The following is a 72,089-nucleotide window of genomic DNA, read 5'->3' on the forward strand; positions in this document are numbered from 1 at the left end:
TCGAGCTGGGGTGGTCTAACATCTGGGATTTAATAGTTTTTAAAACTCTCCTGTGGGAAGGAAGGATCTCAAGTGCAGAGAGGGTTGAGGACAATTAATCTCACAAGCTTCCTCATTTTATGAGTGAGGAAACTCTTGAGCAATTAAGTGATTTACATGCTTGCGTGAGTGCGTGCTAAGTTGTTTCAGTCGTGTCTGACTCTTTGCAACCCCAGGGACTGTAGCCCACCAGGCTCCTCTGTCCATGGGATTCTCCAGTCAAGGATACTGGAGTGGGTTGCCATGCCCTCCTCCAGGGGATCTTCTGGATCCAGGGATAGAACCTGCATCTTTCATGTTTTCTGCATTGGCAGGTGGATTCTTTACCACTAGCACCACCTGGGAAGCCCTTACTTGCTTACTGTTGCTGAATTAATTAGCTCATTCAAATCAGAAAACAGATCTTCTGATTCAACCAGTGCCCTTTCTCCCTATGAACCGCCTCTCCAGGCCTCTCCCCCTAGCTGTGTTACCTGGGAGAGTCACCCGACCTCTCTGTTACCTTGTCAATCGCACTTAACAAGGGTCATTTTAGGATCAGATGATCAATGAAAAACATGCCTGTGCAAGCTTAGATGGTATTGATATTTCATCATCAATGATCCAAATCAATTTGTTCATTTGCATTAGTTAACAGGATGTTTCCCATAAACTTTCACTTGAAAAAGTTCTTTCCTCAATTTGGGGGGTTTTTAATTTTTTTATTTTATTTTAAACTTTTTAGTTTGTACTGGGGCATAGCCGATGAACAATGTTGTGATAGTTTCAGGAGCACAGTGAAGGGACTCAGTCATACGTATGCACATATCCATTCTCCCACAAAGTCCCCTCCCATCTGGGCTGCCACATAACACTGAGCAGAGTTCCCTGTGTGATACAGTAGCTTTCCTCAATTTTTATTTGACTTCTAAGACCACCTCTTGTCATGTTATTCACTCCCAGATTCAGTGTCTTTCTGAATCCACTGAGTGGTTTTTACACATGTGTCCCAACATCCAACCCACTCTGGCACACAAAACCTTCTAAATAGTTCGCCAAAAGAAAACAAAAATAGGAATTCTTAAATAAGTGTGCTAGCTCCATGTCCTGGGCCATGACAGTGCTTTGAGACACAATAAAATAAGAAAGCAAGTGAAGAGAAAGCACTCTCTCCACATCTTCCCACAGGGACCCAGCCAGCAGACTTGTCCCTTTGGGATGGCCTACCCACTGTGTCCCTGACCTTCAGAGTCCCCGTACACAGCAGGTTCTCCCCACTGCTAGCCGTTCCTCCACTCATCAGAGCCTCATCGTCAGTGGGTCTGCTTACACTGAGAAGAATTCTATACAGAGGCTGGAGGAAGGCTGTCCTTGGACAGGATTCAATGCCAGGGCTGCCAGTGTCTCCGCAGAGCAGACAGACTGGGTTGCCTCCACACTTGAGCTCTCGGCGGCTCTTGGAGTCCTCTTTTGAATCTTGACATCAGCAGGTGGGCACTACTCTCCCACCCACTACCCTGGAAAATTGCAGAGAGCACCATGACAGGTGCATGACCGATCCATGGGTGCATGCACCCAGAGACACTCTTATTTCTAGGCTATCAGAACTTAACTTGATGCTTCACTGGGAACTATAGGGCAGCTTGCCTGCTCCTCATTACCGTGGGTAACTGAAAGCTGGAAGTATGTCAGAGGCCTTCTTGTGGACTTTGCTTTTCACCTACCATAAAGTGATAGCAGTCGGTAGGAAAATCGTTTCATGGAGGGTCCCTAGAACGTGCCAATCCAAGCAGCTAACATCAGCCTCTGTAAATCAATCATGCCATGGTTTCAGCCTCATTCCTGGAATTGGTGTTCAGGCTAAAGTCAGCAAATACCAGAAAGTAAGCTTTATTGCAAAACAGACTGAAGTTCTAGTAAAGATGCTATATATGAAGAGAAATGTGCTGGTTACAGATGTCCATCAGGCCTGATCCTAGGTAGTATATATTACAAAATGAAGGGGAGGGGGGTACCTGCAAGAGGCAAGGTCAGATGCTCTTAGCAAGGCATTCCAATTAAAATCAAACTTAAATGTTCGCAAGGGGTATGCCATGACTGGGTAGAATGAAATCAGACAGACTGGATTTTTCAAACTGTTTCAGTTGACAGTCTTCTCCAGTAAACAAACAAAACAGGCTCCATTTTCATTTAAAAGCCGGCATCTATGACTCTGTGCCTTGGGCGGAGCAAGTGTCCAGCAATGTGAGCTACACAAATCCTATAGATAGGAAGAGGAAAGGGTGTATCTTTTTTGCTGTTGTTATTGTTCTTTTTTAAAAAAAACTTATTTAAATTTTAATTGAAGGATAATTGATCTACAGAATTTTATTGTTTTCTGTCAAACCCCAACATGAATCAGCCATAGGTATACATGTATCCCCTCCCTCTTGAAACTTCCTCCCATCTCCCTCCCCATCCTCCCTGCCACCCCAGGTTGATACCAAGCCCCTGTTTGAGTTTCCTGAGACATAGAGCAAATTCCTGTTGGCTATCTATTTCACATATGGTAATGTAAGTTTCCATGTTATTCTTTCCATACATCTCACCCTCTGCTCCCTCTCACCATGTCCATAAGTCTATTCTCTATGCCTGTTTATCCATTGCTGCCCTGCAAATAAATCCTTCAGTACCATTTTTCTAGATTCCGTATATATGTATTAGTATATTCTCTTTCTCTTTCTGACTTACTTCACTCTGTATGATGGGCTCTAGCTTCATCTACCTCATTAGATCTGACTCAAATGTGTTCCTTATTATGGCTGCGTAATATTCCATTGTGTATATGTACCACAACTTCTTTATCTATTTACCTGTCTATGGACATCTAGGCTGCTTCCGCATTCTAGCTATTGTAAATAGTGCTGCAGTGAACAATGGGATACATGTGTCTCTTTCAATTTTGGTTTCTTCAGGGTAAGTTCTTAGGAGTGGGATTTCTGGGTCATATCGTGGTTTTATTCCTAGTTTTATAAGGAAAACAGTATCTTAAAGAACTTTCTATCAGCCTTGTTGCTCAGTTTCTGCCTCTAAAATTCAGGGAAATAACACCTGAGACTAGGAGGAGAAAAAGGGTGGTTGTTTTGCTCTAGAAATTGAATCAGGTTCCCCAAATTCTCTCCAATATCTTTTTGCCATTTATTCCCTATTTTTTGTTCTCAGACAGGGGAAGCATTCATTTCAAAGTTGTTCCTTAACTACAGCTTCTAGTTGAGGCCATGGGAAATGAAAAAGAAAGCTTTCCTCTATTGTTAGACTCACAGTCCCTTCTTAACACTTCTCCAATTTGCTCTACACTCTTACCAGGTCAAAAGAAGTTGTGGTACATGTATACAATGGAATATTACTCGGCCTTGAAAAGGAACGCATTTGAGTCAGTTCTAGTGAGGTGGATGAACCGAGAGCCTATCATACAGAGTGAAGTAAGTCAGAAAGAGAAAAGCAAGCATTGTATATTAATGCATATATATGGAATCTAGAAAAATTGTACTGATAAATCTATCTGCAGGGCAGCAATAGAGATGCAAACATAGAGAACAGACTTGCAGACAGACACAGCAGGGAAAGGAGAGGGTGCGATGAACTGAGAGAGTAGCACTGAAACATATCCATCACCATATGCACAATAGATAACCAGTGGGAATTTGCCGTGGGACACAGGGAGCTCAAGTCAGGGCTCTATGAGAACCTAGAGGGGTGGGGTGGAGTGGGAGGTGGGAGGAAGGAGGCATATGTATTGTATACCTATGTTTGACTCATGTTGATATACGGCAGAAACCAACACAACATTGTAAAGCAATTATCCTCCAATTAAAAATAAATAAATTTTTTAAAAAAGAACTAGAGTCTGGATTTTTCTATCAATAATCCTGTGTATTTATTTCTGACATCTTAGACTTCTCTTTTGTGCAGCCAAAACTTCCACAGCAGCTCCTGAGCATATTCTAAAGGCTTTTTAAAAATATCAGACCTCCATGCTGCTGTGTAAATTGCCCAGCAAGAGAGACATGGTTCATCAGGGTCCAAATCCCTCAGCTGGAGAATGAGGCACTGCCCAGATTTCTCTGGGCCTGCCAGGTGGGCCTCTGTGGCTAGATTGGATTTGATGCTGCAGCTCAATGGTGAAGTGGGCAACTACTGAGCAAAAGAATCCACTTAGATTATTCATGGCCAAGTCTCACAAGATTCAAAGACATAGATGCTGTGAGCAGCCCTCAAAGGGCCCAGGGAGTTTAATTCTGAGTTATTATAGTGTTAAGCTTAGAAAATTTATCTAAAAAAATTTGAGGGGTGTTTGCTCTTGTTTTCAGAGTGGAGGAATAGAGGTAGAATCCTTAAGGAGAAATGCTGGTTTGGGTTCAAGTTCAAACTAGTGACCATCAGGAAGAAGAATAGAGGCTTGTGAACAACCAGGAAGCGTATCTGATTATGTGTTTGTTTTTTGTGCCAGTACCATGCTGTTTTAATCACTCTAGCTTTTCTGGAGAGTCTGAAATCAGGAGCATGATACCTCCAGCTTTGTTCTTTTCTCTACAGACTGTCTTGGCTGTTTGGGGTCCTTTGTGGTCCCATGTAAAATTTAGCATTATTTGATACAATTCTGGGGAAAATGTCAAGGGTATTTTGATAAGAATTGCACTAAATACATAGATTACTTTTGGTAGTATGGGTATATTAACAACATTAATTCTTCCAGTCCATGAACAAGGGATATCATCCCATCTATTTATACTGTCTTCAGTTTCCTTCATCAGTGTCTCATAGTTTTCAGAGTATAGGTCTTTCATATCCTTAGTTAAGTATACTCCAAGGTACTTTATTGTTTCTGATGCAATTATAAATAGGACTGTTTTCTTGAATTCTCTTTCCATTAGTTTATTATTAGAGTACAGAAAAGCAACAGATTTCTGTTATATGTTAATCTTGTATCCTGCAATTTTACTGGATTCATTTATTGATTCTATTAGTTTTTTGGTGAGTACTTTAGGGTTTTCTATTTGTTCTATGCAAAGAGCAACAGTTTTACTTCCTCTATTTCAATTTGGATGGAAGAGGGTGTGCAAAAAGTCATCAGAGGTAGGAGGGAGGGGGATAAGGAGAGTATTAGACTAGGATGGCAGCTAAAGAGGAGGTGGGTGGTGAGGAGTCAATTGAAGATCCAGGAAAGACAAGAGGGTGCTGGGGTTAGGGAGCCAAAGGAGGTGGGTAGAATGGGGCTGAAGCTCAGAAGTGAGGTCTGTTCTGAGGAATAAAGAAGGTGTGGAACACACACACACACACACACACACACACACAGTGGAATACTACTCAGCCATAAAAAAGAATAAAATTTGCTTTTTGCAACAAAATGCATGGACCTGGAAGGTAATATGCTAAGTTAAATAAGTCAGACAGAGAGAGACAAATACTGAATAATATGGAATGAATGAATGAAGTGGAATACTGTATGATTCGACTTATATGTGGAATCTGAAAAAAAAAACAGTCTAGTGAATATAACAAAAAAGAAACAGACTCACATTTAGAGACAATAAACTAATGGTTACCAGTGGGGAAAGGAAAGGTTGGAAGAGGCGAGACAGTGGTAGAGGATTAGGGGTACAAACTTTTATGTATAAAATAAATAAGCTTCAAGGACATATTGCACAACACAGAGAATATAGCCAATATTTCACAGTAACTGCAAATGGCGTAGAAGTTTTTAAAATTGTAAATTACTATGTTGTACACTAGTAACAAATAATACTGTACACAGCTATACTTCAAACAAATCCAAAAAAATTTAAAAAGAAAAAAGTTATCTTATATTTCTAAATCATTTTTTGAGTTCTGTCACTATTTCTAATTAGTTCCCATTCTGACTTATAGTATTCATTTATCTCTTGTATTCTATTCTCAATTTTTAAAAGATTTTTGAAATAGTATATTTTTTATTTTTAAGTGTGAATATAGTATTTAACTTACTATTGTTCATTTTAATGTGAATTTATTTTTCCTAGTGTTTAGAAAGAAGCAAGCTTCAAGACAGAGTTAACAACTGCACAATTTCCTTTCAAGTTCTTGTGTAGGGTTAAGAAAAAAAAAGGGCAGATTTTTTTCCGTGAAATTTTCTAGCTCTTTTTCCTCCCCAGTTTTTATCTGGACCTTCTCCTTTCTTCATTACTATTGTCTCTGTCCTCAATTTTTACTCATATCTAATTATTTCTCCTCAATGTCTATTTCTGTTATGAACAGCATTGTGACTAGTACACAGAGAGAGTTCCCAAGTGCTAGCCTGCTTCAGTCCCTCCTGTCCTCATCCCCACGCTGTTGGTACTACTATGGGATTGGGTAAGGTCTCTCCCAGTTTCTCAAATTAGCATTCTGTACTTGTAGTGAACATCTGCAAGTGAGGACGTGAGAACTCTTAATCTCAGGTGTGACAGACGTCTTCTTCTTCCCTATGTTTCTCCCCACATGGAAGCTGAAACATCTAGTTTTTGTGGTTATTGGTAATCTGTTTCCATCTGCTTGTATTTGGAGGAGGGCATGGCAACCCACTCTAATATCCTTGCCTGGATAATCCCCATGGACAGAGGAGCGTGGTAGACTATAGTCCATGGGGTGGCAAAGAGTCAGACATGCCTGATTGACTAAGTACACACACTGCTTGTATTTTGGTGTTAATGGGGATACTCTTGCAGTTTTTTGTGTTGTTCACGAGTTTTTTCTTTTTTTTTTTAAATCTTCTTATCTAGTTTTACCTTTTTAACGTGACATCTAGAAAGATCCAAAAATCATGTTGCCACCTCTGGCCCAATGGTCTTAGATTTTCTCTAAATAAATTAATAGTTTTTGAGTGTTTATATGTCCTGTGCTGTGCTGTGCTTATTCACTCAGTCATGTCCGACTCTTTGCGACCCCATGGATTGTAGCCCACCAGGCTCCTCTGTCCATGGGATTCTCCAGGCAAGAATACTGGAGTGGGTTGCCATGCTCTCCTCCAGGGGATCTTCCCAACCCAGGGTTCAGACCCATGTATCCTGCATTGAAGCACAAGAAGTTTGAACAGTTTGCCCATGGTCACACGGAGTAAGTGGGTACCAGCCCAGAGGTGGGTGTCAGCTACTATTCTACTCTGTCTTCAAATGTTTAACATCAGGAAGAAATTTCTTTCAAAGATGGTTTAGAGGGCAAGCTTTATTTTTCAAGTACTATCACTAGGGTAGAATATGCATTTAAAAATTAATATGGAGAACTTCCCTGGCAGTGTTTGAGACTTTGCCTTCCAATGCAGGTGCGTGCATGCATGCTAAATCACTTCAGTCATGTCTGACTCTCTGAGACCCTAAGGACTGTAGCCCACCAGGCTTCTCTGTCCATGGGATTCTCCAGGCAAGAATACTTGAGTGGGTTGCCATGCCTTTGTCCTAGGATCTTCCCAACCCAGGGATCAAATCGCATCTCTTAAGTCTCCTGCATTGACAGCCAGATTCTTTACCACTAGCACCACCTGGGAAGCCCCCAGTGCAGGAGGTGCTGGTTCAATCCCTTGTTGGAAAGCTAAGATCCCACGCACCTTGTGGCCAAGAAACCAAAACACAGAACAGAAGCAATGTTGTAACAAATTCAATAAAGACTTTTAAAATGGTCCACATAAAAAAATCTTTTAAAAATTAAAAAAAAATCAATCTAGGACTTATAGAGCAGAGTTAAATGCAGTCCTCAGTCATTCCTCACATGATGAGTCAAGCTAGAAAACTGTCCTTGTTACACAACTATCTCTGCTCATAGCTTTTCCTCTACTTACACCAGTGATAGAAAATGGCATCAAGGGTGGGTAGGGAGTCATGGCAACCTTAATTCAGTCACTTGATCCTGAGCACCAACATGTTTTCTGCCAGGTTTTCTGGAATGTGAAAAGGTGAGTTGTGCAAGTCGGGGGAAAATCAATGTTCTCACCTCACCAGAAACTCTGGGCTGCTCCTACATGGCTGAAGGCCACCACGATTTCAGGAGAACAGCTTCTTTCTTGACTCATACAAATGGGTCTTGACTTGAAATAACCAGAAGTTAATTTAGACAGACATCAGAAAGCCATTCAGGCCGCCAGCCAGAAAGAGAGCCGAGAAAACTTGACAACTAGCAGCTTCTGCAGAACGAGGCTGTTGCTGGTGTTGCACTAGTCTGTGGCTTACTCTGGGATGTTTGCCACTTTTTCATTTGCCTGTCTCCCCAGGCAGCCTACAGCTAGGAGAGTTTTAAACTTACATTTCCATACACTCTTTTAGAACAAAGAATACATGGCTTTTCTAGTTCCTAAAGACAGCAATACCTGTAGGCTTTGAGGGTACAGTGGAACCACAAGAAGGAAATAACTAGAGAACGGGTAGACTATCCACACATCACTCCTCTGGGACCCCTTCGTGTATAACTTAGAACCATTGTGGAAGTGCATTAGGTAGAGTATAGCGCTCCTTGAAAGGGGTCATGCAGAGGCGTAGGTTCCGAGTGAGGGCATCAGAGAAGAGGAGAGGAGGCAGTGCTGTGAGTGAAACAGCAGCTGGGCGCATCTATGCAAAGTATATGCATTTCATTCAGAGGCTGTGTCTTCCAGTGACCTGCTCCTCTAGGAGTTCTATGTCTTGTTCTCTGTGTATATTTTTGATGCCCCAATTATTGGACAGCAAGGAGATTAAACCACTCAATCCTAAAGGAAATTAACCCTGAATATTCATTGGAAGGACTGATGCTGAAGCTGAAGCTCCAGTAATTTGGTCACCTGATGCAAAGAACTGATTCATTAGAAAAGACTCTGATGCTGGGAAAGATTGAAGGCAGGAGGAGAAGGGGGTGACAGAGGATGAGATGGTTGGATGGCATCATGGACTCAGTGGACATGAGTCTGAGCAAACTCTGGGAGAAAGTGATGGACAGGGAAGCCTCATGTGCTGCAGTTCATGGGGTTGCAAAGAGTCCGACATGACTTAGCAACTGAACAACAACAATGTTTGAAAGGGATGGGGAATATATTGTCAGAAAGGAGATGAAACTATTAGATAATTAGATTACATCTAGCCAGAAGATGGAGCCAAACAGTGCTTTATTTTTCCTCTTCAATTTTTCATTGCTCCAGGGACTTCACTGACAGCCCAGTGGTTTAGACTTCGCTTTCCAGTGAAAGGGTGTGGTTTTGATCTCTGGTTGGGGACCTAAAATCCCACATATCTTCTGGTTAAAAAACCAAAAAAACATAGAACAGAAGGCATATTGTAACAAATTCAATAAAAACTTAAAAAATGGTCCACATCAAAAAATCTTTTAAAAATTGCCCATTGCTCCAAACTGGCGCCATCTCAGCTCAGTTTAAAGGATTTTCTCCTTTTCTGACCTAATTCCCTCTTGCTCACCTCCCCTGACAGTCCAGAGCACCTGATGCCTGGTTCTAGGTATCCCTGTTGTGAGAATCTTTGCCACAGCAGTTTCACTACACAACTAATTGGCCGTAAGTTAATTTTGCTGTAAAAGAGAAGATAACTGTTTGATAGTCTGGTTTGACAGTCTGGTTACAACTGATTACAGTTTGGTTTCATGTCGCCATGAATACAGAGCTCCCATATTTTTCTATTATATAAATCTAAGGGCTCGTAATCATCTAGACAGTGGCAAGGAGACATGACAGTCTTAAAATAGTGGATAACAACTACATATATCTACTTATAAAAGCACAGTGATAAGAAAACTTACTGGAAGTGTGAAATAATAGTTTAAAGCCAGCCTGCACATTACGTTAGACTGGACTAGAAAATAACATATCTGTTTGCAAATCCTTCAGTGAGCAAATCCCTCCCACTCATTAAAATTAAAAATTTACCAAGCTATGATAAATCTAAAAGAGGCAGCTGGTAATTCACAATGGTCTGCAAGAGCATTAATTATCGATTCTTTGGCTAATTTTGATACAGCTGCTTGCTCTCTCATGCCACCTTTACCCAATTTATCACACAATATTAGAAGTTGGAGGCAAAAGAAGAATCAGTCTCCTCCTGTGATCCAAAAAAGAAATGGTTACGTGTTTCCTGATGAAAACAAGTTTCTTGAAAATGGTGAAGACTTTTGCTGTTTTGATAGTGGAGACCATGGTGTAGATAGAATTTTGGTATTCAACACAGAATCTGGCTTAGACAATTTGGCAAAATACAGGGAATGGGCATGTGATAGAACATTTAAATGTAGTCCAGATATGCACTACCAATTATTCACATTATATAGAAATAGCAGCATCTCTCTTGTGCTCATTTTGCTTCCAAGGAAATCTAAAGAGACTTAACAGTAGTCTTGCTTTTTATATCGTAACTAACTTACACCTGATATTAGATCTCAAATCCTTAATGATCAACTTTGATAAAGGAAGTATCATTGCTTTCTCTAAGGTATACCCAAATACAATTGTAATCATGAATGAACACACATTTAACTGTATTCAAATAATTTTTGTATTTTCATTTTTCATGATAAAATCTTGTTAGATTTTCATTATTAATTTTCATGTTTCCATTACATCCTTTTCAATGTCTCTCTTGTAGGTTTATTTTTGTTATTACATGTTTTAAGGCAAAATTGTCTTTTGGCCAGTTAGTTGTGCAAGACAAATGATTGTGGCAAAGATGCTTAGAGCAAAAATACCAGATACATTTTTCACCCCTCCAACCCTTCCCCAGGGTATTGGACTTCAGTTATGTTGCTCCATCTTGATTTCTCACCTCTTTCTCAAAGAGCTGGGGAAGTTGAGAGCAGGTTGGAGGGCCTTAAGTTCTTTGGATACATTGTAGTAAAATATTTATTGGTAAACACATCCTTATTTATTATAATATGACCACTTCTTTCAGCATAACACCAGGACATTATTATAATATGTTTCCTTTTTTCTGTTGTGTCAAATATCTACTTTAATTGCTCTTGTTTGGCAAGGGTAGTGCTTAGGGAGAGAGGAGAGCCCCCTTCCGCCCTGCTCCCAAGAAGTGGGTTCAAAAATGGGAGGAGAGCCTCTCCTATCTCATGCACACTTGCAAGTCCAGCACAAGCACGTCATTAAAGCTCACAAGAGAATAGTTTTCACAAAAGCTAGAAAATGCAAGTTGCAAATTTTTCCTGTTTTCTAATGCAGAGAAGATACAGAATATGCTAGTTATGTAAAACAGACCCTCTAGTTTAAAAAAAAAAAAACTGAATTGGGGGCAGTTTCAACCTTTTCTGCTCATAGGTTTCCCTGCTTTTCACCGGGAACCATCTTTGCAAATCCCTGTGTATTACCAGGTACTTGTACATGTTAATTTCTATATCTGTGGAAGGTAATCTTTGTAAATTTGAAGGCTGCTTATAATTAAAGGCATTTATACCAAGTATGAAACATGTGAATATGAATAAGTAGTAATAGAACAAAGACTCTTTAAAAGGTTATTCCTAAATATCGTATTTTTCCCTAAGATATAGAATTACACTATCTATTTTTTAGAGACAACTTCAGAAATAAATGTGTCTCTAAAGCAACCAGTTGTATGTGAGGTTGGAAATACTAAACATATCATCCCTCTCCCCTTTTTCCTGATTCCTGGGAGGCTGAGGCAATATCAGTAATGGATACACTGAGATATGGGCAAGATACACATTTAACAAGTTCCACAAAGGAAAGCTTGCTTGCCACATCACTATGCTCTCCAAAGTCAGCTGGGATTATGGCAGAGGGCAACTGTAGCCATCTCTTATTTTAGTGCAGAGAAATGTCCTTGGTAGTCAGAATTACCCACTTTATACAGGCAGTCTTCAAAACATTTCTAAATATCATAATTCACCATTATCGAGACCATGTTATCAGAGAAAATAAAGTTATTAAGCTGGAGTAAGAGGTCAGGCTGTCCAGTATTAACATGCCATAACAACTCAGAAGAGGTTGCAGTAAGGTAACCTGACCTTCCTGTTACAAATGAAAATCAAGTATAAGCTTTTACTGTTATATTAACAATTATGTAATCCTCTAAAGGTGGCTTTTACGACATCAAGGATTCAGCATATTTAGTCCATATCGTGTGCGTCCGTGCTAAGTTGCTTCAGCTGTGTTTGGCTCTTTCCAACCCCATGAACTGTAGCCCAGGCTCCTCTGCGCGCGGGATTATCCAGGCAATAATATTTGGAGTGGGTTGTCATGTCCTTTTCCAGGGGATATTCCCCACCCAAGGATGGAAACCACAGCTCCTGTGGCTATTGCATTGTAGGCAGATTCGTTACCACTTAGCCACCAGGGAAGCCCTAAGTCCACATTAGGACCATTCTTAAATTGAATCTTTTCTCTCATGAGTAGAATGACATCTAAATGAGTAGAATGACACCTTTCTAAAAGGTGCTCCCTTGGGAACTAATGACCATAATGAACATATATAGTTGACCAGTTGTTACAGAGAAATCATTCCATTTGCTAAGCACTTCTTGATCACCTACTGCCAAACATAGTGAGACAAGATGAGTGAGGATATAATCTTTCTGAAAAAAAAAATGGTTTTAAAAAATAGAAAGTAAGACAAGGTAGAATATGAAGTAGAAATAATAAATGCTACAGGAGAGATTGCAATGAAAAAGAACGTTAGGGGAGGCCCAGAGCTTGGCAAGAAGGTAGGGAAACCAACATGAACAAAATGCTGGTGGGCAAAAGAGCATGGCAGGTTTAGGACACAGTGAAGAACCTTAGGAAATGAAGCTATTACAAGGAGAAGTGGTTAGATGATAAGCAAGTTTCATCCAAGGAAAAGGAAATTTTCAACTGATCTCACAAACAATGAAATTATGGAAGTGAAAATGAATTGTGCAAGCAGAAGGCAGAGGCACACAGAATAAACTCAAAGATTAACCAAGCTGCTGCTGCTAAGTCACTTCAGTCATGTCTGATTCTGTGCAACCCCATGGACAGCAGCCCACCAGGCTCCCCCGTTCCTGGGAGAGGCAAGAACACTGGAGTGGGTTGCCATTTCCTTCTCCAATGCATGGAAGTAAAAAGTGAAAGGGAAGTCGCTCAGTCGTGTCCAACCTTCAGCGACCCCATGGACCGCAGCCTTCCAGGTTCCTCTGTTCATGGGATTTTCCAGAAAAGAGTACTGGAGTGGGTTGCCATTGTATATGCAACCTGAAAACTTAGGATGGGCTTTTGCAGTAATAGATTCATGAAGGAATTAGAGTTGATGGTGGAGTCCATGAGACTAGACAGAAAGAAACCAAACTGAGAACACGGGGGAAGGACTGTGTTAGGAAATGGTTCAAGGGAAACTAAGGTTCTGAAGATCAGGCCTAGGACAGTCCCTGATGGACAGTGGTTATTCAGTGGATGGTTATTTGAATGGGTAGCTAATAAGTAAAGCTCAGATTCTGATCCTGGGTGATCAAGACATTGATAGACAGTAAGCGATTCATGGGGTCGCAAAGAGTTGGACACAACTGAGCGACTGAACTGAACTGAACTGAAATGATGGATAGTAGTGTCATAGGCACCCTCAAAGGGGCTCAGCTATCTCTGAGATGACCCCAAAATGATTGCTCAAGGTCAGTTTATTTAATTCAGTTTTACAGAAATCAAATACACTAGCTTAGCGGTACATAAAAGAGAGCTTTTACATATAATAGCTTTTAAATAGCTTTTAAATACTTCCCTTCTTGCCTAGTTGGCTTTGACATTCATGATTTTGGAAAGATGGAGCCTTATTAGGGGTTGAGAGATAGGTTAACTTTCCTCCATATTCTTCTTTTACAGAAAAGATTGCTGATGGAGCTGACTATGCTTTCAAGGAGTAAACATTTGGCATGGGCTCATTTGCACATGAACATGTTCCCTTTACACTGAACAGCGTGCAATTTTGCCTGAACATAATAAGCTGTTCCCATCAGGGCAGTTCTGCTCACCTTCTGAAGGCTTCGGAATAGCTGTCACTCCTTTGCTCTTCCTGCTCCTGGTCTTAAATCAATCCTTTATCGTTATCACTTTGGCTGAAAGCTCCCATAATAGCTTCTTCCTTAAGCACAGGGACATGGAAATCAGTGCAACAGTCACAATAGCCTGGCTAGTGTGAAGGACGGGAAAGACCAGGCAGTGATGAGGAACAAGCCACCGCACAGTATTACATTAGCGGAGAAGACACAGGCCACCGCCTCGTTTTTGAAACCCTACACTGTATTATTTTCAAGTTTATAAATTCGCAACATTTCTTTGCAAAGGAATATTTTTGTAGAAAAGCCAAAATAAGCAGTATTTAATCTGAGACTAGAGATCTCTAATACTTTTTTATTTCTTCCATCTCTCCATGTTGGTAGTGCCATTTAGTTGGCTATTCCTGGATCCATTGTTTTTATGTAGTTACTGTATCTTTAGTTCTAATTAAAAACCTCTCCAGGGGAGGATTTGAAAGCTATGAAGGTGCTGCCACCTTGAGGATTCTTCCTGTCCATTTGGAGATTCATCGGTTCAAGCAAGAGTCGCCAAGCTGTGGTCTCTTTTATTCTATAAAGAAACTGAAGTAAACTATAGTTCTCCCATTTGGGATATTGCAGAACACGGAGACACACACCTTGACGGCTAATGGCGCGTTATACTCTTAAGCTGGATGTTTCAGAATCAGGTGCTACAAGCATTGATGTGAAGTGGTCTTTCACATTTTCCTTACTGGTGTCTCTTGGACTCACACGAACCTTATCATACAATTTCTCACCTTTACTCTCTATAAACAAGATAAAGTTATTGGAGAAAGAAGATAGGGTGTTATTTCATTGCAATTGAAATGGACCTTATGGTCCTTGCCTGTCCCCACACCCGTGTCCTCTGCCTGCCTTTTGTCTGTGGAAAACTTAAATCAAAGAATAAGTTTAATCACGGAAATGCAGAAACAAAGGAAAACAGTCAAAGGAGACCAAATAAGAATAATGTTGTCATTAGGCATAGTCAAGGACTGTTGGTCCTTTCTGAAGGGCTACAGATAATGAGGTTTTCCTAGTGGTTCAGATGGTAAAGAATCTGCCTGCAATGCAAGAGACCTGGGTTCAATCCTTGGGTCAGGAAGATCCCCTGGAGGAGGGCATGGCAACCCACTCCAATGTTCTTGCCTGGAGAACTCCATGGAAAGAGAAGCCTGAGGGCTACAGTCCATGGGGTTACAAAGAGTCGGACACAACAGAGCGACTTTCACTTTCATAGATAATATTCTGAGCCACATCCTGTGAGTTCTTTTATAGATGCTAAAACACCAGGTAGAAGAAGTTAACTTCATGATCTACCCACAGCAGAAGCTGTCACAGTTTCAAGAACTGGCCTCAAAGAAATGGGAACAAGTGGACCCTGGAACTTAAGATTAACTATACCTAAAACAACCAAGACGACTCTGGTCAGACTACTGATGACCAGTTTAAAGATGACTGTCACAGCTGACTGTGCTGTTTCTACCTGTAGCCCCTTTCCTCTGTCTCTTGCCCCACTGGTTGCCAGTGGGTGGTGGGAGTCGGCCTTTGGACAGATGTCCACCCTCCCCCCTCTCAAGATGCAGCATCTGAAATAAAGCAAACTGTCCTTTCCACCAACCTGGCCTGTTTATTGGCTTTTGAGCAACAAGCAATGTGACCCACTCACCTTTTGGTAACAATTGACACTAATAACTAACAAAGTACAGATATAGTCACAGAAAGACAATGACAAAACCTTAACCTTTCCAACTCTTCCAAATGCTATCAATTCTTTCAGCATTAAAGCTGTAACTAGGCCAACAGTGCTCTAAAAAATCCCCTGCTCAGAAAACAGTGGAGTTATGGATGGTATCTCACTCCTAGATTTACGAAAGGGGGCAGGATGGTTGCCAAATCCATTATCATCTACAAATGAAAAGACAAGGATATATTACCAAAGGTATTCTTTATTGACTAGTCCTCATTTGATGAGCTTTAGTTCTGTGTATACCAGTTTGATGTATTTTTTTAAAATAAGCTTATACAGTCTGTTAATTGGGGAGATTTTTTCTATTTCTTGGCTTTCAGGACCCTTTGTCATTAACCCGTTAGTACTTTCCTTGTGAATTCTTCAGGATTGTGTTTACCAAGATGCCTGCTTCTAGCATGCTGAGGAAAGGAAGACTTGAACTTCTGCTGAACCTGAGGCCTCAGCACAGCTATGGGGGCAGAAATGGTTCCATTTCCCCCAGTAAAAAGCTTTCATTTGCAAAAGCCACAGATGAAATTTCATCTGCTTTGCATCAGTGTCGTTCGTAACTTGAAAGAACTTGGCACCACCACCTTAAACCCCATTATTGGTATTTCCCCCTTTGAGGGGAAATAATACATTTACGGCTTGGTTTTTGTTTATTTAGATTTTGTTTAAAAAATAAATCACAGGGGTGCCTTCACATTCTTCACCCCTCATTCAAAAGCTTTATTCTGGGCTGCTCTGAACTGATCATCTCTGGAATGACAGCCATATGTGGGTTTTTTTTGGTCTCCATGTGCATTGCCAAGCAACCTGGGACTCTGTTGGCACTTACAAACACCCTCTTGGATTGCTGAATCCACTTGCACCATAAACACTGCTTTCTCTAGAGGAAAATTAAATGGCATGTTTTTAATTTTTTCCTTAGAAAATATAATCATGGGACAAACATGCTTTCTCTTTCTGCATATTCTCATACTACAAAGATGTACCCAGTATGTACTTACTGTTGTTATTGCTAAGTTGCCATGTTATGTCCAACTCTTTGAAACCCCATGGACTGTAGCCCACCAGACTCCTCAGTCCATGAGCTTTCCCGGGCAAGAATACTCAAGCAGCTTGCCATTTCCTTCTCCAGGGGACCTTCCTGACCCAGGGATCAAACTCATGTCTCCTGAATTGGCAGGTGGATTCTTTACCACTGAGCCACCAGGAAAGCCCCAGGTATGATTAGACCCATAAAATGTAGTTTAATTTGAGGAGCCCCAAGTTAGTATGATTAAACATTAACAGCCACATGGAGGAGTCTATGGAGCTCACTGCAGGATACATCTGTTCAAAAAGAAGATTTTTGAGGACAAGAACTGGTCTTTCCTATTTAGAGAGTAGTTATTTATTGATTAAGGACCTACGTGAATGAGAGGAAAAAAAGAGAAAATAAAAAAGAGGTACTTTCTGGAGGGTGGTTGAGTGCTACTAGCAGTGGCTTTGCTCAGAGAGTCCTAGGCACTGGGGAGGAGTCCAGTCCATCTTTATCCCTTCCATAGATGGTATTAATATTTCCCAGAATTAACCATTTTCATTTCTACATGTGTGAAATGCAAAAACAGTGGTGAAATGAATACGAAATCTACTGGAATAAGCCCTTATTTCATTCTGGCATGAATTTCTTTACCTCCTCTGGCTAGGTTTCTTCTCCCTGAACCAAGCCCTTTAACTTAGCTCCTCTTAGCTGTTAGCACTTGTAACTTAAATTAGCGATGATTATCAGTATGCATGTCTGATTTAACATTCATTCTGACAGTATGGAGAAACATTTTGGGCCATAAAGTATTTGGCTGAATTGAATAGGTTTTGCCCCATAAGAAAGAGAGGACAAATCTTTGCCAAAAGCATAGTGGCAACATTCTTCTTTCAAATAAAATTTAAAAAGCAAAATGTTCATCTTATTCTGCAATTCTAAAAATAAAGGAAGGGGAAAATGCAATTGTTGTGCTTCTAGACTGGTGAAGTCATGAGACATAATAGATTTTGTGATTCGTATTCCATATCATGTTATCCTGCCCCAATAGCAGAAGCACTTGAAAAAATATTTAACTCAGTGACAAAATTACATGCTGCTTGTCCTATTTCTCTTCTTCATCTGAAAACAGAAATAAAATGTGACTTACAAGGTAAGTATGATACAAATAGTTACAACAATGAGAATTTCAAGATAAGCAGCTGACTTAATCACATAAGTTTCTATTGCCAATCTTAGATAACAATAGAATAATGGTAACTATAAACCAGGTACTGGGTTAGAAGCTTTAGAGCTGTCATCTCATTTAGTCCTCCCAGCCCTACAAGGAACTTGCTTTTTTTTTTCCATTTTACTCTGACGCCTAATGAAATGGGACAATTTGCCCAAAGTGATACAATAGGAAACGGCAGATCAGAATTCAAGTACGTGGAGTTCAACGCCAGAAAGCACTCTGTGAGCAGCCGCACAGTGATGATCAACCTGTTAGCATCAGTCATTTATTCTATTTCCATTTCAAGATTCTTATTTGTGGTGACAATTAACCTTGGTTCGTATTGTCCTTTAGGTGGTGACTTTGGGTGTCTACAGCACCTAAATTCATTTCAAGGAAGATCTAAAAAAACAATCCTGCCCATTTTTGTTTGTGTGTTTTCCAAAGTTATAGTGCATAAGGAAACAGTCATTTAAAAATAACAGTGTTTCTAAAAAGTCAAAAAAATTCAATTTTAGATGAAATAAGTAGGCAGGCTAGTATTTAGGTATAAAAGTAGACAGAATGAAAGACCCGGCAGTTGAACAGTACATTCATTCTGTCACTCCATTAGAAATGTTACCAAAAAAATAGCTTAATCTGCTATGTTTAAAGTAGCACTTCCTTGGCAATCCAGTGGCTAAGACTCTATGCTTCCAATGCAGGGGGTTCAGGTTCAGTCCCTTGTCAGGGAACTAGAGTCCATGTGCTATGTGGTGCAGAAAAAAAGTATAAACAAATTTTTTTTAATAAAATAATAAAATAGATGAACAAAGGCACAGGGAACTCTGCTCAATATTCTGTAATAACCTAATGGGAAAAGAACTTGAAAATGAATGGAAATATCTATAACTGAATCACTTTGCTGTACATCTGAAACTAACACTACATTGTTATCTACTCCAACATAAAATTTAAACAGTTTAAAAAATTTAAAGAATAAGCTAGTAAACTAGTAAACTATTATAAAACTAGTAGTTTTATAATACTGGCAACAGCAAACAGCCTTCTGGCTTTAGAACTAATCCCTGAGCTAGGAAAAGAGATTCCTAGAGCATTGTTTTATTGGCTGAGGCAGGATGTCCCTTATTATTTTGTCATGTGAAGAACAAAAGGAGCAACACAGATCCACTGTCCTCAACTTACCCCTATGGATCTTCATCACCTCCATCTACCTACGACTCTGTAACATGGTGTTCTCATGAATAAGCAGCGTTGCAGTGTGCCTTTTAAGGGGTTATCATTCTTTGAGATGCTAATTACCACAGCAGGTAAAGAGATAGGGTTGAAAGAGTTCCCTTCAATTTTTCACGGTTCACAAACCAGACAGGAGTGTGCATGGTCAATTTACAGCAGAGGGCAGAGGTGGCTATGAAAGCCTTTCCCTTAATTTTATTTAAAAAAAATAATAAGCACAGTGGATTTGGGAAGTCATTTTAATGAACTTTTAAGGTCTTTCCTTGGTAAATATAGGCATATAATGTCTTTATTTTAGAATAATAAAATATTATTACTTATCTTTATTTTATAATATCTAATATCTTTATTTTTCCATAACTAAAATTAGTAATAAAGAAAGCCTGTTAGGAATTTTTGAGAGTATAATAAAAGTCTAATTTATTAGGCTTTTGTTCACCTCAAAACAATCCATTTAGTGCTTCTTTCTCATCTCCATAGGTTACAAAAGAGACATTTGCAAAGGCTCTCCACACACATGCAGATTTGCATCAGGAAAAAATAAAAGGATCTTGATGCCGTTCAAAAGTAAAATGATATTTAAATAATGAGGAATGCTCACATTGTTTTCTTGTTGAAAACACACACTTCTTTGTTTCCACTGTACAGTGATACCATTCCTACGTTTCCTTCAGAAGCTGGAGAAACATCAGCTCTCCCTTGTGCTTTCTCAAGCTTCCTTGGCTTCAAGTGGTTTACAAGTTTCCCTGAAGCCCTGGGGGAATCTGATGACCATTTGTCACCTGAATTGTAAATACCAAACTTGTAAAGATCATGATATTATTGATAGACTATGTATAAAAGGTTCCTGAATCATTTCCCTACATGTAAAGTCAGATGAATGCAAAAGGTTTTATTTGGTCAAAGTTGCTTTTTGTTGCTTGGGAATTTCATTTATTGTCTAGGATGTGGCCACAGTTTGAATAAGGTTCCTTGCTTGTGAAAAGCCCAGCCTGACGAAAGGGATAAATCACCTCTTATCCATGATGCTGCATACAAAACACAAGCCACCTCACTGCTTCTTCTGGGCACTTCATTATTCCCATTGCTGTCAGACTCCTTGGTCCCATTTTAGAAACCTGAACAAACTTGAAGTGTCACAGAGCACTAAGACACCACTGCCCTGCAAGGTAGGCGGATAAGCCACCTCTCCTCTCATACAAGTATCAGTAACTTGGCCTATTCGTATATTGGCCATTTTTAGACAAGAAAAGCCACCTTCTCTTCTCTAGATTTTGTGTGCATTTTCTCACATGTTTGCACTGGCTCACGCATCAGTGTATTTCCTTTCTGACGAAATGCCATCACCTTTGCTTCAGCTTCCTTACCCTTAGCCTCTGTTCTCCATCAGAAATGATTCCTGGGATGTTCAAAGTGAGCATCTGACTAGTACATAATGATAAGAAGTACTTCAAACCACAGATTATCTTTAAAATCCTGTAAGAGAATTGTTTTTTAGGAAAAAACCAACAGTAACTTTCATTACTATATTTTACTAAAATGAAGTCTTTCCATCCTACACAATAAAAATAAAGAGAACAATTCCCTTCCACCAAAGACACAGATTAAATGACATCCAGGAGAGGCAGTGAGCTAAGGTAGAAAGAGACCCTGAGTAGGACACAGAGCCTACTGGACTCAGTGCCCTTGAGTAAGTACTGGATTACTCTGGGCCTCTGTGGAAGCAACTTAGGTATCCACTGATAGATGAATGGATAAAGAAGATATATATAGATAGATATCTACATATCTGTATATCATATACATATCTATACATATATATGACTATTATTTAGCCATGAAAAAGCATAAAATCTTGCCATTTGCACTAACATGGGTAAGTGGGCTTTAGGCTAATTGAAATATGATGCTAAGTGAAATAAGTCAGACAGAGAAAATACTGTACGATATCACTTATATGCGGAATCCAAAAACAAAACAAATGAACAAACAAAATAGAAATAGGCTCATAGATACAGAGAACAAACTGGTGGCTGCCATGGGGGCAGGGAGGAGGACAGATGAAATTGGTGAAGGGAATTCAGAGGTACAAACTTCCAGCTATAAAATGAATAAGTCACAGGAATGTAACACATACATAGGGAATATAGTCACTAACTTTGTCTGGTGATAAATGGCCTTACTGAGATAAGCATTCCATAATGTATAAAAATATCAAATCACTATGTTTTACACCTGAAACCAATGTTGTATGCTAATTTAATGCAATTAAAAATAAAAATAAAAAGTGAAGATTTATGCTAGGTGACCACTAAAACTCTGTCCAGTCTTACATATTAATACCATAATTTTATAAATACAACTGATGGCACAAACTTTGCTATTTGACTGTGTCTCTTGTGCACGCATACCTGGCCTTGTTTCACATATTTATTCAATAACAGCTCTTCTCTTTTACTTCTGTTTCGATAACGAAATCATGCAGGTAAATCCAATTAGGGGCAGCCCTTCTCTCCAGGCCCCAGCAGAGCTACCAGCTGCGGGTCATTAGAAACCCCTCCACATTCAGGTGGTTCTCTTTCAAGAACTAATTAGAGCACTTCCATCAGGATCTTAACAAAAAAATGTTGTCTGAGAATAACTCCGAAGCTATGTGGACAAAAGGATAACCAACTTTATCAGACACTGAATAAAACACAGAACAAATTACAGTACCTGTGAGCCAGCAGTTGGGAGCTGCATTCTTTTTTTTATCTCCCTCCCTGTGAACAAGTTAACCCATCTCAACACCTTTCTTCTGCCTTCTTGGGCATCTGCCCCATGAGGTCCTTATGAGTTGTGGGGTTCACTGGGTCTCTAGGACACTGTTCATCTGAGCTGCTGTGAATGCAGAGAAGACAACAGACCCTAGCTCCACAGACATTTCTCAGCTCCCAACCTGCACCATTGTTGTGGGAGCTATTTGTGGAAAATTCTTATAATTTTGTTGTTTCTCTGCCTCTTCCTTGTACCCAGTCTGTATGGATGAAGCTATCTCCTTATCTCTCTTTCCTCAGGCTCTGAGTTTCTTTTGTCCATTTATTTTACTGTGTTGGGTCTTGTATGCAGGATCTCTCATTGCAGTGCAAAGACTCTCTAGTTGTAGCTCGCAAGCTCAGTAGTTGCAGCTTTGGTAGTTGTGGCTCACCGGCTAAGTTGCTTCACAGCACTTGGGATCTTAGTTCCCTGACCAGAGGTTGAACCCATGTCCCTTGCATTGCAAGGCGGATTCTTAACCTCTCAACCCCCAGGGAAGTCTCTGAGACAGGTTTCTCCATGATGCACTGCTCTGCTCTGCCCTACGCAGGGGCTGCTTCAGCCATTTTCCTATCATTTTCTCCAACGTGGGCAGGCAATCATCTATAAAATGAGAAGCTAAACTAAGGTGGTCTACTTGCATAGGCAATCACTGGGATTACCTACAAAGATGTTTGATCCTTGGGACTTACTGAAGAGAAGAGGCTACTTAGGACTGTTATTTAGATGGTAAGAACAAATTTGAGGGCATGCCACCATGGGAAAAAAAGTCTCCAGGAAACTGAAGAAAACTTGTCTGTAATTTATTTTTCTTCATTTTAAAGCATTCTCAGACCATATCAAAGCCCACTGATTCTTAACCTGTGCTTCACCCCTACTTATAGCTAATAACTATAAGCAATACTTATGAGCACTTACTATGTGCCGGGCATTGTCCTCCACTCTTTTATTCATCCTCAGAACTACCATTTGAGGAAAGTACCATTACAGCCCCATTTCGCAGGTGGGAAAATGTACCTCAGAGAGGTTAAGTAATTTGCCTGCAGTCACATAGTAGCAAATAGCAGAGCTTAGCTTTGAAATTAGGCAACCTGGCTCCCGGTCTTTGTGCTCTCTTGCCTCTAAATATAGGATTCATGTACAAAAATTTGATTGGAATTATGTGTATGCGGAGGAAGGAGGGTGATGACATGGTTTGGCCCCATTAAATAGCTTTCCTGGATTCTCTTTCCTGTTTTTCAAAGCAGATGCTTGACAAAAGCACATCTTATGTGAGAGACAAATGCTGTTTGTTTATTTTATTCTGAAGGAGATCAGCCCTGGGATTTCTTTGGAAGGAATGATGCTAAAGCTGAAACTCCAGTACTTTGGTCACCTCATGCGAAGACTTGACTCATTGGAAAAGACCGTGATGCTTGGAGGGATTGGGGGCAGGAGGAAAAGGGGACAATAGAGGATGAGATGGCTGGATGGCATCACTGACCTGATGGACGTGAGTCTGAGTGAACTCCGGGAGTTGGTGATGGATAGGGAGGCCTGGCGTGCTGCGATTCATGGGGTCGCAAAGACTCAGACATGACTGAGCGACTGAACTGAACTGAAACATTTAAAGTTGGCATATTCTCCTCCAAACATATCCATCCTGATTTGAGCTGGTGATAGATGATTTTCATCTGCTTTGGGATGGGTACAGCCACTTTAATAGAGCACCATGTGAATAATAAGACATATAAAAACACAGATGATTAGAGCAGGGAGGGCTTGATTCTTTTATAGGAAAGAAAACTGAGGTCCAGGTTGAGAAAAGGGCCTGCCTGGGTTCATTAAATTTGTTAACAGTAGAACAGAATTAGTTAGAATCACCGATTTCTCAGAATTCTTCTTACAAGTGAATGATGCCTCTTTTCTCGTGGAGCCAAAAATATCTAAAGTCAATGCCAGCCTGCTTCTGTCAACAGGCTTATATTTTTAATAATGTTGTATAAATTTTCCTATCTATCATCAGTGTTCAAGGGTGAAGAAAGTGTCAAGAAGGAACCAGCAACCACAGGCCCCTGACGTCTTCAGTCATCCTGACATGGAGGAAGCAGTTCCTCCACCCCCGCTTCCAGGTCAGAGGCAGGGCAGAACCTGGAAAAGGAGGGGATATAGAGAAGAATAGGAGAAGGCAATGGCACCTCACTCCAGTACTCTTACCTGGAAAATCCCATGGACTGAGGAGCCTGGTAGGCTGCAGTCCATGGAGTCGCAAAGAGTCGGACACAACTGAGCGACTTCAGTTTCACTTTTCACTTTCATGCACTGGAGAAGGAAATGGCAACCCACTCCAGTGTTCTTGCCTGGAGAACCCCAGGGATCCTGGTGGGCCGCCGTCTATGGGGTCTCACAGAGTTGGACACGACTGGAGTGACTTAGCAGCAGCAGCAGCAGCAGCAACAGCAGCAGCAGCATAGAGAAGAATGTAGCATCAGATTCACCACCACACCCCAGCTAGTCTTGTGGTGCATTTCTTTAGAGATTCTTTTAAAGTAGAGTTCAGTTCAGTTCAGTTCAGTCGCTCAGTCATGTCTGACTCTTTGCGACCCCATGAAGTGCAGCATGCCAGGCCTCCCTGTCCATCACCAACTCCCGGAGTTTACCCAAACTCATGTCCATCAGGTCGATGATGCCATCCAGCCATCTCATCCTCTGTTGTTCCCTCTTCCTCCTGTCCCCAATCCCTCCCAACATCAGGGTCTTTCCCAATGAGTCAACTCTTCGCATGAGGTAACCAAAATATTGGAGTTTCAGCTTTAGCATCAGTCCTTCCAATGAACACCCGGGACTTATCTCCTTTAGAATGGACTGGTTGGATCTCCTTGCAGTCCAAGGGACTCTCAAGAGTCTTCTCCAACATCACAGTTCAAAAGCATCAATTCTTCGGTGCTCAGCCTTCTTCACAGTCCAACTCTCACATCCATACATGACTACTGGAAAAACCATAGCCTTGACTAGACTGACCTTAGCTGGCAAAGTAATGTCTCTGCTTTTGAATATGCTATCTAGGTTGGTCATAACTTTCCTTCCAAGGAGTAAGCATCTTTTAATTTCATGGCTGCAATCACCATCTGCAGTAGAGTATCTTTCTTTAAACAAACACTCCCTCTGTCGCCAAATCCTTAGTCTCAAACTCCTAAGGCAAATAGGAAAATAATCCATTACAGTTATTAGATACTCTTCTCCATGCTCTCTTCCCCAAAACAGGGAACAAACATTCTGATGCCAAATAATACTTTTCTATCATGAAATCCTTTCCAGATTATTCGCCTTTGAAGAAATGCGCCCCTCCCTTTCTTTTTTTGTATTTAAATGAGGTAAAATCCCATGGAGAAAAAATTAGAGAGCTTCTCTTAATACATTTCTTTACATTAAGTGATGTCACAATCAGAATAGACTATCTGGATATATATATATATATATATATATGTATATATATATAGAGAGGATTAATCTTATTGCAGCATAAGGGGATGAACCGTATTATCAAGCATATTCTAATACTACTCTTTTTTCCTCATTTTCTTTTGATGGCTTAATACTTTCTGCTGAACTTTGATGAGCTGATTAGAATATTTAGAAGTCTCATGAGGACTAGGTACTAGAAAGAGGGGCTCGCTGCTCCCCAGGCCACCAAGGCTCCTGGATCAGGGATGGACACATCACATAAGGCCTATTGATTGGCGGATTGGACAGATTCTTTCTGCCATGAAATTGACCACAGACACAGGTACACTAAAAAAAAGAAATTGGGGGTTGACGGTTGAGCTGGAAAGTCAGACAGAAGCAGAGCCTAATTTAGTGATATAGCAAGTGAAAGCCACAAGCAAGCTGAACATCATGGGAAAACCCACACTGAGTAGTAAATGAAGATGTTCTGAGTGAAAACAGGCAAGAGGCCATGCGGCTTCAGAGCAGTAGAGAAGGCAGTCCCACTGGTTCCTGAAGTCTGTGTATACCCAGTGCCCCTCTGGGAGGTAGCATTTTTCTCCTTTCTTTCCTTCAGCTATACCTGCACGCCTTTATTCCGTCCCTTTTTGCCTGAGCCAATTCAGATATGCTTGTGGGATCTTTTTTCCTTTTTAACCAAACTCCTAACTAGCAAGTCTACATTGTCACCCATAGGGAACAGTCTTATTTGTTTGTTTAATTGTTCTTTTAGTAAAATGGTGAAACATAAGGAGTCTCAATTGGAAAGAAACAAAGTAAATGCGTCCAGATTTTGAAAGGTCTTTTTTTGTCATGTTTCCGCCACAAATCTATGTCTGTGTGAAATCAGATGAATTAGCAATATGGTTAGTTTGAGCTCTGCTATCATCATGCTGGGCATTTTCTGAGCAGGAAATATAAGCAGTTTCAGACATGAGATAACTATTCATCATTTGGCAAGACTGAATCTCCATAGTCAGAGTGGTCAGATTCAGTAAACAGAATCCCAGCACTTGATGCTCCAAACGAGAATGTATGGTATACACTTAATATCAGGCTTCTTAAATATAAAAAGGTAAAGACACACACACACACACACACACACACACACACACACAACTTAAAATTAAGCAGCACCACACAGCGGTGGAACTGGGAATAGCTACCATTTGAGGGAAGTATCAATATTTGTTCCCTTGGAAAACAGAGAATTGGTTCTTTGTTATTATTCCAGAGAAGTTTAGGCATGATTGATATGGTGTTATTTTCTGCGAGAAAGAAACCATTTTTATGACATTTTCACTTCTTGGCCTCTTGATAAGAACAACTATTGACTGAATGTTAAACTTACAAATGAAAATGCTAACAATGAAAATGTACTTGTCATATTTTACCACATGTAGTTGAGTTTCTCAGAGCCAAATGCATTTCAAAATACAATAATTCAAAAAAAAAACACCCACTATATTCTGCTCAGCAAAGGAAACCACCAATGTAATGAAAAGGGAACCTACTAAATTGGAAATATTTGCAAATCATGTATCTGATAAGGGGCTAATATCCAAAATATATAAGGATATCATACAAATCAATAACAACAAAAAATCTGATTAAAAAATTGGCAGAGGACCTGAACAGACATTTTTTCCAAAGAAGACATACAGATGGCCAACAGGTACATGAAAAGATGCTCCATATTATTAGCCATCAGGGAAACTCAAGTCAAAACCACAACGAGATATCACCTCACATCTGTCAGAATGGCTATCATCAAAAAGACAAGAAATAGCAAGCGTTAATGACGATGTGGAGAAAAGGGAACCATTGGGCACTGTTGGTGGAAATGTAAACTGACACAGCCATTATGAAAATCAGTATGGCGATTTCTCAAAAAATTAAGAATAGAATTACTCTATGACTCAGCAATTCTGGGTATTTATCAGAAGGAAAGGAAAAAAACTAGTTTTAAAAGATATACGCACTCCTATGTTCATTGCATTATTTACAAAACGCAAGACATGAAAGGAACCTAAGTATTCATCAATAAATGACTGGCAAAGATGTGATATAGATATACAATGGAATGCTATTCATCATTTAGAAATAATGAAATCTTGTCACTGTGGAAACATGAGTGGAGCTTGAGGGCATTATGCTAAACGAAATAAGTCAGAAAAAGATGACAAATACTGTATTATTTCTCTTTTACATGGACTCTAAAACATTTTTTAAATAGCTCATAGATAAAGAGAACAGGTTGGTGGTTGCCAGAGGTGGAGGTGAGGGGTGGAAGAAATAGGTGAACTTTTTCTTTTAGTTTAAATAAACTGAAAAAAAATTTATGGAAAAACACTATTACCTTATTGCCTGAGGATTTTCCTTTTATTCTTTGGTACAGAGAACATTTTATTGCTAAATTTAATCTTCTGAAAATCAAATTTTATGACAGAAAATTTAGTACAAATGTAACCATAGGCATTATAGAGATCACATTAAATATATGAAAGTAAAATACACCTCTGATATTATAAATTGAGTTACAGTTTGGCTCATAATTTATTCCATGTGTGAAGTATAACACAGCGATCTGAAAACCATTTCCACCTATTTCAATCTAAAGATATTACTTCTTCAGTTCTTTGAAGTGTGAAGACCTTAATTTCTAGAATGTATTCTGTTGGTGTCACAATGGGATGTTCATCTCTCCTCAACAATGCTTGATCTCTTAATACCTCTACTGACACCCTCAGTGGACAGCCTTCCTAGGCATTTCTCCATAAGTGAAGAGTTTTCAAGAGAACTTCAGCAGAATCACTGGTGTCTAAAGAGTCATTTTCTCATTATTTAACTTTTTAGGCCTTCTTGCTGTTAGGAAAAAACATTTAGCAGCAAAACTGCAAAATAATCTTTAGTTTTGAAGAATGCATGATCAGGATCAGCACAGCTCAGGTAGCATCTCTGAATGGTTAACAGAGCATAAAAAATAAAGACAGCCCTTAGCACACAGTTGAGTGACATACTGAGAGATGCCAGCCCTAGTGTTTCCAGTACTTTAAGAGTCTGAATATCCCCAGAACATAGAGAATGAAAGGCCCTGTATTAATCATATTTTTGTATTTTCTCTAGTGTTTTGAAGCTCTAGGGCTTCACTTGCCATGGAGAGACTGGCCCTCCCAGCACTAGTCAATTCCTAGAGACTGTAAAGAACTCTCCTGCAAATGTGCCTTTCATATACAAACCAACCGAGAACCCATGCTCCCCAACTATCTCCTTTCTCAGACTCTCACAATTCAAACTACTACCCCTGTGTCCTACTCACCCCGGGACCAGGTATCAGACGACTCAGCACAGCCCATACACCCCTGAGACCACCCCTGAAATTATTCAAACCAGCCAATCCTATGACTGCTTATGATGCTTTGCCAATTCCTTCCCACAGAAACCACAAGAAAGGTTTTTTTTTTTTAATTTTTTTTTTATTGTGGTAAAAGTCACGTAATACAAAACACACTATTTTAGCCATGTGTAACTATACAGTTCAGTGGCACTGAGTACATTCACACTGTTGAATGTGAATGTGCAGCTCTCACCATCATCTGTCTCCTGAATTTTCACTTCCCTAAACTGAGACTCTGTCCCCATTAGACACTAAGTCCCCATTACTCCACCACGACCATCCTCAGCCCCTGGTATCTACCGATGTACTCTCCGACTCTGTGAATTTGACTACTCTAGGTATCTCGTATAAGTAGAATCAAATCGTATTTGTCTGCACCTACTGTATATTGGAATGCTTTTTAAAGGTTAACTTCATATATGTCCTACAAACAGATTGTACCTTCTTTTTTTTCCCCTGAACTTTACAGTAGGTTCTCATGAGTTACCTATTTTGCCCATACTTTCTCTTTGCTTTCCCTTTGCCTCCTGATTGACCTTGGTGCTTCCTCATGTGGCCCTGCATGGCACACCTGGCCTCCTGCTTCTAAGAACTGGAAAGTATAAAACTTGTTCCTCCATGATAGCCATCTCTATCTCTACATGTCTCACCATAAAACAAATTAAAACATCTCCTGGGAACATTTTAAAACCGCTTTATAATGATGTAGGACTCTCTCGTCTCCATCAGTTTCATTTCCTGGTACACTTTATTCCCAGAATTATGTGAAAGTATGTTTGGTCCAGAACCATGTTTGGATTTGAGGCTCAGAGATGTATAAAGGGAAGATGATTACTCTGTTACTTTGTTTGTGGACCTTATTTATGCCATTGAGAAGCTTTTCCCATAAAACTTAACCTAAATAGCAATTGTAAAACCATGCTTTCTGGGACTTTCTGACCAAATTTAATTTCTTATTTTGAAATTCAATTTTTGACTCTGGTCTATATTAGTTCCAACATGTTTTTTTTTCATTGCAGTGGCCTTTAACTGATTTTTAAAGCGCTAAAGACAAATACAGAACTGATTCAATAACCCAAGCATTAATTTGGCAGTCATCAATAGCCATCGTATTTATGTATTTGTCCCACATGGCTTGGTACTTGGCATATTACGACATATTATATTTGGGCTAAATAATTAACTTCCAGTCTGCCTGTAAATTGTTTCACTCTTCTCATGGCTTGTGCCCAATTGACTATGCTGTTCAATTTCCTCCACTGGATTCGGAGTGCCCCAAGGCTCGGTCCATTTCATTTCTGCAACTAAACACTGCTCTCCTAGGGTTACATTTAATTAAAACAGCGGTATTTAAGAGAAATATTTCACTTCTCAGGCCAAACCATCCTTTGTTAGTATAATTGCTTCGCAAAAACCACACTGTGACAAAATAAGAAAAAACCAAAACAGATGCAGTTACAGGGTCATTATCTGAAAGCTGAGGAACAAAATCATCAGGAAGCAGCAGTCATGTTTTTTGCCTTGTTTCAGCTCAATAAATTCATGTATCAAATATTTCTATGAAATATCCACAGTAGATACCTAGGTCTGCTGCATTTTCATTTCGCTGAGTGAATATAAATAGCTTCTGAATCTTACATCCAAGTATACTGCTGCTGCTGCTGCTAAGTGGCTTCAGTCGTGTCCAACTCTGTGCCACCCCACAGACGGCAGCCCACCGGGCTCCCCCATCCCTGGGATTCTCCAGGCAAGAACGCTGGAGTAGGTTGCCATTTCCTTCTCCAATGCAGGAAAGTGAAAAGTGAAACTGAAGTCGCTCAGTTGTGTCCGACTCTTTGCGACCCCATGAACTGCAGCCCACCAGGCTCCTCAGTCCATGGGATTTTCCAGGCAAGAGTACTGGAGTGGGGTGCCATTGCCTTCTCTGCCAAGTATACTAGGTATGTATGAATGTGTAGATATGTATATAAATGTGTTTAGTGAATGAATGTGTGTGTGTGTATGTGTGTATCAGTACATTCCCATTAAATAAACATCTGCTACGTACAAGGCACTTGGCTTAACTACTACTGTACATTTGTTCTCATATTTAGTTCTTATAATTACAGTAAATATTATGATTTTTACCATTATAGCCATATGTAATTAATCAATTTCAAATATTCTCAATAGCATAAAGATTAATAAGAATGAATATGTATATTTCATATGTTGGTAGAGAACTTCACTGAAATGCAATATGTTTTAGAAATTCTACTTACAAGGAGTTAACCTTTCTGTGCCAGGCCCTGAGTTAGGAATTTAATGCTTCCTCCCTAAAGCCTTACTACAATCAATGAGATGAAGTTTCTTATTCTCTTTTTACTATTGAGGAAAAGGAGGCTCCCCAGAGGTAAATCACTTTGCCAACAGAGTGCCACATAGTCAAAGATATGGCTTTTCCAGTAGTCATGTATGGATGTGAGAGTTGGACCATAAAGAAGGCTGAGAGCCAAAGAACTGATGCTTTCTAGTCATGGTTTTGGAGAAGACTCTTGAGAATCCCATAGACAGCAAGGAGATCAAACAAGTCAATCCCAAAGAAAATCAACCCTGAATATTCATTGGAAGGACTGATGCTGAAGCTGAAGCTCCAATACTTTGGCCACCTGATAGGAAGAGCCAACTTATTTGAAAAGACCCTGATGCTTGGAAAGATTGAAGGCAGGAGAAGGGGATGACAGAGGAGGAGATGGTTGGATGGCATCAGTGGACATGAGTTTGAGCAACTCTGAGGAGATAGTGAAGCGCAGGGAAGACTAGCATGCTGCAGTCCGTGGGGTCGCAAAGAGTTGGACACAGCTTAGTGACTGAACAACAGCAAGAGGTAAAACAACTTTTCAAGGTTATACAGCTCTTTCTACTCTCCTGTAATTTCTGCCATGGGAAATCCAGACGGCAAGGTAGGTACTATCTTAAGATACTTTCTTGGTCTGCCTGTGGCCCTCTCCTTAGTGAGTCCAATGACACTCTCTACCCTGGGTTGAGTGGACTGACAATTCTCACTGAGAAGCCCCAAGTCCGGCTCAACACGGTGCCTGAGCAGGAAAAAGCAATGGTCCAGGCCAAGGCTTTTCAAATTCTGTGGTGAAGAAGCAATAATTTTGTAATGAAAATAAATGTTATAAATAAAATAATAACATAAAATGATAAAAATGAATCACTAGGCATATGAAATGAAAAAACTCCAAAAAATAAAGCCCCAAGGTTAATTACTAAATTCAAATGGCTACAAAAAATTATACCTATCTCATTGAGAACTAGTCACAACTAAATAAAATAATTTATGTATAGTATCATGCACATATACCACATTTTTTAGTGATTGGTCCAAACCGTAAACCTGAGGTAAGCCATCCAGAGTTCTACTCAGCTTCCCCTTGGGGCTTCTGGTTCTCAAACAGCAGAAAAATGTTTGAAAGATCAACAGACTAAACAACCCTTGTGATTGAATCAAGGCCTATGCAGAGAGCCCAGAATAGACGGTGAAGGACATGGCAGAGCAGCAAGCATCAGCAGCAGAGGGACAGGAGATAGAAGTCAGCACCCAAGACCTGGTCGGGGGGTTGCCGTTTGCTTAAACAAGCCTCCACAAACCCAGATTCTTCTAAAGAGAAAGGAAGAATCAGGAGGTGAAGAATCCTAAGTGACTAGCTGGTGAGCTTCCCAAAAGACTGAGTTTAAAACCAGAAGTGACTGAGTTATCTTGATTTGGCAAAATTCAATTTTCTGCTGTTGAAGGGAAAGGGCAGGGGGACTCATGCACTAAAGTGAATGTAATTCCAGGTATTTCAAAGTATGTTTTTGAAACTTGAGTATGTATTTTGTACAAGATCATATGTTCTACATGAAATTATTTGCATTTTAACAGAAGAAAATGTCTTACTCTAGAAAAGTGAATTTTTAACTGAATTTCTGGTAACAATCGCAAGTCCCTGGGAGACCTTAAATCTAAATCACAGTGCCACAATCACCTTCCCATATATTCAGCCCTTTTGAGAAATTCTGCTGTCGGCCATGGAAATCACTGGCAGATCTGTAATAACAGATTGCACCATATGGCTTTGCACATTAGAAATCACTTAATATTCTATTCATTTATTTGAGAATTTAGAGATATACAGTTATATATGGGCTTCCCTGGTGGTTCAAGGGTATAGAATCTGTCTGCCAATGCAGGAGACACAGGTTCAATCCTTGGGACAGGAAGATCTCCTGGAGAAAGAAATGGCAAACCACTCCAGTATTCTTGCCTGGAAAATCTCAAGGATTTGAGATTTCCATAGTCTATGGGGTTGCAAAGAGTCAGACACAACCTGGCAACTAAACAACAATCACAACACCAGTTATACATTTGAGCAGTAAATAACCCATCTAGATAGTGAGCTGAAATTGCTCTTTCAGTCAAACATTTCACTAGCTTGCAGATAAACTGTGGCCTCCATGTGTCACTCAGACCTTGTGGTCTCATCTGTGTTTGTGGCTATGCCCTCCAGGCATGGATACCCCACTATCATTAATGGCAAGGGCTGTCCAAATTTTTATCCACAAATTTCTTTTTTTCAAATAAAACTGGATGCAGTCTTTCAACATATAAAATCCCAACTTATGTAACAGATAAAAGGGGTAAGGAATTGAAAACACATCTTACTAGTAACTTCATCATGTCTCTCTCTGAGGCTATGCAAAACCCTGGGTCTCTGAAAAACAAATTTGGAAACCACTTCAGGGCTCTACCTACACAGATGGCTGTCTCATTTCTGGAGGAAACTAAACTCTGTTCTTTACCCAAGTGGGTACTTCCCTCATACTTAAAGCAGTCAACAGCCAAGACACTTCAGAGGGGAATATGTTGGTTGGTGATTATAATGAGAACAACTGATGGAGAGAATGTCTTGTTTCTGAGGACATGGCCTGCGTGATACCTTAGGTGGGAGCTTAATTTAAAGCCTCTTTTATGTGGCCCAGTCATTGGACTGGAATGAAAAGATGAGGTTGGTTTTATTCATTGCAGCTTGCCAAAAAGGCAATGAATTAACAGCAAAAAACTGAAAAGTTCTAGGTTCCCATCTTACTTGTTGATACTGACTCAGCTAAATGATATCAACAACATGTTTTTAGTCCCACAGTTTCAATGAATACATCCAGATTTACTGTTTTGACTTCTTGTGATGACATCTGAAACAAATTTTGAAAAGTAATGACATGAACATTTTATGCTGTCTTCCACTTCCTATACTTTAATCTCCATATTGAGGGCACAGTTTCTTCCATGCATCAGCCTTCTAACTTTCTGTTTGGTTGTAAAGGGTAATAACAACATGCGGTAGCTATTATCACAATCAATAGCAAAAATATCCAAAAAATGTTCCATTTTTAAACATGACCACTTTCTTAATTAATTTAGGAAGGTATTTTCAAACCAACATACTTATTCTTTATTTAAATCATATAAATAAGCTATCATTGAATTTATTCCATAATTTCTCTTTAGTTAACCTTAAAATTTACTACCCTAAAATATTTATTGAACACCTACCTTATGTGATGTTCTGCATTGGGATTACCAAAATGAATAAGCCATGATTGAACGAACGAGCTATGATTGTCAGAGATTTAGAAAGAAGTAGAGTACATGGTCCTCTTCCTGACAGACCCTTGAGTCTCTCACGTATGAATGGCAGTTGTAATTATCCCAGTTCTACTCCAAGGGAAGCCTCTGATTGGCTCAAATCATTCAGCATAATCACATTCTTTTGACCTAGTCCCGGAATAAAAGGCATGATCTAATTTGGTCCAACCAGAGTGAAGCCCTGCCACAAGCTTTGTTCACGGAGAGGAAAAGAGAAGCTTGTTAATTCCTGAGTATGCAGTGATAGCAGCTCTGATAGATAGACCGTATAACCACCATGAAAGAAACCAGCTGGAGAACAAAACCTACAACAGGGTGGAGAAAATTTAGAGAAACACAAGAACCAAGATCAAACCAACTCTGTGGATTTTTATCATATGGGCAACAGATTACATGGGTTTTCTATCACCTGCTACAAAAATACTCCAACAGAAACAATATCAAGAACTATTCGCCTCAAGGAAGGTGGGAAGTTACCAAAACTATAGTCAGATGTTTCCAAAATAATGTTAAGGCTTTAGATGACATCTAAAACTGAGCTGAATTTTAGGTTGTCATCAATTTTAAGTGACAACTTTTCTTCAAAAATAGCAGTAGCGAATATTCGGCATCTCTTTTTAAAGGGATATCTGTGAGCAATTAACTTTAGCATCAATTATTCTCTTAAATGGCTTCCCAAGTGGTGGTAAAGAACCCACATGCCAATGCAAGAGACATAAGAGATGGAGATTTGATCCCTGGGTTGGGAAGCTCCCCTGGAAGAGAGCATGGCAACCCACTCCAGTGTTCTTGCTTGGAGAATCCCATGGACAGAGGAGCCTGGCAGGGTCACAAAGAGTCTGAGTGACTGAAGTGACTTAGCGTGCACACACACACACACACACACACACACACACAAAGACAGACACACACACACATTCATTGAAATACAATCCTATCTTCAGGTAAATGTTTTATATAATAATTCTTTCCTCCTAAACTTTGAATAGTTGAGTATAAGTTCTGGAGTTCGAAATCATGTGAACTAATGAGAAGAAACTATAGCATGTTTACAGTGATCCCTGTTATTCACCATAGCCCTTTATGCCCAATCACTCAGCTAGGACATCCAAGCTGTAACGGTCTATGATTTTAAACATCTGTTAATCAGCTGCTTTGTACTTGACACTGTGTGCTGCTGCTAAGTCGCTTCAGTCATGTCCGACTCTGTGCGACCCCATAGACGGCAGCCCACCAGGCTCCTCCGTCCCTGGGATTCTCCAGGCAAGAACACCGGAGTGGGTTGCCATGTCCTTCTCCAATGCATGAAAGTGAAGAGTGAAAGTGAAGTCGCTCAGTCGTGTCCGACTCTTAGCAACCCCATGGACTGCAGCCTACCAGGCTCCTCCGTCCATGGGATTTTCCAGGCAAGAGTACTGGAGTGGGGTGTCATTGCCTTCTCCGTGACACTGTGTGAGGCTCTGTGAATTCCAAACATTTCAGCGAAGTCTGTAGAATACTAAGCATCTCATCCATGACCTATGTGAAACTTACTAAAAATAAATGGCTGACTTCTTTAGTTTAAGTTATAAGTTCAGTTTAATTTAGGACATAAGTTTGGTTTACTTACAGACTAACTTGCAGGAGAAATTTAGTATATGATATTGTTTTTCTACTTTAAAATAGTCATCCAAAGAACAATGACTATTTCTTAGAAAGGAAGGTCCGGATAAATTATATAAACACTAGGTGGCACTATAGCTTGAAGTAACATTCAGGTACAAGGCAGCTAAGATACTTATGAGAGATGGTAAAACAGAAAACAGAAAACCCAAAGAGTGTAATAAATTCACTTTTAAGAAAATATTAAATACTAAGGTCTTTAGTTCTTGCTAAGGAAAATGAGTGAAGCTTACATAGTTAATGAATTAACTTTAAATTACTTACATAACCTAATAGATCAAAAAGATAAGTTTTCCTCCACAGTTGAAATAAAACCAGTACTCCCTGGCAGACAACAACTGATTAAGCCAGTGATAATTATTCAAAACACTTTTATTCTTCCAGGTAAAGCCTAAATTTAGGTTTTAATTTGTCCACCAAATTTCATAAACAAATAATTTTTTTTCACAGAACAAAAACAAAATATCTGTTGGTATCCCTTAATGAAAGAATAGGCTATAAAAGTTTTATATATGGTTTATTGCTTTTTTCTACTTATATCATTGGCACGTAAGTAATTTACATCCAATAAGCTCAGTAAATTATAACTCCTATAAATTCAGGATCTTTGCATGAAGGGAGTTGCCCATATAAAAATGCAGTATTTTACTGACCATGTGTGGTCTTTGTTAACCAGTTTCAAACTAAGATTGCTGTCAGAGTACCAGGGGTCACTGGTACTCTGAGTGAGTCATTCATTGATTTCCACCTTTCTGGGGACCCAGAACCATCCAAAGAGCTCTCAATTAGTGTCCCAAATTTACGTCCTCTATCCTTCAGAACTACCTACTCATCCGATATCAAGCAGTAGCCTTAGACACTCCCTCCCAAAGCCACAGAATAAAGCCTAACACTGAGAAAAGATTGATTTTTCAAAACTTATTGCTGATTCACATTGCTGCATAGCAAAAACTAACACAACATTGTAAAGGAATGATCCTTCAATTAAAAATAAATTAAAAACTTGATATACATATTTGATTTCATATGACCAGAGACTTCATAGGATAAATGTAAGCTTGCTTTTCTTTCATTTGAGAGAAAAAAAAAAGTGCTACTTTGATGGTCAGGTTATCCTCTCGAAACATTCTCTGCCAGGCCCCACCCTCTCTTACTATATACAGTCCTGTTGAGTGACTCAGTTCAGTTCACTCGCTCAGTCGTGTCCGACTCTTTGAGACCTCATGGACTGCAGCATGCTAGGCTTCCCTGTCCTTCACCAAGTCCCGGAGCTTGCTCAAACTCATGTCCATCAAGTCAGTCATGCCATCCAGCCATCTCATCCTCTGTCGTCCCCTTCTCCTCCTGTCTTCAGTCTTTCTCAGGATCAGGGTCTATTCCAATGAGCCAGTTCTTTGCATCAGGTGGCCAAAGTATTGGAGTTTCAGCTTCAGCATCAGTCCTTCCAATGAATATTCAGGACTGATTTCCTTTAGGATTGACTTGTTTGATCTCTTTGCAGTCCAAGGGACTCTCAAGAGTCTTCAACATCACAGTTCAAAAGCTTCAATTCTTCACCGCTCAGCTTTCTTTATAGTTCAGCTCTCACATCCATACAGGCTTCTCTTGTGGCTCAGCTGGTAAAGAACCCGCCTGTGATGTGGGAGACCTGGATACCATCCCTGGGTTGGGAAGATCCCCTGGAGAAGGGAACAGTTACCCACTCCAGTATTCTGGCCTGGAGAATTCCATGAACTGTATAGACCACGGGTCACAAAGAGTTATACACAATGGAGCGAATTTCACTTTCACGTTCACTTTCACATCCATACATGACTACTAGAAAAACCATAGCTTTGACTAGACGGACCATTGTTGGCAAAATAATGTCTCTGCTTTTTAATATGCTCTCTAGGTGGGTCATAGCTTTTCTTTCAAGGAGCAAGTGTTTTTTAATTTCATGGCAGCAGTCACCATCTGCAGTGATTTTGGAGCCCCCCAAAAATAAAGTCTGTCACTGTTTCCATTGCTTCCCCATCTATTTGCCATGAACTGATGGGACCAAATGCCATGATCATACTTTTCTGAATATTGAGTTTTAAGCCAACTTTTTCACTCTTCTCTTTCACTTTCATCAAGAGACTCTTTACTTCTTCACTTTCTGCCATAGGGTGGTGTCATCAGCATTCTTGATTCTAGCTTGTGCTTCATCCAGCCTTGCATTTTGCGTTATGTTCCCTGGTGGCTCAGAGGTTAAAGCATCTGCCTGCAATGCGGGAGACCTGGGTTCGATCCGTGGGTCAGGAAGATTCCCTGGAGAAGGAAATGGCAACCCACTCCAGTATTCTTGCCTCGAGGATGGAGGAGCCTGGTGGACTATATAGTCCATGGGGTTGCAAAGAGTCGGACACAACTGAGCGACTTCACTCACTCTGCATATAACTTAAATAAGCAGGGTGACAGTACACAGTCTTGAGGTACTCCTTTCCCGATTTGGAACCATTCTGTGGTTCAATGTCTAGTTCTAACTGTTGCTTCTTGACGTGTATGCAGATTTCTCAGGAGGCAGGTCAGGGGGTCTGGTATTCCCATCTCTTTAAGAATTTTCCACAGTTTGTTGTGATCCACAGAGTCAAAGGCTTTGGCATAGCCAATAAAGCAAAAGTTGATATTTTTCTGGAACTCTCTTTCTTTATCTATGATCCAACAGATATTGGCATTTTGATCTCTGGTTCCTCTGCCATTTATAAATCCAGCTTGAATATCTGGAAGTTCACAGTTCAGATACTGTTGAAGCCTAGCTTGGAGAATTTTGGTTATTACTTTGCTAGCACATGAGATGAGTACAATTGAGCAGTAGTTTGAACATTCTTTGGCATTGTCTGTCTTTGGAACTGGAATGAAAACTGACCTTTTCCAGTCCTGTGGCCACTGGTGAGTTTTCCAAATTTGCTGGCATATTGAGTGCAGCATTTGCACAGCATCATCTTTTAGGATTTGAAACAGCTCCACTGGAATTCCATCACCTCCACTAGCTCTCTTAGCAGTGATGCTTCCTAAGGCCCATCTGATTTTGCATTCCAGGATGTCTGGCTCGAGGCATGTGATCACACCATTGTGGCTATCTGGGTCATGAAGATCTTTTTTGTATAGTTCTGTGTGTTCTTGCTGCCTCTTCTTAACATCTTCTGCTTGTTAGGTCCATACCATTTCTGTCCTTTATTGTGCCCATCTTTGCATTGAATGTTCCTTTGCTATCTCTAATTTTCTTGAAGAGATCTCTAGTCTTTCCCATTCTATTGTTTTCCTCTATTTCTTTGCACTGGTCACTGAGGAAGGCTTTCTTATCTCTCTTTGCTATTCTTTGGAACTCTGCATTCAAATGGGTTTATCTTTCCTTTTCTCTTTTGCCTTTAGCTTCTTTCCTCAGCTATTTGTAAGTCCTACTCAGACAACTGTTCTGCCTTTTTGCATTTCTTTTTCTTGAGGATGGTCTTGATCACTTCCTCCTATACAATGTCATGAACCTCCATCCATAGTTCTTCATGCACTCTGTCCATCAGATTTAATCCCTTGAATCTATCTGTCACTTCCACTGTATAATCATAAGGGGTTTGATTTAGGTCATACCTGAATAGTCTAGTGGTTTTCCCTACTTTCTTTTATTTAAGTCTTAATTTTGTCTATAAGGAGTTCATGATCTGAGCCACAGTCAGTTCTTGGTCTTGTTTTTGGTGACTGTATCTAGCTTCTCCATCTTTGGCTGCAAAGAATATAATCAATCTGATTTCAGTGTTGACCATCTAGTGATGTCCATGTCTTCTCTTGTGTTGTTGGAAGAGGGTGTTTGCTATGACTAGTGCAGTCTCTTGGCAAAACTCTGTTAGCCTTTGCCCTGTTTCATTTTGTACTCCAAGGCCAAATTTTCCTCTTACTCAAGGCGTCTCTTAACTTCCTACTTTGCATTCCAGCCCCCTATAATGAAAAGAACATCTTTTTGGGGTATTAGTTCTAGAAGTTCTTGTAGATCTTCATAGAACCATTCAACTTCAGCTTCTTCAGCATTACTGGTTGGGACATAGACTTGGATTACTGTGATATTGAATGGTTCACCTTGAAACTGAACAGAGATCATTCTGTCATTTTTGAGACTATACCCAAGAACTGCATTTCAGACTCTTGCTGACTATGAGGGCTACTCCATTTCTTCTAAGGGATTCTTGCCCACAGTAGTAGTAGACATAATGGTCTTCTGAGTTAAATTCACCCATTCCAGTCCATTTTAGCTCACTGATGCCTAAAATGTCGATGTTCACTCTTGCCATCTCCTGTTTGACCACTTCCAATGTACCTTGATGCTGAAACTCCAATAATTTGGCCATGTGATGCAAAGAACTGACTCACTGGAAAAGACCCTGTTGTCAGGAAATATTGAAAGCAGGAGAAGGGGATGACAGGATGAGATGGTTGGATGGCATCGTTGATAGATGGACATGAGTTTAGGCAAGCTCTGGGAGTTGGTGATGGACAGGGAAGCCTGGCATGCTGCAGTCCATGGGGTCACAAAGAATAGCACATGACTGAGTTACTGAACTGAACCAAACTGAATTTACCTTGATTTATGGGCCTAACATTCCAGGTTCCTATGCAATATAGTTCTTTACAGCATCGGACTTCATTTCCATCACCAGTCACAACAACTGGGTGTTGTTTTTGCTTTAGCTCTGTCTCTGCATTCTTTCCGGAGTTATTTCTCCACTCTTCTCCAGTAACATATTGGGCACCTACTGACCTGGGGAGTTCATCTTTCAGGGTCATATCTTTTTGCCTTTTCATATTGTTCATGGGGTTCCCAAAGCAAGAATATTGAAGTGGTTCACCATTTCCTTCCCCAGTTGACCTCACTTTGTCAGAAGTCTCCACCATGACCTGTCTTGGGTGGCCCTACATGGCATGGCTCATAGTTACATTGAGTTAGACAAGGCTGTGGTCCATGTGATCCATTTGATAAGTTTTCTGTGATTGTGGTTTTCATTCTGTCTGCCCTCTGACAGATAAGGATAAGAGGCTTATGGAAACGTCCTGATGGGAGAGACTGATGGTAAGGGTAACTGGATCTTATTCTGATGGGCAGGGCTATGCTCAGTAAATCTTTAATCCAATTTTCTGTTGATGGGTGGGGCTGTCTTCCCTCCTGGTTGTTTGACCTGAAACCAAACTGTGGTGGAGGTAATGAAGAAAATGGCAATCTTCTTCAAAAGACCAGGCACAGGCACTACTGCACTCAGTGCCCCCAACCCTGGAGTAGGCCACCACCGACCCACACCTCTGCCAGAGACTCCTGGACACTCACAGGCAAGCCTGGGTCAGTCTCTTGTGGTGTCACTGCTCCTTTCTCCTGGGTCTTGGTGTGCACAATGTTTGGTTTGTGCCCTCCAAGAGTCTGTTTCCCAAGTCCTGTATAAGTTCTGGGGGCTCTATAGTGGGGTTAATGGCAACCTCCTCCAAGAGGGCTTATGCCACACCCAGGTCTGCTGCACCCAGAGCCCCTGCCCCTGCAGCAAGGCCACTGCTGACCCTTACCTCTGCAGGAGACATTCAAACACATTGACAAGGGAATGTTGGACCCCACCAAAAAAAGATACTCCTCGTCCAGGGGCAAAGGAGAAGCCCCAGCAAGATGGTAGGAGGGTGAAATCACATTTAGAATCAAACCTCATGCCCGCCAGAGATGCTCAGAGGTCTCAACCAAAACCTTATGTGCACCAGGAGACCCACAGAGACTGAGTCAGCCATGCCTTTGAGTGCCTTTGAGTGCTGAGTGACTAGGAAGAGATATTTTCAAAGTAATTAGGTGCTGTTCTGTCAAGAATTTCTCTAGGATTGTCTTTACTCCCCAAATACTACTACTCTGGCCGAGAATCCTATAATATATTCACTATCCAAGGTAAAAATGTTGTTTTCATAATATAAAAAGGTCAAAAGAACTGAAAATGAGGTTTTTAAATTTTGTTTTGTGGTTCCTTTGACAATAAAATTCCCTCTAAACTTTTGCTGGTTTCTAACCTATTTATTCCCATCAGTTCCTGTGGTAGGCAGAATTCAAAGATGGTCCTCAGAATTCCCACCTTATTGTGTATAATGTGTAAATGCCTGCATAAATGTGTAAATGCCAACTTGAGTTTAAGCAAACCTGTGACTCTGATGGTTTATCATTTCCATGAGTAGATTACTAGCCAGTTCATCAAAAGAGAGACAATCTGGTTTGGGCTGACCTAGTCAAATGAGCTCTTTAAAAGAACAGAGACTTTCCTAATGTCAGAGAGATTCCACATGAGGAAGTTTCCATGGCTGGCTTTGAAGATGGGGAGGTTTACGTGGAAAGAATCTGAGAGGAAATTCTAGGGGCTAAAGCAAACTCCAGCTGACACTCAGGAAGGAAATGGAGACATAAACCCTTCAATCTTAAGAAATTTAATTCTGCCAATAACCAGTGATTTGGTGAAGTAGCCTCTGAATCTCAGACAAGACCACAGCACCAACAAATATCTTAATTCAGCCATGAGACCTGGGCAGAGGATTTAGGTATGTCATGCCCAGACTTCTCAACCATGGAACTGTGACATAACAAATGTTGTTTCAAGCTGCTAATTTTGTGGTAACTTGTTATACACAATAGAAAGGTCATATAATTCCCATATAATTGTTAGACATAATTCTCAAACCCAGTTTTTCTTCTTTCTTCTTCATGTTCATATGTTTCCCCCCTCAACTTAAAGTAAACTTCCTGAGGCCACCAGACTTGGGGGAAAAGGCCACACCCTTAATATGTCATTTTCTACAAGGCTAAGTATTAATAGGCTTTTGTTACGTAAAGACTTTAAAATTTTTTTCTTATTCCCTCTGATCTGTCTTAATTCAGGCTGCTATAATGAAGTACCATAGTCTGGGTGGCTTATGAACAACTGCAATTTATTTTTCATAGTTCTGGAGGCTGGGAAGTCCAGCATCAGGGTGCCAGCGTGGTCAAGTTCTGGTGAGAACATGCTTCCTGGTTTGCAGATGACTGTCTTCTCCTCCTACAGGAAACAGGAAGGAAGCTCTCTCCTGTCCATATAGGGACACTAATTCCATCCATGAGGGCTCCACCCTCATGACCTAATTACCTCACAAAGACCCCACTTTCAAATACTATCATACTGGGGATAAGATTTCAATACATGAATTTGGGATTGAGAACACAAATATTCAATCCATCTCAGGGGCCTATAGGCAGTTGGCATTTCCAGTCCCTCTATATTCCAAATTCTTGACTGATTCTATTCTCTTGCAAACCTGATAATTCATGCTGTGGTGTTCTCTTTCTTGTATAACCTAGCTGAATGAAACCATTTATAGACACACACACACTACTAACATTCTGTTTTCCAACAACATTCGAAAATTTGAAAGAGAGGGATAAATTTCCAAGAAAAACATAAATTATAAAAAGTTGTTCACAGAAAGAAGCAAATCACTTGAATGAACAAATAACAGGATGAAATAATAGTTTTAAAATAAAAACATTAGAAACATAGCATTAGGGTCAGGTAGGTTTTGTCCAAATGCATTGAAAGCCATAAGGAACAATTACTCTCATACTATATATATACTTACAGAGCAGAAAGGAAAAGGAAACTTTAAGTGTTGTATTTTCTTAAAATAAGCTATTAAAACCGTGATTTTAAAACATGACAAAGAGAAGATGCAGATACAGACCAGCCTCACATTTGAATATGATGTACAATTTAAAAATTGGCAAAAATATAATGTTAAATGAGATGTAAAGATTCTAAAATATTAGCAAAGAATCCTACAATATGACAAAAGAATAAAACTGCATCCCCACAGGAAGTATATTATAGTTCTGTGAACATTTTCCTGAATATTCATTGGAAGGACTGATGCTGAAACTGAAACTCCAATACTTTGGCCACCTGATGCGAAGAACTGACTCATTGGAAAAGACCCTGATCCTAGGAAAGATTGAAGGTGGGAGACAAAGGGGACAACAGAGGATGAGATGGTTGGATGGCATCACTGACTCAATGGACATTTGTTTGAGTAAACTCTGGGAGCTAGGGATGGACAGGGAGGCTTGGCATGCTGCAGTCCATGGGGTTGCAAAGAGTTGGACACAACTGAGCCACTGAACTGACTGAACATTGCTTAATATTAACATTGCAAATATTAGCAAAATGGAAATATATCTTATTATGCAAATAGGAGAAAAAAGAAAAAGTAGGTCTTGATAGGGCTCAAAAAAGATGTTTGATGACATTTAACATTATCTAAGATTATAATTTTCAATAAAATAGGAATGACATATTTCCTTAATGCAGGGGAGTGGAGGGGTGAAAATTCATTTCCAACAAATAGCCAATGTTATGCTTAATGATAAGACAATAAGGAGAGAATCAGGAATATTGACTATCATCATTATTATTTTACAGAGTGCTACAAGTTCAAGTCAGTTATTTTAGATGAAAAGTTGTAAATATAATTGTTGTTTACAAGTAATATAATTACAAAACTGAAAAGTACCAAATATTAAATTGAAAACATTAATGTTTTATTAATGTAGTTTAAATTTATTAAATTAGTTTAAAACTAATTTCTCAAAAAGCTATGGGTAAGAGAACAGTTTAAAAAATAAACAATAATATTTTAAATATCAATAGTAATCAGCCAAAATATAAAGGGTAAAAGGCTTAAAAATAATAATAGCACAAAACAAAAATAAATATTCAAATTGAACTTAATAAATGCATAAAATAAATGGAAGAATACTACAATATCTTTTGAAAATCATTCAAGAAAAGTTGAAGTAGCACTGGGGAAAAAAACATTTGGGATGACTTACTAATCAACTAGAAACATTAAGATTTCTACCTCATAATTTACACCAAGTGCATTTTAGCTGAACTAAAGATGACTATAAAAAGTAAGATTATAAAGCTAGAATGAAGGATTGTGAAGGATTGGTCAGTACTTTTAATCTAGTGTGACTATGGACTTGTAAGTTTGACTTCAAAGGCAGATTCCTCCAAAGAAAAAATAAATTGGTAGGTTTCATCATATGAACTTTAAAACTGTCATCTGTCGTCTTCAATGAAAAAGACATGATGATCAAAAGGCAAAACCTCTCTTTCCCTTGTACGGATGCATATCAGAATCTTGGTGTATGTGAATTCTAAAATGAATCTGTGTAATTTTTTTAACTGTCATTCACTGAGTGTTTAGTATGTGCTAGGCAATGATCATATGAAGTGTACATCTTTATTTTCATTTCACAGATGAAATTTAGAGAAGTTATCAGTACCAAGTAACTTGATTAGCAGGTATCATACTCTGAATATCGTACTAAGTACCTTATAAGGAGTCTCATTTAATTGTCACAATTATTCTATGAGGTAAGAGCTATTATTATGCTAATATTCAGGTAGGAAATCTCAGGCTCATAGAGGTTAAATAATTTGACCTGTTTGTAAGAGGCAGCCTGCAGCTGACCTCAGTCTGCCTTCACGCACCCTTCCCCCACCAGCCAGAACTCAGAAATATTAGTTACATTATTTAAATTTTGTTGAAATTTTCAAATAATCTTAAAAGTAGAAATGAGATGTTCATGTTTTTTCAGAAGCAGATATTTGTTTGAAAACATTGAGAAGCAGTGATTTAAAACTTTTATTCAACAGATACCAATTAACAATGTTAACATTAAAATTAGAAAAAAATTTTGTAACATTTTTAATAAGTTTATTAAATGCCTACTCTGTATGAGACACAGTTTTAGGTACTAAATATTTAAAGAAGGAACAGATAGTCTTCTACCATTATGGAATTTACATTCTAAAAATAGGGTTAATAGCCTTACAAATTGTTAAAGGAAAGCTAATCAACAGCCCAATATATAAAAGAACAAGTACCCAAATGGTCAAGAATGAAATGAATTCTTAGGAATATATGCTCACACTCTTACTAGTAATGAAATAAATGAAATTTAAAGAATAAGGTATTACTTTTGATCTATCAGAAAAGATTCACAAGAATAACTACAAGTAGTCTTGGGATTGGTGTATAGGAGCATAAACAACCCAGAAATTGATGTAAAGCCATGGGAACTGACTCAAAAAAGTTCCACCTCAGCAACCAATGATAAGGAATATAATAAAATGGAGTTTACATATAATGGAACATTATTCCTTCATTAAACCTGATGATAAAGTCTTTACCAAAGGGAAAAATTGTTAGGAAGTAAAGAATATCATTAGGTGAAGAAGAGATTACAGAGAAAAAATATTTGAAATGGACTCATTTTTAATGAAAATCATTGGCTCTGTATCCTGCTGCAATATTAGAATATTTTTAAATGTGCATATCTAGGTTTTAAAACTATTGTTTAATTTCTGTATGTCTTAGGTTGCACCTAAACTACACTAAACCTGAATAAATCCAGTCAGTTCAGGAGAAAAGCCAGATTCCACTCAACTATTGGGACTGTAGAGGCAAAGGCTGGAACCCCACTGCCCCTGCTCTATTCTGCCTCTGTTTGTTGACTAAATTTTGTCACAACTCTTCTGTGCAAACAGATAAAATATACTGGAGTTAGAGGGTATGTATCAAACTTCTAGAAAAATAAGGCAAATCACAATTATTTAGCATTAATACTCTAAAAATAAAGTATTGCTATCAACATCTCAAATAGACATTAAAGATGCAGAAGCTGACTCATGCTTGGCAAGTCGAAGCTCTTATTTGCCCCTAGAACTTGGACCATGTCTTTATATCTCATTAGGTAAGCCAAGTATGGCATCAGGGAACAGCTAATTCCCTCTGCTGTCCTAGGTCACTGCTGATATTAAATGACCCTTTCATCACTACCCAAGTGCTAAGGAACTAAGTGAAGCAACTACAACCTTGTTTACATTGGGAATGAGATAATTTGATAAGCTCAGGACTTGCCTAATTGGGGCTACTAGTCTAAATGTTTATTCAACTGGCAAATCAATTTGTGTTTTCCCCCTAGTAAGCTGATTTTTTTAAGCCCAAGCAGAACTGCCAATGGTATTAGTATTACATAGATAGTCTCAAGTGTTTTATTAACAAAGGGTCCTCTGACCCTAAAAAAAGAGCATTTCTATTGGAGAAATGATGATGTCACCTATGTGCAATTTTGCTGGAGACTGCCATCTAATTTAAGCAGGGCACTGGGTTTGTGAAGGGTACAATATTTAATTATGGAAATGGAGGGCTTACCTATCAGGAAAGGGTAGATTTTTCTTTCATATGATCTAATTCTGTAAAAACAGCTACAGCTGAAGACTCTTGTGTGCTGAATCTAACTTGCTATTGAGTAGCTAAATTCTCAAAACAGCCAAACTCGTTTTATTACCATATTTAAATTAATCTGATAAATTATTATCTAACGTTTTTACTTAAATAATGTTTTACAAAAACTTTATGTAGTTCTCATCTGAGACAATTCACAAAACAACTTCTTGCAGCTCAGAAAGGTTAAGTACCTACCCTGAGACACACAAATATCAGGCAGCAAGTTTCAATTTAAATCAAGAACTTTTGAGGCTCTGTTGGTATTTTCAGTATAGTTGGTCATCTTTCCACGTCATATGTTCTCTTTGGGTTAGCTTTGACCTGAGTACAACCTTGGAGTAAAATGATTCATAAATCTTCCATGCCCATCACAACTCTAGGCATTAAGGCAAAGAGTATGAATGACAAATAGCTGACATTTATGCTGGCTCTCCCCACTCTGACATTGCACTCTCTCCTGCTATTTCTGGATGTGGCCTCAGAATCCTTCACAACACAACCCTCCACTCATTCACTGTAAATTAATTGGATTTGGAATGTCAGAGAAAAACTATTTTTTCATCCCTGGAATAACGTCCTGTCATGTTCCATTCTCCTAATTCTTAACAATGACACAACTTATTAAAAAAAAAAAAAACAACTTATGTGTCTCTGGAACGAATACATTTTCTAATCATAGGTGAGTAGTACTTAGCCTTCAGATTTTCCCACTCCTGTCATTCCACTGAAGTGCTATCTTTCCAAAGCCCTGTTTTTATTATGGTAACTATTTGTTACAGGGGCTTCCCTGATGGCTCAGCAGGCAAAGAATCCGCCTGCAAAGCAGGAGACAAAGGAGATGTGAGTTCTATCCCTGGATCAGGAAGATCCCTTGGAGGAGGAAACAGCAACCCACTCCTGTATTCTCCCATGAAAAGTCCCATGGACAGAGGAGCCTGGTGGACTACAATCCACCAACCACGTTTGTTTTAAAGTCCTTATTTCCTTTCCAGTGACTACTTAATTAAGTCCAAAGTCCTTGCTCCACCTTCTGAGACCCACCACCATCTGGCCTGGCCTCTCTTTCTAGTCTTACCTGCCACTCTTCCCCACCATGAACACAACTCCCAAACAATGTGCATCACTCATTTCCTAACAATTTTTCTTCTTAGCACCACTCTCATCTCTTGATGACCTCGATCAGAAATGTCTTCTTTCCTTTTGTATATTACTCTAAACATATTTCTCAAAATCCCTGCCAGTTTTTTTAGGTTGACCCATTGCTGTCTGAGTTTTCATTTTGGTTCTTCCATTTATCAGCTGTATGAAGTTGGGCAAGTGGCTTAACTGTCCCATGTCTCTGATTCATCACCTATAAAATTGAAACAAAGTACTTTGTAGGAGTGTTATGAAGAGTATATGAGTTATTCTATGCAGAGACCCTAGAGAAACAAACTGGTGCAAACTACAAAAAAATTGCCATCAACATCATCATTATCATTTACAAAGTTATTATTTTTCATTGTGTGTGTGTGTGTGTGTGTGTGCTACACACATGTCCAACTCTTTGCAACTTCATGGACTGTATGTAGCCCGCTAGAGTCCATGGGATTTTCTATCCATGGGATTATCCAGGCAAGAACACTGGATAGGTTGCCATGCCCTTCTCCAGAGGATCTTCCTGACTCAGGGATTGAACCTGGGTCTCTTGCATTGCAGACAAATTCTTTGCCATCTGAACCAGGAGGGAGGCCCATTTTTCATTATACTCTAATTTCATTAGGTACTGTCTTGTGATAAAACATCTATCATGCATTGCCTTTGATACATTAGTATTGGTATATAAACCTTAGACTTTCTTCTAAATTTTAAATTCCTGTATGAAAGTGACTATGAATTTAACGCATCTTAGCTCACAAAACCAATAATAGTGCCTTGATCACTGTAAATAAAGAATAGATATCTGCTGAATCCAGTGTTTTGTCAAAAGAATGCTACCTATAAACATAATTTGGGCTTCCCTGGTGGCTCAGTGGTAAAGAATCTGTCTGCCAATGCAGGGGACATGGGTTCAATCCCTGATCCAGGAAGATTCCATATGCCAGGGGACAACTAAGCCCCTGTACCACATTTATTTGAAGCTCATGCACCTAGAGCTCAAGCTCCATAACAAGAGAAACCACTGCAATGATAAGCCTGTGCACAGCAATGTAGACTAGGCCCCACTTACTGCAATTGGAGAAAGCCCAAGCACAGCAACGAAGACCTAACATAGCCATAAATAAATAAAAACCTGATTTTTTTTTTAGTTTTTTATTTTTTAAATTTTAAAATCTTTAATTCTTACATGCGTTCCCAAACATGAACCCCCCTCCCACCTCCCTCCCCATAACATCTCTCTGGGTCATCCCCATGCACCAGCCCCAAGCATGCTGTATCCTGCGTCAGACATAGACTGGCGATTCAATTCTTACACGATAGTATACATGTTAGAATTCCCATTCTCCCAAATCATCCCAACCTCTCCCTCTCCCTCTGAGTCCAAAAGTCCGTTATACCCATCTGTGTCTTTTTTTCCTGTCTTGCATACCGGGTCGTCATTGCCATCTTCCTAAATTCCATATATATGTGTTAGTATACTGTATTGGTGTTTTTCTTTCTGGCTTACTTCACTCTGTATAATCGGCTCCAGTTTCATCCATCTCATCAGAACTGATTCAAATGAATTCTTTTTAATGGCTGAGTAATACTCCATTGTGTATATGTACCACAGCTTTCTTATCCATTCATCTGCTGATGGACATCTAGGTTGTTTCCATGTCCTGGCTATTATAAACAGTGCTGCGATGAACATTGGGGTACATGTGTCTCTTTCCATTCTGGTTTCCTTGGTGTGTATGCCCAGCAGTGGGATTGCTGGGTCATAAGGTAGTTCTATTTGCAATTTTTTAAGGAATCTCCACACTGTTCTCCATAGTGGCTATACTAGTTTGCATTCCCACCAACAGTGTAGGAGGGTTCCCTTTTCTCCACACCCTCTCCAGCATTTATTGCTTGCAGATTTTTGGATCGCAGACATTCTGACTGGTGTGAAGTGGTACCTCATTGTGGTTTTGATTTGCATTTCTCTAATAATGAGTGATGTTGAGCATCTTTTCATGTGTTTGTTAGCCATTCGTATGTCTTCTTTGGAGAAATGTCTATTTAGTTCTTTGGCCCATTTTTTGATTGGGTCGTTTATTTTTCTGGAATTGAGCTGCGTAAGTTGCTTGTATATTTTTGAGATTAGTTGTTTGTCAGTTGCTTCATTTGCTGTTATTTTCTCCCATTCAGAAGGCTGTCTTTTCACCTTGCTTATAGTTTCCTTTGTTGTGCAGAAGCTTTTAATTTTAATTAGATCCCATTTGTTTATTTTTGCTTTTATTTCCAGAATTCTGGGAGGTGGATCATAGAGGATCCTGCTGTGATTTATGTCTGAGAGTGTTTTGCCTATGTTCTCCTCTAGGAGTTTTATAGTTTCTGATCTTACATTTAGATCTTTAATCCATTTTGAGTGTATTTTTGTGTATGGTGTTAGAAAGTGATCTAGTTTCATTCTTTTACAAGTGGTTGACCAGTTTTCCCAGCACCACTTGTTAAAGAGATTGTCTTTAATCCATTGTATATTCTTGCCTCCTTTGTCAAAGATAAGGTGTCCATATGTGTGTGGATTCATCTCTGGGCTTTCTTAAAAACCTGATTTTTAAGCCCCAAGATTTCAGGGCTTGACAAAATGAACTTTGGCAGAAAAACATAATTTAATATATATTACATTCTCAAAATTCATTGTCTTTTTCCATCATACATACAATAAGAAGTAAATTATTTGCTAGAATCTAAGGGCAGGCAATGAACTTGAAAAAAAATTCAATTTCCTCTCTGACTTCCGGTTTAAGGGTACCTAAGCTACTTAAAATAAATAACTACTTTTCTACACTTAATCCATCTCAAAGAACAGAAATACTTCAATTGTCCCTTTTGACCTATTCTAGTATTTATTTAGTTCAGTGATTTTTCTCCAAGTCTAGTCAGATTCTCCTGACACAATGAATATCTTCCAAAGATATTATCTTCTCTGTCTTTAATCCAAGTAAAGCAAAATCATTAGTTTCTTCTCAAAGGATCTATTTTTCTCATCTTTAAATCAATTTGAATCCTCTTGCAAGATTCATTCTCATTCCAGCTCTGAAAAGAAAATATAGAAACCAGTGCCAAGACTCAACAATGAATGGCTTTCTGGATACATTAAAATATATATATTTTTTTTTTCATAAAAGCTACATTCTTGCCTTGTGCTCGCTGTGATTGATAAGACCCTTGGAACTGGGCTGCATTTGTATAGATTTTCTCCATCCCAGAGCTCTCTGACTTTGTTTTAGTCCTTAAGTGAACTGTTTTGCAATGAGGTCTAAAAACCATTCTCAAATATATCAAGGAAACTCTAGGAGGTGTTATTTGCCCCAGCTAATTTAGTGTCATGAGCAAACGTGATGAAATCTCAATTTCTTCATCCATGTCAGAGCTATCCAATACAATTAGCCCTTGAGGGGCTCCTGAGGAGCCATTCCTAATGGCTGATCTTTCATCTTATTATTGTACTCACTAACAGTAGTTTGGTCTAGACTTAATCTTTTTAGCTTGTAGACAAGACTGTCAAGAGGTGAGTAAGTGGTGGTGATGAGGGGGAATCTAAAGCCTTATTAAAATCAGGCTGTGTATGCCTATTACTTCTCCTGGATCTAAATGCAGCTCACCTCTCACGCAGCACGGATGCCATATTTTATAACATGACTCATGCCCGAAGAACCGTGACTCTCACATCAAATACTTTGTGTTTATTTACATCATTGGACTGGATCATTGGATCATTTTTAATAATAAAAGCCATAGAACTTTTTCTATGACTTTTTAGTTTGCACCAGTCTAGAAAACTATTTTATGAATGTTCCTATACATTAAGCCTGAGAAGTTTATAAAACAGTGGATGAATTTGTGGTTGAAAGCCTAAAGTGATAAATGATAACCACAAAAATCCCACATGTGAAGAAATTCTCTGTTCTTTTTGGAAAAGGAAAGGCACTAGGGAAGATTAGATCTAAAGTTTTCCCAAAGGCTTATGCCCTGAAAATTGAAAAAAGACCAAACTCTGGAAACTGTTAAGATTTTTTTTTAAGGGATTAAGCCTGAAAGCAGGCTAGGGATAACTACTCTAAACTGAGAGATGGATTGTGCCCAATTGATATCAGATGTCTGAAGTTAAACACCAAGTAATCTTTCTATTTTACTTTTCATGATAGTGACAGGCAAATCAGAATATATTTTTGATGCTTTTTCATGGGAGATACTGGAGACTCTATCCTGCCTTTGTACATCTGGTGCTTATGACAGGTCATACTTTCTTTGAAAGCCATAGGAATTAAATATATACTAACCCGGAAACTGGCACAAATGATGCAATAGGGATATTACCAGTCCCCCAATGGTATCCATAGCTTTGAAAATCTGCCAAAGTATGTGAAATAACAACAACAATGATAATAATAGTCCTTCAATGATGCATTTCCACTAGAAATGAAAATAGATGTGTTGTTTTGTTCATTATAAAAATTGTAGATATTCACTGTTTAATAAAAAGATTAAGAAAATTACCCCCCAAAAAATAAAAATCACTGACAGCCTTTCATTCAGACAACTACTTTTTGTTTGTAAGCACCCTTCTATCCCTTAGCATACACATCATGTATAAAATTATATGTCCAAGTTTACATATATGTGGTCATATTGTGCAATATGTTTTCATTCTATAATATAGCATAAGTATTTTAATGTTATTAAATACATTTTTAATTGATTGCATAGAATTCTATTGAATGTATACACATTTAGGTTAATGGATATTTATCTTCAATTTTTGGCTATCATAAATAAGACGTCAATAAGCAACCTTAAGCATATGTGTTCTCAGATTTATGCAACTTTTTTCTTTTTTAAAAATTATTTAATTGTAGGAATATTACTTTATAATGTTGTGCTTGTTTCTGCCTACAACAAGGCAATTCAGCCATAATTATGTCTTTCACCTCTCTCTTGAGCCTCCCTCCCCTCTCCCCATCCTACCCCTTTAGGTCATTACAGAGCACAAGGCTGGGCTCCCTGTGTTAAAAAGCAACTTCTCACAAGCACAACTGAGTCTTTAAGAAAAATTTACACTAGAAGTGAATATTCTAGTATAAGAAGATAGTACATTTAAAATTTTGATATATATTCCCTGTCTTCCAGAAGATCTTTATTAACTACTCTCTAAACAATGCACGATCTAGTTAATTTGTTAATGCTATTATAAGACAAAGCTTACTGTTGAAAACAGCAAGTTCCATTAACTTTTTCCCTTGCCAATTTTATGGATGAAAATGATGCTTAATTGCTACTTAAATTGTTAATTGTTAATTGTTGCCCAGCCGCTAAGTCTTGTCCAACTCTTTGCAACCTTATGGAGCACAGCCCACCAGGCTCCTCTGTCCATGGGATTCTCCAGGCAAGAATACTGGAGTGGATTGCCATTTCCTTCTCCAGGGCATCTTCCCAACCCAGGGGTAGAACCCACGTCTCCTGTTGGCAAGTGGATTCTTTATCACTGAGCCACCTGGGAAGCTAATTTGATTAATAATGAAGCTTAAAATATTAATTTGAATTTGAATTTTTTCAATTGTCAGTTTATTATGTCTTTGGTCATCTATCTTTCATTACTAATTTTTAAAGAAATTCTTTAAAAAAAATCTGTGTATTAAGAATGATCAATTTTGTCTGCCATGTTTAGTTCAAATATTTTCCTGGATTGTTGTTTGTTTTTTGACTTTGTATACAGTAATTTTTAATTGTACAAAGTTTGTAATCAATATACTCAAAATTTTATAAAGTCAATTCTACATTTTTGGTTTTCATGTTATAACTCAGAAACATACTTGCCCTAATAATTTTATGCGATTTCACTTTTTACATTTAAATTTTGTAACCTACAAAGGGATTGAATTCTATATGAGGTAAAGATTTGGATCAAGATTTTTAAAAATTTAAATAGGTAGACAATGGCTACAATATCCTTTAGTGAAAAAAAATTCACTTGCTCAGTTATGTAAGACACCTTCTATTATATATAAGATTCTCATATAAACCTGGTTATCTTTCTGCAGTCTTTCTATATATAGTTCAACTGATCTGTCTCTTCCTACAGCAGGAACATCAGCTTTAATTACTGCAGTTTTATATGTTTTGCTATCTCGTGGAAAAAGATCACTTTATTATATTTAAAGAACATTTCTAGTTCTTTTTCTCATATATTCTTCTAAATGAACTATAGAAATAATTAGTCAAGTTTCAAAAAAAATTTTGGACTTTTAATTGAATAAATAGATAAATTTAAGTAGAATTAACTGTTACCCTCTGTGGTAGTTTGTGATGTATCTACTTGGGTAAGTCAAACTACACATCCAAGAATTCCCTTTTCAATGTGTTTCCTAAGAGAGCAAGTCACAAGAGAGCATCTTGGATGAGATTTGGAGGGCGGAAAGGAAGCAGCCACCATTGTGAAGCTCACATACTTTATAACTACTCTGCTGGCTCACTTTGTTGGTTTCAGGCAGCTGGACCTGCAACTTTTGCACCTTCTCGTGGATTCTCCATCAGCTCCTCTAACTTATGGTTCAAATGTGTCTGACTCTTGGGCCATGACCGAGGTCTCCAGCTTATGCATGGTACCAGGTCATCAAGGTCTGAGACGAACAGGACTAGGGTGAGGAAGGCAAGGCATCTATGGTTCCAATTTTGTGCTTCCCTGGTGGTTCAGAGGTTAAAACTTCTGCCTGCAATGCGGGAGACCTGGGTTCGATCCCTGGGTTGGGAAGATCCCTTGGAGAAGGAAATGGCAACCCACTCCAGTATTCTTGCCTGGAGAATCCCATGGACAGAGGAGCCTGGTGGGCTACAGTCCACGGGGTCGCAAAGAGTCAGACATGACTAAGCAACTATACTTTCACTTTCACTCTCAGATTTATGCAAGTATCACCTCATCATTGCACACACCTGAGGGTGCATGCCTGCTTCACTTGGCACTGTCAGAGCCCTCTTCTATCACCCTCATTCTAGCACTGTAATAGGCAGCTAGAACTGACCCAGGTTTTGGTTACTCTCTGCCAGCTCCTGATTTTGTTTGTGAGTTCTAGTTTGTTCCTGCTCTGTCCCACCTCATATTCATGCTCCAGCCTCAGACACAAAGACAACTGCTCTACAGAGACAGTTTAAATAGTTCCCATTATCCCACAAGGTCAAATCTGTACAATAAATTCCTATATACACTTGCACAGAGAATTCAGGAAAACATTTGAGCTAATTATGGCAAAGTTGAACAATGCTAATATATATATATATGGTCTTAAAACTCAATAATAGAAAATTAGGAGACCAAGGACATGAGATGCCAACAATTCACAAAATAATGAAAAATTCAAAGTAATATTTTACGCTTTGCTATTAACCAAAGGAATGAGTACAAGTGCAACCACTAAATATCAGTTTTCACCCATTCTATTGGCAATGATGATGTGCAGGTCTTCTTCCCAACTCCATTCTATTCCCTCCTTCCTCAATAATTCCTAATCCTTTGATTTACATTATAAAAATCAATACACCTCACACCTCTACCTTCTTAGAGTCATCTATAGAAATCTGATCACTCCTTTTAACTCATTGACTAGTTTATCTCCTGGCTCACCATCTACCACTGATCTGCCATCATTCTTTTTTTTTTTTTATCATTAAGAGTATAAAAATATTTTTTTTTATTTTTATTTTTTTATTTTTTAAATTTTAAAATCTTTAATTCTTACATGCGTTCCCAAACATGAACCCCCCTCCCACCTCCCTCCCCATAACATCTCTCTGGGTCATCCCCATGCACCAGCCACAGGAAAAAAGACACAGATGTGTATAACAGACTTTTGGACTCAGAGGGAGAGGGAGAGGGTGGGATGATTTGGGAGAATGGCATTCTAACATGTATACTATCATGTAAGAATTGAATCGCCAGTCTATGTCTGCCATCATTCTTGATGTTTCACAAGTTATCTATTCAGCACTCTGGACTCTCTGTTCATAGAAATCTTCACTCTCAAGGATCTTGCCTCCACCTACCTAAGCCACACTTTCCCAGGCTCATGCCTTATGCTGGAATACTATGGGCACTGTGCCACATCAGAAATCTTGATGTCATCTTCCACTGTCACTAAAGAAGTGGTTAATTAGATGCCTAGGGATTACAGAAGCAAGGGTTTAAGAACCTAAGTAATGACCTCATAACAGGAGTATTTTGCCTAATATTGTTTTTTATTTATAACAATCTGACATGCATCCTGGGCTTCCTAGGTGGTTCTAGCAGTAAAGAATCTGCCTGCCAATGCAGGAGACAGAAGAGAGGCGGGTTCGATCCCTGAGTTGGGGAGATCCCCTAGAGGAGGACATGGCAACCCACTCCAGTATTCTCGCCTGGAGAATCCCATGGACAGAGGAGCCTGGTGGGCTACAGTCCATAGGGTGGCAGAGTTGGCCACAACTGAAGCAACTTAGCACTTAACACAACATGCACCCTACCTCTCTGATTTTCATCTCCAATGCCATTCTTCATCCAAAGAAACCAGACAGTTGTACAAGCAGTCAAATCCATGTCTTGGATCAGGAATAAGTCTAGATAGGTCTACAATATATTGTTGTTTCCAGAAATCAAGAATACTTTTTTTTAAAGTGCTTAAACTTTTTAAACAAGGGAGCTACTTAAAGTTGCTCCTGAACACTGTTACCACAATTTAATATCATAATATGAATAAGTGTTTGGAGCAAGTTAAGTCTGTGAAAAACTATTATCCTATAATGAAATTCAAAATGGAAAATTTGCTATTGTAAAATAGTTACAATAAAAAGAAAGGTGGCAAGTATAGACATAGTGAATTTTAAAATTTAATTTAAATAAATTTGGATAAAAACTCTAATTAGAAAATATACATGTACCCTAATGTCCATAGCAGCATTTTTACAATAGCCAAGACATAGAAACAACCTAAGTGTCCATCAGCAGATGAGTGAATAAAGAAAATACAGTATATATACACAATGGAATATCACTCAGCCATTAAAAGGAATGGAATAATGTCATTTGCAGCAACACAGATGAACCTAGATATTATCATACTAAAGTGAAGTAAGATATGGACACCTTATCTTTGACAAAGGAGGCAAGAATATACAATGGAGTAAAGACAATCTCTTTAACAAGTGGTGCTGGGAAAACTGGTCAACCACTTGTAAAAGAATGAAACTAGATCACTTTATAACACCGTACACAAAAATAAACTCAAAATGGATTAAAGATCTAAATGTAAGATCAGAAACTATAAAACTCCTGGAGGAGAACATAGGCAAAACACTCTCAGACATAAATCACAGCAGGATCCTCTATGATCCACCTCCCAGAATTCTGGAAATAAAAGCAAAAATAAACAAATGGGATCTAATTAAAATTAAAAGCTTCTGCACAACAAAGGAAACTATAAGCAAAGTGAAAAGACAGCCTTCTGAATGGGAGAAAATAATAGCAAATGAAGCAACTGACAAACAACTAATCTCAAAAATATACAAGCAACTTATGCAGCTCAATTCCAGAAAAATAAACGACCCAATCAAAAAATGGGCCAAAGAACTAAATAGACATTTCTCCAAAGAAGACATACGGATGGCTAACAAACACATGAAAAGATGCTCAACATCACTCATTATTAGAGAAATGCAAATCAAAACCACAATGAGGTACCACTTCACACCAGTCAGAATGTCTGCGATCCAAAAATCTGCAAGCAATAAATGCTGGAGAGCGTGTGGAGAAAAGGGAACCCTGCTACACTGTTGGTGGGAATGCAAACTAGTACAGCCACTATGGAGAACAGTGTGGAGATTCCTTAAAAAATTGCAAATAGAACTACCTTATGACCCAGCAATCCCACTGCTGGGCATACACACCGAGGAAACCAGAATTGAAAGAGACACATGTACCCCAATGTTCATCGCAGCACTGTTTATAATAGCCAGGACATGGAAACAACCTAGATGTCCATCAGCAGATGAATGGATAAGAAAGCTGTGGTACATATACACAATGGAGTATTACTCAGCGGTTAAAAAGAATTCATTTGAATCAGTTCTGATGAGATGGATGAAACTGGAGCCGATTATACAGAGTGAAGTAAGCCAGAAAGAAAAACACCAATACAGTATACTAACACATATATATGGAATTTAGGAAGATGGCAATGACGACCCTGTATGCAAGACAGGGAAAGAGACACAGATGTGTATAACGGACTTTTGGACTCAGAGGGAGAGGGAGAGGGTGGGATGATTTGGGAGAATGACATTCTAACATGTATAGTATCATGTGAATTGAATCGCCAGTCTGTGTCTGATGCGGGATGCAGCATGCTTGGGGCTGGTGCATGGGGATGACCCAGAAATATGTTATGGGGAGGGAGGTGGGAGGGGGGTTCATGTTTGGGAATGCATGTAAGAATTAAAGATTTTAAAATTTAAAAAATAAAAAACTAAAATTAAAAAAAAAAAGAAAGAAAATGTACATAAAAAAAAATAAAGTGAAGTAAGTCAGAAAGAGAAAGACAAATACCATATGATATATTTTACATATGGACTCTAAAATATAATACAAATGAAAATTTTTATGAAATAGAAGCAGAGTCACAGATAAAACAAGCTTATGGTTACCAAAGAGGAAATTGGTAGTTTGCAATTAACAGATACATACTACTGTATATAAAATAGGTAAAGAACAAAGACCTGCTGTATAGCACAGGGAATCATATTCGATATCTTGTAATAACCTATAATGGAAAAGAATCTGAAAAAGAATATATATATATATTCTCTTTATATAACTGAATTATTTTGCTGTACATCTGAAACTAACACAGCATTGTAAATCAACTCTACTTCAATAAAATTTTCTTTTAATTTTAGGCCTTTGTATACATGGATATAGCCTTTTTCTAAAGTTACATGCTTATCTAAGAAATGCACTCTCAAAATCTGAAATTGCCAACATCTGGCCACTTTGACTTACAAAAATGGCAATTTCATATGATTCAGTCAATATGGCACACTTGTATCTATTTGTGTAGGAAACAAAGTGTGTGAGCTGATACCTGTAACTGCCAAAAATACTAGGAACTGTACAAAGAACTGGAAAGAATAATTTGCTCTAGGGGTTACTCAAAATAACCAGTTAGAAAAAACGGAAACAGCGAGAAGCCAAATAATGGATTAGCCTAGTGTCCTGAACTCACTGCATAAAATTTACCACCTTTAGATGGCCCTGCTGTTTATGGTGAAATGGCAAAACTGTCTCCAACTAAATAAACTATTTTTCCTCATACAAAGAACCCCAGACATTATAGATGTCAACTATGTCCCTCTCTTCTCTTTACCCAGCCTTCTTACTCTAGTGCAGAAATGCAGTTCTACGAGGCAGACAGCATTCAGAGTCTATTGATCTCAAAGCTTTATACTGCCCATCCCTCACCCTCATGTTCTCATATCTCTCCTTCTTGGCTGAGAGTCCATAGTCCCTCAACAGAATTGCTGTTTTGCAAACATGCTCCATTCCTTGTTCTCTTTCTACACTTTCTCAACTGGCAACACACAGGTTCAAGTTTCACCCAAATGTCCTCCTACTCCGTGATTTACCACAACTGGCTGACTGGTAACAGTTTAACTGCTGCTGCTGCTAAGTCGCTTCAGTCATGTCCAACTCTGTGCGACCCCATAGACGGCAGCCCAACAGGCTCCCCCATCCCTGGGACTCTCCAGGCAAGAACACTGGAGTGGGTTGCCATTTCCTTCTCAAATAGTTTAACTATATGACTGAAACTTTAAAATAGGACATTAGCATTGTTCACCAATCCTACAAAATTCACTCTCAATGAATACTTTAAAAATGACCCACATTAAAAAAAAAAAACTTAAAAGAAGTTGGGTATGAGACTAGAGAAGTGGTCTGGCTTGGAAATAAAAACAATCACTTTGTGGATGATAATTAAAGCCTTGAAACTAGATGGAACCATACAGGAAAATGTATATATGGAAAAGGAGAGGTCCAAGGTTTGTGCCTTGAACTACTTCAACAAACACATGAAAAGATGCTCAACATCACTCATTATTAGAGAAATGCAAATCAAAACCACAATGAGGTACCACTTCACACCAGTCAGAATGGCTGCGATCCAAAAATCTGCAAGCAATAAATGCTGGAGAGGGTGTGGAGAAAAGGGAACCCTCCTACACTGTTGGTGGGAATGCAAACTAGTACAGCCACTATGGAGAACAGTGTGGAGATTCCTTAAAAAATTGCAAATAGAACTCCCTTATGACCCAGCAATCCCACTTCTGGGCATACACACCGAGGAAACCAGAATTGAAAGAGACACATGTACCCCAATGTTCATCGCAGCACTGTTTATAATAGCCAGGACATGGAAACAACCTAGATGTCCATCAGCAGATGAATGGATAAGAAAGCTGTGGTACATATACACAATGGAGTATTACTCAGCCGTTAAAAAGAATACATTTGAATCAGTTCTGATGAGATGGATGAAACTGGAGCCGATTATACAGAGTGAAGTAAGCCAGAAAGAAAAACACCAATACAGTATACTAACACATATATATGGAATTTAGGAAGATGGCAATGACGACCCTGTATGCAAGTCAGGAAAAAAGACACAGATGGGTATAACGGACTTTTGGTCTCAGAGGGAGAGGGAGAGGGTGGGATGATTTGGGAGAATGGGAATTCTAACATGTATACTATCATGTAAGAATTGAATCGCCAGTCCATGTCTGACGTAGGGTGCAGCATGCTTGGGGCTGGTACATGGGGATGACCCAGAGAGATGTTGTGGGGAGGGAGGTGGGGGGGGGGTCATGTTTGGGAACGCATGTAAGAATTAAAGATTTTAAAATTTAAAAAAAAAAATAAAATTAAATTAAAAAAAAAAAAAAAGAGGTCAGGAAGAGAAGAAACAAGAAAAAAAAGCTGAGAAGAAGAGGCAAGAGAGAAATGAAAAAAAACAGGTGTTCAAGAAGAAAACTGAAAAAAGTGTTTTATGGAAAAGCAGTTATCAAATGGGTCAAATGCTGATAAAATATCAGAAAAGATTAAAATTAAGATGTGATGGTTAAACTTAACAATTTATCAGTCATGAGGACCTCAACAAGCACAATCTTGATGGGGCAGAGAAGACAACATCCTTCACATGTTCAAGAGAGACTTGGAGAAAAGGAATTGGTGACAAAGAGTACAGACAACTATTTCAAGAAACTTCGTTATAAAGGAAGGGAAAGTAGTGAGCCAGTGGCTAGAAGGACCAAGAAAGATTGAATATTTTAAAGTAACAAAAATAATTGCAATGTCCAACAGAGGGTAGGCAATTGGTATTGCAGAAGAGAAAAAGGAGAACAGTTGGAGTTGGTGAACATGGCAGAAACCAGTGCTCAAACGGAAGAAGAGTCCTTGGGTAGGAATGTGGCATATGGCACAACAGAGAGGGCCAAGTGGATGGACACAGATGTATTTCATCTGCTTAAGCCCATGCAATTCCCTGAATAATGTCTCCTGAACTCAGACAAATGTATCATTTATGACATCCCCAAATGCTTATCTTATGTGTTGGCCAGGAATCTCAAGATAAAGACGAGGGATGGACTTGGGGACACAGTACTCCCTGTTTTTGAGGCTTCCGGTGCACCTGGAGCAGACGGCTTCAGGCCTTGATGAGACTTAGAATATGAGACTCTTTTTAACCACTGTAGTCAATGAAGTTCAAAGTGGCTTTTCCACTCCATGTTTTTAAATTAAAGTGTATTTGATATACAATATTCTCTTAGTTTCATATGTACAGCAAAGTGATTCAGTTATATTTTTTCAGATTATATTCCATTATAGGTTATTATAGGATAGTGACTAGAATTCCCTGTCCTATACAGTAAATCTTTGTTGCTTATCTATTTTATGTATGTTTGCATCTGTCAGTCCCATACTCGTAAGTTGTCCCTTTCCACACCATTTTGACACAGGTGTGTGGCTATTTTAAATCTCTGGACTGTAATCTTCTCATGAACTTATATTTAAATTTGGATAGTGCTTAAATTCTTGGCTGGCTGGTTAAGCTGACTTTTGGACTTCCCTGGTAGCTCAGATGGTAAAAAATCAGCCTGCAATGCAGGAGACCTGGGTTTGGTCCCAGGGTTGGGAAGATCCCCTGGAGAAAGAAATGGCAACCCACTGCAGTATCCTCGCCTGGAAAATCTCACGGACAGAGTAGCCGGGCAGGCTATAGTCCATAGGGTCACAAAGACTCAGACATGACTGAGCGACTAACACAGAGAGTTATTAATTAAATTAATCCTTCCCCAAGCAGAGTCTGTACTGTGCCTTGTTGGTCGTATTAGGTTCCACCCACTAACAGGGAGCTGGACCCCCAGACCAGCTGTTGATCTTTTCCCAGAAAATAGATCTAGGTTGACCATGAACTTAATAGTTGGGACCAAAGTGTTAAGAGGAATGGATCTGGGGAATGCGGCTGGTGGAGAACACATTTATAATCCCTTTTCTGGACATTTCCTTCATTCTACAAGAATATAACACTCCTCACTTGATCGAACCTGCATCTCTTTATGTCTCTTGCATTAGCAGTGGGTTCTTTACTGCTAGCACCACCTGGGAAGCCCCAACCATTTACTGAACCTCTTTAAATTCCCAACAATCTCACTCGTAAAGGCTCAGTACAAAGGCTATGGCTACTCTGATTTAGGAAGATTCCGGTATACATTTGGAAGTGTGAGAATTCTATTTTCATTATTTTTACATTTATCCTGAATATTTGCATATGCAAAAAAATATTTGACTATTACTGCCAAGTGCTTAAAGCTAGGCCACAAAAAGTGGACTACAGACAGAGTAAAACTGTCAAAGTTTGCAGAAAAACACAAAATGCCTTAGGCTTACTAATTTATTGATAGTACTAAGTAAGAATGTATTTCCTTCTGTATATTTTAAATTATTTTTAACACCACCAATCTCTAGGATCTATTTACATGGATGATTATACATTAAAATTAAGCCTGCAGTATAAACCAGATTAAAATTTTTTAATCTGCTAGGCAAAGAATAGAGTCATTTAGCATCTCATGCAAGTCAACAAAAAATAGAAAAGCAGCTGTTTAATGAGGTTTTGCTAATTTTTAAAATAATGAGATTCCAAACTGGCACCCGTACACTAAAAGAGCTCTGCTCTCACTGAAGTGATATCAGAAAGCAATTTAATGGGAGTTTCATAAATATGGCTTCTTCATATGGGAGCTCCCAGTCTGTCACAACTTAGTGGTTTTAGTAATGAAAAATCATGCTTGAGCAAAACGTTATTTACAAATGCAAATAAGCCCCTCAAAATAAACTTCTCTGGACATAAATTGTTCAACTTTTCAGAGTGAATTAATTTAGCCACTTGATTTCAATGAACGTTTGTGTTCACTGATTACGTTCTAATACCTATTTAAAAATAGAAAATGTAAGCTTCACTTGGTATAACTTGTGTTCAATTTTAATGCTTTTCTTTGCTTATCATTCACACAAAAACTGCTTGCAGAATACTATATTATGCAAAAATCTCCATTACATTTTTCACATTCATAATTACTCTCTATGTATTTAGGTATTTCTATTAGTTATCGATCAAAAAGACAGTGGAATAGTGTAGAAAAGTAAGTATAGTATCTTTCCTGATCACTCTAGGCATCACTCAAGTGAATATTTTGTGCACTAAACTTAGAGAATCCATAATTTAATTATATCTGTCATATAGGGATATGAATTTTTAATTTAGAAAGCCAAAATAATTAAACTAATTAGCCAGCCAATAAAAAATTTCATTATTTTGAATAAAGAAGATCTCTGGTTGAATCTAAAGCAATAATATTCTGATTTTTGAATTAAATATGAAGTTATACTTGGTGATAATAGCAGTTATCATTTACTGAAACTGCCATGTGTTGACTACATATCAGGTGCTCTATTTTACCTTATATAATTCCTACAGTAATACTGAGACACATAGCATTATTCCAGTTTTACAAATATGAAAATTGAGGTTCAGAGAGATTAAGTAATTTAACTAAGATCACACAGCTTGTGGCTACCTAGGATTTAAACTTAGGGATGTCTGCCTGCAATGCTGCTCTTAATCTTTACATATAATGTTATTTCAGGTGAGGATCCCCTTGTTCCAGTGTCATCATTTGTGAACTGGGTGATCTAGTACAAGGTTCAGTTCTTTGCAGTGGTTTACATCAAGATCATTTGGTCCCAGTGTGAATTTTAAAGTCTTTTCCTTTACTTATAACATGAGCTAAGTAGATGGACTAACTTGTCAAAGACATCCCTAATGACAGAGTGAATTTGATATGAAATCGTAATCTCCACTCAACTCAGATTTCTACAGATATCCTAAATATCTGAAACATTTATGACCATTTATCATTGAACTAAGTTGTCTATACAAACTGTACAGTTTGTTGATCTTGTACAGATATTTATTAAGGTCAATGCTGTATGTGTTCAAAGGAAAATTAAGTAGCAACAATATAAATAATAAATGCCTCCCTAGCCAAAGGGATTTTCACATAGAATTTCTGAAGTTAGCAAAGGTTATTACATCTTCTGCCAATATATAACTTAATTTTTATACAAGTGTATTTCCAAACTCAGCCTCAGCTACAGTTTAAAGCTCCAAATAATTGTTGAATAAGAATCATAAATAAACAAAATGTGTTTATAATAGCAACATTGTATTAAAATAAGATAATAATAATAACAGACTTGAATGTTATGAGACAAGTAAATATTTATAAATAACTAAAAATTGAAATTAACAACTAATGGGAAATCTCAGAAATATGCATGAGTTTGAGGCAGTGAACAGTACTATTTATCATGTACTCTTCACACCACCAGTCTTTTCATTTGGTCGTCCACCTGTCCTAAGAGTTCAGTGGTAGTGGACTCGGGTTACAAATCCCTGAGTTCTAAAGATACTAAGCATGCTAAACTTTCATCACAGACACATATAATCCATCTCCATTAGGGAGAGTAAGGCACGCTGATAGCAGCAGTAAATGTCAACAATCTGCACGCAAGAACTCAATCAGGAGATTTCAACGAAGCCAGTTTCTCAGAATCCTTCCATCTTGAACATGTGCATATCCTTTGACCTAGCAGTTCCACTTCTAGGAAATTATCCCACAGTAATATTTACCCACATATATTAAGTGTTTACCCACAGTAATATTTACCTACATATATTAAGTATTTACCCACAGTAATATTTACCCACATATATTAAGATATATGTACAGGGACATTCATTGCAGCTTTATTTGTACTAGTGAAAGCTAGGAAGAAGGAAAGCTAAACCTCTATCAGTAAATAAGTGATTAAGTAAATTACTATTACTCTGTAGCCATTAAAAAGAATAAGGTCAGTTTTTTTTTTTTTTTGTAGTAATATGAAAAAACTCTCCAAGATACATTAAGTAAAAATAACCAAGGCAAAGGATAACACATATGGTAGGATGTTATTTCTTTTAAAATAAATATGCTAGTGGTAGCATGTGTGTGTGCATAGAAAAAGAACCAAAACAAGAAGTACCAAATATTACCATTAGTTCCCTCTTGGGAGGGGCTTCCCTGGTGGCTCATGGGTAAAGAATCTGCCTGCCAATGCAAGAGACACGGTTTTGACCCCTGGGTCAAGAAGATCCCCTGGAGAGGAAATGACAACCCAGTCCAGTATTCTTGCCTGGAAAATCCCATGGATAGAGGAGTCTGTCAGGCTGCTGTCCATAGGGTCACAAAGAATCAGATGCAACTTTACGACTGAGCACACACCTCTTGGGAAGGAAGAGAGACTTGGAAGTAAATGAAAGGGAACATTCTCATTTTTTTAAGTATTCGTTATTATTTAAACATTTTATAATGAGAACCAATTCCTATAATACTTGTATAATAAAAGAACACAGAATTCAGTTATGATACTAGGACATTACTTTTTAATATACCAGTCATTAAAGGATATATAGGTTTGCGTGATGTAGGTATGTATATATGTATATGTAATTTTGAACTAATTTGACTCTCTGATCTGAGATATATTTATAGTCCTAATTTGTACTCCAAATCTGAGTTAATTTGAAAATTCTTTCTGTTAAAATCATGTGGGGATAAAAAATGTATTTAATCCATGTAACAAACCAAGCTACCCCAGACACTGATATCAAAAGTGCAAATACACTTCTACATATAGAATTCCAGAACTAAAATATTCTTGAAAATAGTTTTTTCATTATTATATCTTGATTTTCAATAATAGCATTTGTAGGTTCCCCATTTCTCCTAGGAAGTTTGGGGAACCAGCCACAATTCCTGAATGCTCAGTTGCCAGATTTTCCCAAAATGTTTCACAAAATGTAATAGAAATAAAACATGTTTGAGTTTCAATAGGTTCAGCATTTGACAGGACCTTTAACATGACCCTGTCCAGACAAAAGTGAAGTGAAATTGTTAAGTCACTCAGTAGTGTCTGACTCTTTGCGGCCCTATGGACTATAGCCCACCAGGCTCCTTTGTGCATGGAATTTTCCAGGCAAGAATACTGGAGTGGGTTGCCTCCTCCAGGGAATCTCCCTGACCCAGGGATCATACTGCTCTGAATGCCTTTCTACACAGAGTCAAAGATTTGCTGTTTTCCACTCAATATCATCTGTGCTATCGAAAGCATTGATAAGGAGAATTTCTTTAAAAATGCTCAGCTATTTTTGTCAGGACTTTTTTCTAAACCACGTATCACTAAGAAATGTTTTAAGCTGACTAAGTAAAAGATAAAAATTGGTATATTATTTTTACAATTTTGCTTATTTTCAAGTTGCAAGTAAACACACCGTGTGATTAAATCTTAATGTTTTTGTTTGTATAAATTCTATAAATATCTAGAAAATTTCCACAAGAAAAGCATATTTTCAAAGCTTAAAAATTCTACTTAGATATTTTTCTTTCTTATATCTTCTTCAACTTTCAAAATTTTTGAAAAAAGAAAATTTAAAAACGTACTCACTGTATAATTTTCCCATCTTAACTTGTATAGTGTTATGCTTTAGAACAGCAGCTACTAAGAGCAAAAAAAAAAAAAGGTTGTTGTTTTAGGGAGAATAAATTGTTATTCAGTGATATAAGAATTAAACTTTAAAACTAGTGTACTGTTGATTGATGATAAAACTGTCCAGATTCACAAAGTTTCCTTATTTCTTTTCTTCTACCTTCCCTAGGTAGGAAGTACAGGGCAAACTGTCCTTCCAAAACACAAGTAACTTTGCTTAAACTGGCTTTTTTGCTTTTAGTACCAAGTAAGTGTTCTTGCCTGGAGAATCCTGGGGACAGGGGAGCCTGGTGGGCTGCCATCTATGGGGTCATACAGAGTCGGACACCACTGAGGCGATTTAGCAGCAGCAGCAGCAGCAGCAGCAAGTGATAGAAAAGGCAGAGGAACCAGAGATCAAATTACCAACATCCGCTGGATCATGGAAAAAGGAAGAGAGCTCCAGAAAAATATCTACTTCTGCTTTATTGACTATGCCAAAGCCTTTGACTGTGTGGTCACAACAAACTGTGGAAAATTCTGAAAGAGATGGGAATACCAGACAACCTGACCTGCCTCTTGAGAAGTCTGTATGCAGGTCAGTAAGCAACAATTAAAACTGAACATGGAACAACAGACTGGTTCCAAATAGGAAAAGGAGTATGCCAAGGCTGGATATTGTCACCCTGCTTATGTAACTTCTAGGCAGAGTACATCATGAGAAACGCTGGGCTAGAAGAAGCACAAGCTGGAATCAAGATTGCCGGGAGAAATATCAATAACCTCAGATATGCAGATGACACCACCCTTATGGCAGAAAGTGAAAAGGGACTCAAAAGCCTCTTGATGAGAGTGAAAGAGGAGAGTGAAAAAGTTGGCTTAAAGCTCAACATTCAGAAAACGAAGATCATGGCATCTGGTCCCATCACTTCATGGGAAATAGATGGGGAAACAGTGTCAGACTATTTTTTTGAGCTCCAAAATCACTGCAGATGGTGATTGCAGCCATGAAATTAAAAGACACTTATTCCTTGGAAGAAAAGTTATGACCAACCTAGATAGTATATTCAAAAGCAGAGACATTACTTTGCCAACAAAAGTCTGTCTAGTCAAGGCTATGGTTTTTCCCGTGGTCATGTACGGATGCGAGAGTTGGACTGGGAAGAAAGCTGAGCGCCGAAGAATTGATGCTTTTGAACTGTGGTGCTGGAGAAGACTCTTGAGAGTCCCTTGGACTGCAAGGAGATCCAACCAGTCCATTCTGAAGGAGATCAGCCCTGGGTGTTGTTTGGAAGGACTGATGCTAAAGCTGAAACTCCAGTACTCTGGCCACCTCATGCAAAGAGTTGACTCACTGGAAAGGTCTCTGATGCTGGGAGGGATTGGGGGCAGGAGGAGAAGGGGACGACAGAGGATGAGATGGCTGGATGGCATCACCGACTCGATGGACATGAGTTTGAGTAAACTCCGGGAGTTGGTGATGGACAGGGAGGCCTAGCATGCTGCAGTTCATGGGGTCGCAAAGAGTCGGACACGACAGAGCAACTGAACTGAACTAAAGTGATAGGGGTATAATAATCCATTATGAAAACTAGATTCAGATAGTGTCTTTGAGTTCTATACAATACATAAAGTCACAGGTACTTTCTAGATGGCAAAGAAAGATAACAAAAACTACAAAGGATGTTGATAGGCTGAATCCAGGTGATGGTATTATACCCACCTATATTTTAAAAGAAAATATCAGGAAATTGTGAGTTATGCAGGTATCTATAATATTTCCTAATATGAACAAAAATTATCTATTATTTCAATAGAAAATTCTACATGTATAAAGGATTAATGTCTTCTTTATAAAAAATAGAGAGACTAGCCACTCATTTATTTATAGAGGATCCAGATTTAGGGGGAAAAGAGACAGGATGCCCAGTTACATTTTTTTGAAAAAATTTATGGTTCCTCTGGGTCTTTGTTGCTGCACATGAGTTTTCTCTAGTTGCAGCAGGTGGGGGCTACTCTTCATTACAGTGCACAGGCTTCTCATTCCAGCAGCTTCTCCTGTTGTACAGCCCAGACTCTGGGCACACAGGCTTCACTAGTTGCAGCATCCGGGCCCAGTAGTTGTGGTTTGTGGGCTTTAGAGCACAGGCTCAGTGACTGTGGAACATGATCTTAGTTGCTCTGTGGCATGTGGAATCGTCCCAGGCCAGGGATCAAACCTGTGTCCCCTGATTGGTAGGAGGTTTCCTAACCACTGTACCACCAGGGAAGTTAGTTACATTTAAATAACAATCAAATTGTTTAGTATAAGTATATTCCAAACAGCTCATAGGACATACTTATACTAGAAATTATCCATTATCTGAAAATCAAATTTAACTAGACATCCTGTATTTTATTTAGCAATCTTATTTACTTATCCTAAGGAAGGACTGATGCTGAAGCTGAAGTTCCAATACTTTGGCCACCTCATGTGAAGAGTTGACTCATTGGAAATTACCCAGATGCTGGGAGGGACTGGGGGGCAGGAGGAGAAGGGGACAACAGAGGATGCGATGGCTGGATGGCATCACCGAATCGATGGACTGAGTTTGGATGAACTCTGGGAGTTGGTGATGGACAGGGAGGCCTGGCATGCTGCAATTCACGGGGTCACAAAGAGTTGGACACAACTGGGCCATTGAACTGAACTGAACTGAAAAGCTCTATGAAATTGGTTTCATCTTCCCCAATTATAAATGAAGAAGTCAAGTCTCAGAATGCAAGCTGATCAAGTTCACACAGCTGGGAGGTAGTAGAAGCCACATTTCAATCAAAAGCCCAAGTTTCAACCCTATACTTTGTGTACTAACTGGGATTATATTTCATATATTTAATAAAGATACAGACAGAGCTCTACATGCTTTCTAAAAATCAGCTCAGTTAGTTCTCATTACAAACCTTTGCATACATATGTGCACGCATGCATGCTTAGTCATGTCCGATTCTTTTGAACCTCATGGACTGTAGCCAACAAAGATATTCTGTCCAAGGCAAAGTACTAGAGTGAGTTGCCATGCCCTCCTCCAGGGGATCTTCCCTACCCAGGGATCAAACCTGTGTCTCCCATATTACCAGGCAGAGTCTTTACCACTGCACCATCTGGGAAGCCCTTTATAAACCTATGAGGTAGGTACTGTTATTATTCCCTATATATAGATGAGAAACTGGGGACCCAGTGGAGGTAACTATCCCATGTCACATAACTAGTTAATGGTGAAGCCAGACTTCAAACCGAGGCAGTCACACTCTAAAGAACCTGACCTCTTTTCTCCACCCATCATTCTGCAGCATCACTTGTAATAACATTGTCTCACTTCTAAATTTTGAGTTAACTAACTTTTTTAGTTAAGATGTAAAATGTAAAAAAAAAATGTTAAAAATGTACATTGAAACAAGCCATAGAATATGGTTTTCAATTATAATTAGTGAAACTGAGACGTAAGAAAAGTATGAGGAATCAAAAAATGGGCCAAAGAACTAAACAGACATTTCTCCAAAGAAAACATACAGTTGGCTAACAAACACATGAAAAGATGCTCAACATCACTCATTATCAGAGAAATGCAAATCAAAACCACAGTGAGGTACCATTTCACACCAGTCAGAATGGCTCCGACCCCAAAGTCTACAAGCAATAAATGCTGGAGAGGGTGTGGAGAAAAAGGAACGCTCTCACACTGTTGGTGGGAATGCAAGCTAGTACAGCCACTATGGAGAACAGTGTGGAGATTCCTTAAAAAACTGGAAATAGAACTGCCTTATGACCCAGCAATCCCACTGCTGGGCATACCCACCAAGGAAATCAGAATTGAAAGAGACACGTGTACCCCAATGTTCATCGCAGCACTGTTTATAATAGCCAGAACATGGAAGCAACCTAGATGTCCATCAGCAGATGAATGGATAAGAAAGCTGTGGTACATATATACAATGGAGTATTACTCAGCCATTAAAAAGAATACATTTGAATCAGTTCTAATGAGGCGGATCAAACTGGAGCCTATTATACAGAGTGAAGTAAGCCAGAAATAAAAACACCAATACAGTATACTAACACATATATATGGAATTTAGAAAGATGGTAACAATAACCCTGTATGTGAGATAGCAAAAGAGACACAGATGTATAGAACAGTCTTTTGGACTCTGATGGGAGAGGGCGA

Source organism: Ovis canadensis, chromosome 8 (assembly GCF_042477335.2).
Source record: "Ovis canadensis isolate MfBH-ARS-UI-01 breed Bighorn chromosome 8, ARS-UI_OviCan_v2, whole genome shotgun sequence".
NCBI classification, from domain to species: Eukaryota; Metazoa; Chordata; class Mammalia; order Artiodactyla; family Bovidae; genus Ovis; species Ovis canadensis.